Source organism: Ambystoma mexicanum, chromosome 14 (assembly GCF_040938575.1).
Source record: "Ambystoma mexicanum isolate Mex_15411 chromosome 14, UKY_AmexF1_1, whole genome shotgun sequence".
Classification (NCBI taxonomy): domain Eukaryota; kingdom Metazoa; phylum Chordata; class Amphibia; order Caudata; family Ambystomatidae; genus Ambystoma; species Ambystoma mexicanum.
This window is the reverse complement of record NC_090940.1, coordinates 269,413,560-269,485,648: the sequence shown is the minus strand read 5'-3', so window position 1 is coordinate 269,485,648 and position 72,089 is coordinate 269,413,560.

Below are 72,089 nucleotides of genomic sequence, written 5' to 3'. Positions count from 1 at the left end.
GTGAACCACTCATTCTAAATGAAGCATAACTAGCCATGGCTGAAGTAGAAAATACCATGTATCAATATAAACAGTCAGAAGAACATTTTTTAGTGCTGAAATCACAGCTAAATGATGAGCAACTTACCATTTACCTAGGAGTTACAGAAGAATTTGAACAGGGTTTGAAGCATGAAAATAAAACTTGTAGCTGTCAACATTATAAACCTATGCTCCTTTATGTAAGTGGTGAAGCTGATTCTGGAAAAACATTCTTAATTAAAATCATCAGCAAATTCCTACAAAACTTAACAAACAACAAACTTTCAGCTGTTGTACTAGCCCCCACAGGTTTAGCTGCCTACAACATAGGAGGTGTTACTTTACATTCACTACTGCTCCTTCCAGTAGAACACCAAAATAAATTATAATACTACAAACTATCAAGCAGAAGCTGCTACTTGAGTACGCAGAATTCTGAAACAAATGACATGCTCCTAATATATGAGGCAATCATGGTATCAAGCCTTATGGAACACACTTAGCAGACTAGGAAATGTAAATCTCTGGCAGCATTTCCAATACAGAGAACTAACTCAAAACATGTGTCAATCTGCTGACCTCACCTATTCTAACATTTAAAAAAACATTAGAACTGTTCTTCTTTCTAAAGATGTACAATCCATCTTAAATAGAAGACTCATCCATGAGCTATATGGGCTTAAAACATCTGCTCCTGATGTAACGGAACAATCAGCTCAATAAAATGTAAAATGCATCTCCTTAATGCCAGTCCTAGCAAGCTGGAGTCAATTCAATGAGAGATCTCCAACACAGCTGGATTGGAGAAAATGTTAATGTTGTGTCTAAACTGCAGAGTAATTCTTAAATGTAACCTTGACGTTGAGCAAGGTTTAGTAAATGCAGCAATTTGTACAGTTGTTGGCTGCCAGACATATCCACATAACAACATTCAGTTTGTCAACATCAACTTGGACAAACTTTCAAAAGTTTAAAGGATAGGACGCTAAACAGCATGATTCCTTCTTTTCAAAGACATGTATGTACGCAGAGAACAATTCTCTCTATCTCTTGCATATGCAGTCAGTATCCATAAATCGCAAGGTCTAACCCTAGATCAGGCATTGATTGACTTTGCATGCAGAAAACAATTTTCTCTGTCTCTTGCATATGCAGTCACTATTCAGAAATCGTAAGGTCTTCACCTAGATCATGCATTATTATTGACATTGGCAGCAAAGTCTTTAAAGAAGGTATGCGTTATGTAGTACTTTCATGTCAACATACACTCAAAGGACTATTCATAGTCAATGTCGATTCAAACAAAGTCAAGGCTGACATTCCTTGCATCCTAGAGTACAACAGACTATGTGTCATCCACACACCCAATCTATATATGTATCCTGTTCCTCAAAAAGGTCATGTTTAAAAAAGGAAATTAATACAACAGAACATATAAGAGATCTCCCAACAATACCACCAAAGAAAGAAAAAACAACTGCTAGTCCATCAAGCAGTACAACCACAAAGCATCTTCCAGATTTAAATAATGTGGAAACATACATGCACTTTCTGCAAACATGTTTCACAAAAGCACATTCGTAATGAACGATTTGTGTATGTATCTATACTAAATTGTGAATCCATTCCATTTAATCATCTGTTCCAAAATGCAAATCATGTCATAAAATGCACTTCTTACAATTCAGAGAATCGTTCCACCATGCACATAAATTCACACAGCAACCCGATACTAATGTCTCTCCTATCTTTTCCAACTGCTTCTTTATCGACTATCCTGCTCTCCTCACTAAATCTGGTAGGAAGAATTTTAAAAAGGTCATCTTGGTCTCTAACCCAGGACTCCCTATCGCTGACAGCTATACCAGTGCCTCCTCTAGGCAAACCCTCACCGACATCCTCTGTCGTTCCCTCACGAAACTTAGGTACTCTTCATATGGTCTCTGTGCTTTCTCCTCTCTCTTCTTCTCCCATTAATGGTGGCACCCGGTGGGAGGCCCTCCTGGCCTCATTTGACTCCTCTAAGGTCATCATAAAGGTTAGCTGAATGGTACCGCCTTGGTCCAAAGCCCTCAGGCCAATCTGCTCCTCTATGATGGACGCTTCCCATGCCTCATCAACTCCCTTCCTTCTCCTGCTGTCCCCTCTCTTCCCTCCATGGCTTGCTTGCCTCCCCCTGCTCTCTCCTCCTTGGCTACCTTGCCCTCTCCTCCTTCCTCTTCTGCCCCCCTCAGGCTTCTTCTACACCTCTGCATGGGGTACCTCTGATTTGTACCCCTCCACGGAAGTATTTCAAGGATGGCAACCTTCTCCATATTGACACTCTTAACTCTCACTCAGCTGTCAAACACTCCTCTGACATATGCTGCCTCCTGGAAGAACTTGACCTAGATGTCCTTGGTCTTATCGAGACTTGGTTCATGGCCAGCTCGGTCACAAGCTTTGACATTCTCGTCCCTGATGGCTACAAGATCCTCTCCGTGCCCAGTTCCAACCATTCCAGAGGGGGTGTAGCCATGATCTTCCCCGAGTGTATTCCTGCCTCTGTCATTCCTATGCAGGCCTACTCCTTGTCTCGTCTGTACGCTCTCTCTCTCTCCCTTTCTCTCTTAGCCATTCCATTAGGGAGGCTACCATCTATCATCCACCTGGTCATATCTCCTCCTTCCTCTCTCAGTGGGTGGACCTCTCCTCTTCCCTCCTGGTCTCGACCACTTCACTCCTCCTTCTTGGAGACTTTAACGTCCACCTGGATACTTCCTGTCCTTCCTCTGGACTCTTTTGTGCCCTCTGCGACTCTCTCTCACTCTCTATTCTCCCCTCTGGCCCAACTCACTCTGAAGGGCACAATCTGGATGTTCTGATCTCTTCAGACCTTCCCCTTTCTATCCCTCTCACCACTCCTCTCTCCTAGAGTGATCACTTTCTCCTTTCCTCCCAGTTCAACCTTTCTACTCATTAGGGCAAGCCACCTCCAGCACTGCCACCCACCTTCTCGGTTATCCGACCCATGAAGTGTGTGTCAGTTGAGGCTTTCGCTGCCACTTTCTCACCCAGCCCCCCACCCTGTTTGGCAGACTCACACCCTGTCACAGCCCTTTTTATGCTCCTCTCTGCTATATCAGATACTCTTGATGTTCATGCCCCTGTCATGAGTATCCGTTTGAAGCCCAAAGCCAAGTGCAACTCATGGAACGACTCGAACGTCAGAGTTGCCAGAAGCACGGAAAATGCTCTCCTGGACATCTGTGAAGACGTGCTCTCCAGCCTCAATTCCAACACCCCTTGTGTCCTCATCTTACTTTATCTCTCTTCTGCCTTTGACACGGTCAACCATGCCATCCTGCTCAACTGTCTCTGTGATAACCTGTGTATCACCGAATAGGCCATGGCTTGGCTGACTTCTTTCCTCTCCGATCGATCCTCCCAGGTCCAACTTGGGTCCTTCCTCTACTCTATCTTTATCTCTACCTGTGGTGTTCCCCAGGGGTCTAACCTCTTTCCCTGGTGGTTCAATCAATACCTGGCACTTCTTGACCACCGCATTGCCACTCTCTGCCCCAACTCTCAGTGCTATGAGGATGACAAATCTCATTTTCAGGCTCCCTTCAGCCACCTCTTCTCCTTCTCTCATCTCCGGCTGTCTGTCTGCTATCCATGAGAGGTGTGCCATCAATGATCTCTGCCTTAATGCCAGTAAGACTGAGATCCTCCTCATCGGCACACCCGCTCCCTCCTTTCCTGTCTCCCTCTGGCCGCCTCTCTTGGCCCTCTTCCTGCTCCCACCTCTGAGGTGGGAGCAGGAAGAGCACTCTCAGTGCTATGAGGATGACACATCTCATTTTCAGGCTCCCTTCAGCCACCTCTTCTCCTTCTCTCATCTCCGGCTGTCTGTCTGCTATCCATGAGAGGTGTGCCATCAATGATCTCTGCCTTAATGCCAGTAAGACTGAGATCCTCCTCATCGGCACACCCGCTCCCTCCTTTCCTGTCTCCCTCTGGCCGCCTCTCTTGGCCCTCTTCCTGCTCCCACCTGTGAGGCTAAAAACCTCAGGTCATCTTTGACTCCACACTCTCCTTCTCTCCTCACATATCTGACATATCTAAGAAGTCACACTACCAGCTGCACCTCCTCAAAGGTATTCTTCCTTTCCTCTCCTTCCCCAGAAGCTCACTGTCTCTAGAGCTCTGGTTCTCTCTAGGCTGGACTACTGCAACAGCCTCTTTCTAAATCTGCCTGCCTCTACTCTCCGCCCTCTGCAACTCAGCCAGAACAGGACTGCGAGACTTGTCCTTGGCCTCAACCCAGGGATCGTATATCTTCAGGACTGAAATCTCTGCACTCGCTCCAAGTAGCTGTGAGGATTAAGTTAAAAACCCTCTGCATTGTCCACACAGCCTTCTGGGGCCTGGGGTCTCAATACCTTCAACTCTCTCATCCTAAATATCTTAGTTCTCGAGCTTTTAGCTCATCTGCCTCCAACCACCCCAGGGTCAGTCGCTTCTCCAAGCAACAAGTTAGTGATAGATCTCTTTCTTTGGCTGGGGCCTCCCTCTCGAACAGCCTCCCTACCTCTCTGAAAATTGAGGAGAACCATCTCTAGTTCTGGAAGCACCTCAAGAGTTACTCTTTGCCTCTGCTTTCTCTCCTCCTCTCCCCTGCTAGAATCCTGGCTGAAACTGAAACTGCACTGGTCACCTGGCTACCCTCTGTTCTTGGGCCCAGGTCCCCCCTCCCCACCAGTTGCACACCTGCACTGCCCCCCGGCAACCCTTGCATTCTGGGTCTAGTTCTGTATTCCTACAGCCCCCTACCAGCACTTGACACTTGATGCCTGCACTTACCCGTGCACCTGCCACCAGCTGGCCGCACTTCCTATTTATTGTTCCTATTGATAGTTTTCTATTTATTTATTTACTGTTATCCTATGTACTGCACTTCCCCTGCCCCCTCCCCTCGCACTTTTCCCCTTCCCTACCCCCCCTGCACTTGCACAATCTCTGTGTCACCTGGCCTAGTAAGATCTGTCTTCCCTCTGTTCGCCTCCCTCGTTGCACCTTGAAACTCTTCTGTATAGGTGGGTTATGAATGCCATATCATATCATAATGCTTTTATGGTAGAACACAGATGGTACTAAAAATAACTGCAAGCTTACTAGCTTCACACACGGGCAAGTATCTCTTGGCAAGAAAACCTTCACAACCATAGGCATAATCTACCACACTGGTGGCACAACCACTGTAGGTCACTATACTCCATACCTTATAAAAAGAAGTGGTTTGTTTAAATGCAACAACACTTCCGTTTCTATAAAACCGAGATTACCAGCAAATTTAACAAATGCCTATTTAATATTGCTTAAACCTAAATTTAGTCACTGGCCTGTAAAACCTTCAACAGTTAGAACACGCCAACTGGTATCTAACTGCTTCAAAAAATACCCTTCAAAACTATACAACTATCAACAGTTAGAACATGCCCACTGGCATCTAATTGTTTCAAAAAATACCCTTCAGAACTATAAAACTATCAACAGTTAGAGTACACCAACTGGTATCTAACTACATCTATAGTACTGCAATGCTGCTTTTGAAATGCAAAACAGTTTCAATATGCCAACAAATATCTAAGTATTTCAAAAATAGCTTTAAAAAAAGAGTACAACAGTACTTTTGTAAAGCAAAACAGTTAGAATACACTAACAGCTATCTAACTACTTCAAAACTCCCCTTCATTACACTTCATTGCAAATACACATCACGATTCTTCTTATCCCAACACTGCTTGTAACAACAAATACACTTATTTATGCACTTTAAACATTCTCTTAAGTACTGCACACTTCAAACAAACATACTATGAAACTTAAACTCACATATATGTAGTATGATTTTTTTAATCCTGTATGGATTTTTCTTCCCCAATGACCCAATGATTATACAAACAGAAACATCAACTGTGCAGAACACAGAATAATGTTGTTTTGAGCGAGGCACTCAAAAATCATAAGCCTGTAGCTTTATGATCAGTAATTTCAACTACGGACACACTAGGATGCATGTCACAAGAGTGACAACCAATGTCAAACAACGAAGATGTGTGAGCAACTGACAAAATAAAAATACAACCCTTTCTCAACAAACCTAAAAGTTGTCCAATATTATTGAAGAATATTGAAAAACGGGCCATTACCCAATCCAGCGCCAACGTACAAGAGGGTTCCTATTCTAGCTAAATACATGTACTCAGAAGTTGGACTGCAGGAGCTATGTCCATTTGGAAACCCACATACGGGCAGAAGGATAACTGGTTCACTACAAACCAAGCAATAACACGAAAAAACAACATAGCGCAGTGATCCATGGTTCCTATAAGCTTCAACCACCAGTCATAAAACAAATACACTGCCCTTACACTATATATAACTTCTATAAACATTATTATAATGGTTGCGGCCAGTGGCCAGATTCTTGGGTGCATTGCTGTATTATGCTGTGGTGGTTGTGGCCAGTGGCCAGATGTCATGCTTCCACATGACTCACCTTATACGCGGACTCCTGGAGACCCGAAACCTGGGGGCTGGTCCCTGCAGCGGCGTAGACCGCATTCTGCATTTAACAGCACTCGTGTCAACCTGAGTGCCAGAGGTTGCGCGCAGCACCCCTGGCGCTGTTGGACTCGGGTGCATGGGGGTTGCCATGGTGCTTGCTATCGCGGCATCTCCGCCCCTCTTCCCGACGTCTTGTTCCAAGACATACGCCCACAAAAAGGCGATCACATGGTTGCTCTAAGCCTCACGCTCACGTGATTTCCACACAGGGGTCACGTTGCCGGCTTAAAAGCATCTTGCTCCAGTCATCCGGCGCTTCTCAGCTGTTCTACAGCATTGGGCTACTGTCTTCTGGAGAACCTTGATTTCTTTGGATTTCTGAATCTTAGACCTTGGACTTCGTATTGTGGAACCTCCGCAAGGCGTTCTTTATCTTTTGGATTGCTTTGACCTCGTACTTCTTTTTTGGACTGATTTCTCTTTAACCCTTGGCTCTGGCAATTTGAACTAGAAAGAGACTGAAATAGCAAGTACTATACACACACCCAGTACTTCGCTTACTCAACCCAGGTGGACTCTGGTGTTCAGCAACTCCTTACCTGCTCTCCACTCATCGAACTACCAGAGGCAACAACTAGGTCAAGAGCTGACATCGACCAGTCCCCGGATAAGGTCTCCTTGGGTATACATATTGCATTGTAGATAGTGGTATGTTAGCATACTTAACCCTGTGTTTTCCATTGCAGCTATCCGGGACCCGGTGTTCTCTGTTCTCTCCACCTGTGGCTCCAATAATCGGTCAGCAAGTTCTTTTACTCCTCTCTGACTGTTACTTGGGGACGGAGGTGTACATATCCAAGTGGACTCAGGTCGTGACAGACTGAGAAGCCTTATCCACTGGAGTATGGATACCTCCGCTGGGGACCCGGTGGCAGCTCTGGTACAAGCAATCACATACCTAGGGGAAGACATGGCAGCCGCCACTATGGCCATCCATCAGCATTTATGGGGGCTCAAATGGGAATGGGGATGTACCGGGTCCGGGTCCCACAAATGGGAATTACTGGGCCCGCAAAGGTCAGAATGGACAGGTAATTCCCATTTTTCGGGACGGGGACCCGAGTTTGGGGGTAGCCATGCCGGTATAAACGGCATGGCTACCTCCAAACTTGTAATGCAGCCCTATGTGTCTTATCTGCACTGTCCTATCTATTGTGACAAATGACTAATCTCCATAATTCTATCTAAGTGTGACGCATGGTCAATCATCACAATTCTATTTAAATCTGACGCATGACTAAACTTCACAATTCTATCTAAGTGTGACACATGGTTAATCTTCATGGAAAGAGGCTCAAGGGAGAAGGGTGATGCATTATTAAAAAAAGCGTATTAAATTCGTAATATTAAACAGTGTATCCAATAATCCAAGATGATATCTGTGAGACCTCTCACCATCACGATCTGAGTAATCAAAGATATGATTCTGTACATATAAAATGGGCACATCATTTTGTAGCATAAGGGTTGCTAGGAATTGAGCAAAGAACTTTACAACCTAATGGTTAAGAAATACAGGTTAGACTAATACCATCCTTATCTGCAAGCAATTTGCATCACTTAAAATCTATCAGGGAAAGACTGACCCCAGATGCTCACTCTTTGATTAATCCCATAATAAAATCCCCAAAATTGTTAAACTGTAGAGATGCTTTACCCTACACACTAGGATCTCTGAGCACCATTGAGTCAGAGGTGAAGAACAAGGTAACATAAGATGTTATTCATGGCCTGAGTTTTGTTGATTGACTCAAGGAGTTTTCTTCAAACATAGCTAATCATGTGGAAACTACTGAAGACATTGAACAGCATCCTAATGGTTTTCATGTAGTTTCCTAGAATATAGCAATTCTAAGATATAGGTAGGTGTGGAATATTGTTTGAATTTTGTTATGCTGTGTCGGATACAGTGTTTTCAGAAAACTTAGGCAATTTGCAACCATTGTATAGAGTGGTATGCATGTTTCCATGCCCCCGCTTCTAACAAAAGCATGCTCGACCAAATGGAGGATTGGTAACATGGATTCTGAGTGATTTGTGCATAGAGAGTACTATATTGACCACAGATTCCCTCCATAATTTGGCAAAGGTGTTAAACATTAAGGTGAAACTTTATATCATCATTATGAATATCTATAAGACCAAACAGTAAGTCACACATAGCTTAATTGTAGACATTGGAGGATTTATTGGAGTATTGGGACAATATTTCTACAGCAAAGTGTAGGGATACAACATGAACTGCTGTGACTTAAATATACAATTCAAACTTTTATTAGCTTTGAATGATTATGGAATAAGATAATGATGCTTTTTGAGGAGAACCACATTACCTACCTCAAAACTCAAAATCATCTGAAACTTGAGGATTGGCAAATATGCCTAAGGACATAATTGGGAGCTTGTACTGGGAGATTACAAGGTGATATTCCACCTTCCCCAAACACATCATCTCCTTTGGACTCTGAAGGAGCATACATAATATTTGACTTAATCATCATCCATCTCAATATTATTTGCGTCTGGCCCAGTTTATAGGGGTGATGGAGATAGGGACATGGGGCCCATTACAAGTTGTGTGGCATTCTGGCAGTAAATCCACTGGAAAACGGCTGAACGGAATTACTGTTACCGTAACTTGGTCCAGCAGAATTACCGCCGGATTACAAGTGGTGGCGGTGGAGATAATCCCTATTTTTTTATCGTCAACTGGACTCTATGGGGCATTTCTTTCGGAGTTACCACAGGCAGAAATACTGCCAAAGTAATTGCACCGATTTTGCAGATTTTCAGTGGAAAGTGGGAGGATTTACCTCCAGCATGATGCTGGAGGTACATACCCCACTCCAGGGTCATACTTTTAATATGGCGGAGCAGAAAAAGTGGCAGTAATTCCAGTACAGCCATGTTTTCCCACACCACCCTACTCGTAATTAGTCCCCATTGGTATTTTCAATCTTGTTGTGCTGTTCAATTACAGCATCTGTACTTCCCTTATCTTCTTAAGATAACTTCTGCATGTGCAACTCCCTTCTGGCTCCTGAAAATGCCAACAGAACTGAAAGTGCAACCTGCTATTTTTGCCTCAGTGAATGTTCATTGTTGTTGTGCAATAACCATGCATTTTCATGTAATGACGCATGAACCCCGGTGCGCCCTGTGACAGGAACATGAGTCGGATGATATCTTCAAATGGTTATGTTCAATTATAGTCTCCCCAGTGCACAAGGCAAGTTCTGCTACAAGGGAGAAAAGAAAATGACAGTACATCTCCCCATGCTGATTTGGATGCTGCCCTGTTGCTCGAAATGTGTGTTACCTGCATCTCTGAATTTCTACCACCCTATCCAAGAAGAAATCAGTGTAGAAAAGTGAGAAAGAAGAAAAGTGTATCTCTTCCAAAAGCTGCCATCATGGGGGTGTGCCTGTATGCTTAATCAATTGCCTGAATTGCAAACAAAAGAGCATAATATACCATGATTTGTAGTTTACAGCAGCTGTTGAAATGGGATGCATTCCCAATATGGTATGGGTATATACACAGATTGTTCATTAGGGATGTGCTCTTGTAAAACATGGTTCCAATCCTCCTTCCAGGTGACACTCAATAGCATGTGGCTCGCCCACTTGATTCACGTGATGGACACTACTGGTCTGTTATCCCATTCCCTGAATCTGTACGTCTCCCTCTCAGAAAAGTCACGTGAGCATGCCACTCCCACAAAGATCTCTCATCCTCCCTGTTCTCACCAGATGGCACATGGCTCATCCGCCGACTTCAAGAGATGGACAATAACCGGTGTGTCACCTACCTGCCAGAATCCCTGCTGCTTACTCTCAACAAACGCAGCTGGGTATGTCTCTTCCACAAACTCCCCTTAGAGTTACAGAGTTCCTACCATTCCCTTTGCCAGGTGTCACATGATGGCACAGGTTCTGTCCATTTGCTTCAAGAAGCAGGCACTGACTGGTGTGTCACCTGCCTCCCTGAATCTCTGCTGCTCCCTGACACCAGTATCAGGTGAGCATGTCCCTTCCACAAACTTCCCTCGTGGTTTTCTGACTCCTCCCCTCCTCCCAGCTGAGGTCCAATGGCCAATCTCCTCAGTCACTTCAAGAGACACACACTGACTGTTGTTTTGCCAGTATCCCTGGCTCTCTGCTGCTCACTTCCAGCATAATCAGGAGAGCTTGCCTCTCCCACAAACTTACATCAGGGTTTTGCAGACCCTTCCACTCCTCACCTGATGGCATGAGCCACCCATCTCTCAGAATCTCTGCTGCTCCATCACAGCAAAATCAGGTGAGCATGCCCCTCCAATTACCTGACCTCTGCGTTTCCTTTTCCCTCCCACTTCTACTCCCATTTGTGAGCTGGTGGCACATGTCTCCCCACTCACTTCAAGGGAGTGACATTGACTGACTGGTGTGTCACCCACGTTCTCAAATCTCTGACAACACCACTCGTGTTGCTCACCCACTCCAAATCACACAGCATTGCATATGCAAAACCAATCTAAAATCTCACTCTCTGAATAGGTCCGATTCACCCACCACCTCTCCCTACCATTTTCCCTTCAACTACCCTAAATGCACTCCAAATTAATACACCCTCTCCAAATATCCTAAGCTCCCCCCAACAGCAGCCTCCTGCCTCTCTAAAGGCCTTGTTATCAAACTTAAGAGGAACTTTTAAAATGTCTGTTCCGAAGTTCTTTCTTAACGAATCACAGCAAATTCAGATGATTCGGGTATGTTGGCTAAAAGTGAATCGAGGCCTATTTCTCAGAGATGCTCCAGCATGTGAAGTAATGAATTACAACTGGTCGGCATGGTGGTTTTCAGTTGGTTTTGAGTGACGTTGTGGCATGACTCTAGCTTTTCAACATATTCTGGCACAGCACGTGTGGCTAAAGTGGGTGTAGATATTCTGGGTCCAATCCACCATCTTATTAAGTGGCAGGTAATGGCCTATAAAGTGGGTTGATAAGGAAAGACCATGTGAGTCAAGTAGAGCATGTGTATGGTTTTACCTATCCTCAGGGCATCTGCAAAATTAGAACAGTTTTCTGCTACCCATAAACCCACCTGTAAACCATAGGGAATGAGACAATGATCCACATCCTCCCTGCGTTTCTCTCAGAGATCAACTCATCTGTGGGTCTTGCTGTCAAGCCCTTCGATATACTCATTGGATTTTTGGCACTGGGATTCTGTGGCTGCTGTCATGAGATTTGCAAACAACATGCTTGGGGAAAGGTGAACAAGTGTCCAGAGATGACCATACAATCCATGAATTCATAGGTCCGTTGTCAGATGGACTTTCTGGGCATGAAAATGGTCTTCTTAACTCCCACACTTTTCGTTTATACATCTTTCTTTGCATAGGGTGGTGGGTGTTCCCACTGATGAGACAAATGATAGTACACTTTCAGCTTGGTGCTGATCCTCACTGTGCCCTGTTAGTGTTCAGCTCATGTTCAAACTGAAAAGTACCCATTGCTTTGAATTGTGTTGCCTGTGTTTGTCACGGTCAAAAGCATAGTATTTAAATCAGCTGGTCAAAATGTTGATCTTATCCAAACCTTATGCACAGTCGGAGCTGCTCTGCAACAGCTCTCGCTCTGACTTCTTGCTGGGGAGTGTTGAACTTGGCTAACAGGCTGTTCTGTTCTCTCCAGACTTGTTCTTGGCAGGCTCACAGCCTTCCCTGCAGGAAAGCCTTTCTCGTGCCTATAGTCCCAGAGCAAACCACTGTGAGATGCTACATTTTCCTGCTCACAGTGATCAGTGTAATTATTCCAGTGCAAAATATAGAGGCTGGCTCAGATTGTTCACAAAACACTGCCATCGGCCAATCCAAAGGTTGATTGTATCCAGGAGTTATTGGTGTCAGATACTGGAGGTCTTGTTATCTAGAAGGAGTCTCTTGATTGGATGTCAGAGGCAGTCAGCAGCTTTACACAAAGAAGGATGTGGATCTACGTCTGTGCAGTCAAAACAGTCCCCAGAGCTGTCTTGGTATGAAAGGATAGCCAGATTGAACAAAGGTAATCTCGAGCCAAGGGGTTCCGTGGGCTTTCTTGCCCTTTTCCAAAGAATTGATAAAACTGATCTGGAGATGCAGTCTATGTGGAGGTCTAAGAGTGTTATCTATAAAGAAAACACCCAAACCTCTGCCTCTACCTAGCCCACTAGAACATCGATTCTTGTGAGACCCTTGCTTGAGTTTGTCTCTGCCTTTTAAGGGCTGGATTGAATAGAGCTTTTAATACACCTGCAAAAAACATGAGGCTGTGGATGGAGAGTGGAGAATGGGAGTTCCTGCCTAGTCTTCCTGTGGGTCCTACATCACAGAGCGGTTGGTGGCACCCAGCCCTCAGGACACCATCATTCACATCACAGTGTTTTCCTTGGTGATTGATCACATGGCCCACCCCTTTCTCCATACTCTCCTCGATGGGGTAATTTAAGTGTCATGATCACCAAGGCCCAACACAAGGATTACTCTGTGAAGACCTCAGTGGCCCCTGTGATTCCTAGTGGGGTCCATGTCAGGTGCAAGCGCAAAGAGACAGTTTTGTCACCAGGGAAGTCTGGACTGCGCTGCTGCACTGCTGGCGCAGGCATCAATGTCACCATTGCCTGGAAGACAGCACACCTTTCCAAGATGACCACTGTATTACAGACATGACCAGGAACTCAACATTGTCAACTACCTGCTTTGCAAAGTAGCAGCTTAATGCTTTCCGGTCTCATGTGACTCTGTTCTCTATGAAGCAGCGAGAGACAGCAAGAGCCTACCAGGTTGTGCCGTGTTAAAGATACTTACTCTTCTCCTCAATGCCTTTCCTTGTTCCGCCTTGCATCTGCTGGGCTTGCACTCTGGGGCTGAGCCACCTGCAATAGAAGGAGGACATTAATAGCAGTTAACGACAGCAGGTGCCGACCACTGTGCACCGTGCAATGAAGATTCCCTCTGCTAATAGCGCAGGGAGCTCTTGATCCTATTAAAGACAATGAGGCGAGCATTAAGCTTCATCTTCTCTTTAATCTACTCTCCAGCATTTTCAACAAATAAATAACATTTTCTCAAAATAACATTTTTTTTTCACAAAAAACTTCAAGTCCCATCATTCCTTGTAGTCTCAGTCTCTTGGCCATGTGACCTAGTCCTTCCTGTTCCTGTGACCCTCCTCTTCTTTGACTGCCTCGAACTGCAATCATCTGTAACTTCAATAGCCAACGGGCCAACTAAACTTTGCACTTCCTGCTTTATGCGGAATCGATCTGTCGCTTCTGAACTTGCGAACTCGTTCCGATTAACCCAGTATTTTCTCGGATGCTCTCAGACGTTCTTTTGCTCACCTCCAAATGTCAGAAATAACAATAATCATATGTTAGGGTGGGGAATACACTCCCTATTCTCAGAGGAAATGAACATCATGGTTAATTGCAATACATTACATTATTGACTTTATTATCGACATTAACTTCCTGTGTATCTGGGTCGGGAGTTTAATGCTTGCCTCCTTGTCTTTAATAGAATCAAGAGCTCTCTGCGCTATTAGCAGGGGGAATCTTCATTCTATGCCAAGACGGAGGCAAGCATTAAGCTTGTTCAAAGCTTCTTACTACTGCTTCTGCTATTGTGTTGTTGAGCTATAATAAAACGTCCTAAACGTTGTATCGCTAGCCCAATCTGCTGCTTTCATGATGTCTTGTAAAGCTGCACCTTGCCCTAACGCTTTCGAGGCCATCGCTCCTCTGACTGAATGCACTCCGAACTTAGCCATGTCAATGCCTGCTAGGCTCATGATGTCTCTGACCCATCGCGCTATAGTGGCTGTTGCTACCCCTTTGTGCGGCTTCCTGCGCGCTATTAGCAATTGGGTTGTCCCTACTGGTCTCAGTTCTGCTGTTCTATTCTCGTACTCTTTTATGCATGTGGCTACGCACCACTTCGGATGGTCTTGCATGTATGGGTACGTGATTGTGGAAGAATCTGTTTTTGTTCTTCTGGCCAGGTTGAATGTTACCCCTTCCGGCCCATATGTTTTCCTATTTACTTCCAGTGCTTTGACGTCTGTTACTCTCCTGCATGACACCATGCACAGTAGCATAGCTAGTTTTCCCGACAGCTGTCCTAGCGACAGATATTTGTTACTGGGCCAATCTGCCAGTAGCTTAAACACTACAGATACGCCCATAGTACATCGTACCTCGGCTGTGGTGGCTTCCTAAATGTTATTCCTTTTAGGAGTCTTATCACAGCTTTGTTCTCTCCTACCGGTAATCCTTCTAAAGGCAGATGGTCTGCTGAGATAGTGGACCTGTATACTCCTATTGTTCTGTATGCTTTGCCGTCTTGAAATAGGTCTGCTGAAAACTTTAGTATTTCGACTAGAGGGGCAGAAACAGGATGAATACTTCTCCTTCTGCACCATGTCGACCACCATTTCCAAGCTGCGTCGTAGCTCCTTCTAGTTGAAGGCACCAGGTCTCGGCGATGAGGCTTGCAGCTTGCGCCGAAATCCCTGGGAGATTCCTGCGTCTCCTGCTATCTTGCACACCATCAACGGCAGTGTCCCCTTCACTCTCATGGGGTGATATGACTCAACTGGGTCCGTGAGCAGGCTCTCTCTTTCGGGTAGCAGTCTCGGGTAGTCTTTTACCTGCTCCATGAGCGCTGGAAACCATACTTGTGATTTCCATATCGGAACTACCACTATCAAGGTTGCTGACTCTCTGCGCACTTTCGCTAGTACCCTGCTCATCATAATGAATGGAGGGAAAGCGTAGAGTGTTTGCTCTCTCCAGTTCTGCAGGAAAGCATCCACTCCGGATGCTGCTGGGTCCAATCTCCAGCTGAAGAATCTTTCTTTCTGTGCGTTCAGTCTGGACGCAAACAGATATGTGTGCATTGGTCCCCAACGTTGTTCCAGCTGCCGGTATATCTCCCGATCCAGCATCCAATCGCTGGAGTCTGAGCGGTACCTGGAGTTCCAGTCCGCTATTACATTCAGCGACCCTGGTAGGTATTCTGCTACTACTGAGATCCCTGATTCTAGGCAGGAGTGCTAAAAATCCTTGGCTATGTCCGCCAATAGCTTGGATCTCATCCCTCCTAAGTGATTGATGTACTTAACTGCCGAAATGTTGTCAATTTCCAACAGAATACACAAATTCACTTTGTCTTTCGTAAAAGCCTTGATCGCAAATGACAGTTCCAGACAGTTGATGTGTAGCTGGAGTTCTTCTGAGCTCCACCTCCCTCCAGTCTGGAGATCTCCGCATCGGGCTCCCCAGCCTGCTCTGCTGGCGTCTGATTCTATTATCAGGTCTGGACGGTCGCCGAAGATGGCTCTCCCGTACCATGCTTCCATGTTTGCTAGCCACCACTCCAGCTCTGTTCTGGATTCTTGGTCGATGAGTACTAGCTTGTGATAATGCAGACCCTGTTGTAGGCGTCTTATCTTCAGCCTTTGCAGAGCTCGATAGCTTAGCAGCCATGGAAATATCGCCTGTATGGAAGCTGCTAGCAGGCCTACTACTTGTGCTATTGTGTGGAGTGATATGACTGTTTTGCTGAGACATGTTCTTATTTCTCTCTTTATTTCTCTTATCTTTCTGTTCGGGAGTTCTAGGGTTGCTGTTCTGGTGTCTATGATAAACCCTAGCAATTCTAACCTCCTGGTTGGTTTCATCTCTGACTTCTCCTGATTCACTAGGAATCCCTGGCATGTCAAGAGCTTCACTACCCTGTCGGTCTGATAGAGGAGTGTCTCTCTGCTGCTGGCCATCAGCAGGATGTCGTCTAGATATATAATCATACGTATCCCCTTCTCCCTGATCGCTGCTGCTACAGGTTTCATGATCTTTGTGAATGCCCATGGCGCTGATGCCAGTCCAAAAGGCATTGTGGCAAACTGCCATAATTGCCCGTCCCAGTGGAATGCTAGGAAGGGGTGAAAATCTCTTTGCACTTGTATCGTCAGGTAGGCATCTTTTAGGTCTATCCTCGCTAACCAGTCGTCTTGTCTGAGTGTGTCTCTGAGCTGGTGGGTCCCTTACATCTTGAAATGGTTGTAGACTACCCATCTGTTCATGTTTTTTCAGATTTATTACTGGTCTTACTTTGTCCTTTCTGTGGACTAAAAATATGTTGCTCACACATTTTGGGTGTGTTTTGCATGGCTCGATCGCCTGCTTCTCTGCTAGGCTTGGTAGTTCTGCGTGTAATAACTCTCTATCTGCGTCGCGGCTAGAGGACGGGGTGTTTGACATTTCTTTCGCTGTCTGCAGGACCCATGCGTCGCTGGATAGTGAACGCCAATTCTCCCAGAATACCGCTGCCCCCCCCCCAACTGGTGGGTACGTAAAAACTCTCACCTTTGGGGAAGTTGTGTCCTCTTCCCTGTACTCTACCTCGTCTTCCTCTAGGGAAATGGCCTCTTGGTGGAAAGAATGTGTCTGGCTGCCTGTTCTCCCAGTATTGATTTCTATTGCCTTGAGGCCTTCTGAACGCTTGACAGCGACCGGTCACTCAGCCTCTGGACCGACCGGTCCCGCCAAAAACTCTCCCGGGGAACATTTTCTTCATGGACGGCTTTCTCTAGGGAAGTATAGGTTCCCACGAATCTCCCCATTTCTTTGCCAAAAGTATCTCCAAACAAGAGTCCTTGCACCACCTCGCCTGCCTCATATGACCACAAATCTCCCAGTTTGTGGTCGATCTTGAGCAGGAGCCCTCTCCTGCGTTCAGACAAAATTGTGCAATTAGCATTGCCTAATAGGCAAACGGCCCTTTGCGCCCAGTTTGCCAGGACTCCTGGGTCCACCTCCTCTCCTGTGTCCTTTGCCCGCTCGGCTAGATCCATAATTTTGGCTAGCGGCCCAGCTATGTCGAGGACTTTTTCCTGACAGCTTTTCCAAGAGCAATCCATACCTTTTCTGGGGTCTCTGTTAGATTTGGAGACGAAAGATAGCATCTTTGGGTCAAGTTCTGGGGCTTCTGCGACTTTGCCCGGTAGTTCCGGTCTCAGACATTCTGCTCTCATCCTCTGTCTAACTTCCTTCTCTAGAGCTTTTTGCAACCTTTGCATCATGTACTTCGCAACCCATTCGGATGATCTAGGATTTCAGATGTCTTCAGGATGGAACATGTCAGAGGTTTCTTCCTCTTCTAGATTATTTAGCTTCCTCAGCCTTTTCTTCAGCAGAGGTTGACTTCCATCATCCCCCTCATTATCTGCTTCCTCTTGTGAGGAGGTCGGGGATTCTGGTGGTTCCTCTTCAGGGAAACCTTCCTCTATATTGCCCATATTATCGTCCCCTGGGTAGGGGGTCTTGAGGCTCGGCACCTGTGATTTTTTCATGAATGCTTCTCTTAGTTTACTGAAAGCGTGTGAAGCCTCCGGGGCCATTGTACCTGCCCCTTCCATCTGGCCCAGGGGGTCAGAAGAGTCTTTGCTCTTTCTGGGCCTTGTTACACCCCTTGGGGTCCTTTGATGCGACCCTAGTGGACGTTCTATCTTCGGTGCTCTTTTCTTTTTGGCACAAATATAGTTCAATAGTATGGAGTCTCTCTTGCAGGGGTCTGACTCCCTGAGCCACTGCCTCTGTGACTGAATCCCCCAGCACTTCTTTAAAGCTATGGGCTAAGTCTTCTTGATAGACTGCCTCCTGTTCTTCCTCACTCCACTCAAAATTAGACATATTAGTGCTGTAAGGTGCCTTGATAATACCTTTCCAGGTGTAGTGGCACGTCCACTGATCCACTCTTGTGAGGCTGCACCCTGTCTGCACTGAGCAGGAAAGTCGTGTAGATCTTTCTGGGGAATCTCCTTATATCCCTCGTGTGAAAATCACACTTCTTATTGTTTTTTCAATTCAAATAGAAAGTTACACAAGCTTATTCCTGCTCTGTATCGTTGTGTATTGATTTTTTCTTCTGACTCGAAGCGTTACGACTTTCTTTCTTGACTCCGCCCCCCCAAGGGTGGGGGCTTCTTGAGGCGAGCAATCTGCTCTTATTGGCCTCTATGCGTGAGCGCGGGCCCTCCCTCTCAAAGGGTGGGGGCCGCTCACTCGACGTGAGCTGCGGCCGCTCGCTCTCCTCCTCCAAAAGGTGGGGGCTCTTGCCTGTTGAGTACGCAGTGGGGGAAAGATTCCCGCTCGTGTCTCGCTCCTCCCCCACAAAGGTGGGGGTTGCTTCTTGTGGGCTATGCGAGTCGAGAAGGGATTCCGCTCACCTAAACTCTGCCCCAGCAAGGGTGGGGTGGGGGCTACCCGTCTGTAGGCGCGAACAAAGTGCTGCAGGTATTTGTAAGCTTGTGAGGAGATCGGCGGGCCCCTGGTGTGCCCAGTAGTGCGGCACGGGGCCGCCGATTCCTTACACTTGAATGATAGTAAAAACCTAACGCTGCTCTGCTGCGCGCAATGAGATCTATATACTATCCCTAATATCTACTTTACATTGACATTATCTATGCCTTTCAAAACACATAACATTACAGAGTTTATATGAAATGGTACTTATCTCTGTAGAGCAGGAAAAGAAGAGGAGAATCACAGGAACAGGAAGGACTAGGTCACATGGCCAAGAGACTGAGACTACAAGGAATGATGGGACTTGAAGTTTTTTGTGAAAAAGAATGTCATTTTGAGAAAATGTTATTTATTTGTTGAAACTACAGGAGAGAAGATTAAAGAGAAGATGAAGCCTAATGAAGGAGGACATTATTAAAACTCCATCAAGGAAGTAGAATGCCAATGTGCATGCAAGGCACACCATCACGGACATATCATCCGTTCCCAATACAAAACTGGAGGAGGCACAGAGCTCATTCTTACCAGCACCGGATGAGTCACAGCTGGACTGGACAAGCAACGACCAGTGAGGTAACTCGACACTCTTGCAAGGCACAGCCACAACAGAAGATACACCCAAGGTGTGTCCAGGCTTCCCAGTTCACACACACAGCAAAAGAGTGATGGGGAGGGCAGTAGTCAGCACGACAGTAATTGTTCTTTCTCTTCTAGGGGGCACAGCCAAAGTCTGCTATCCGGGGAATCACTTGCTACACCACCCATACGATCCTTCGAGCCCCACCTTCCCCAAAGACACACCATAAGAGGGGTGCTCACACCATACTGTACAGTTTTTGGGGTAGGGGACGTGTGGACCATGCACGTCAACCAGAGGACCCTGACCCTGCCGACGGGTATCAGGTAAGTACTACAGAATGCAAAGCACACAAATTAAAACCCTGCCTGGTCGTCATGGAGTCTTCTGAAATAGACCAGTTCGACACAGTATTGGGGGAGCTTAGAGCAGAGGTACAGGCAGCCAGATCAGAGGCTCATGCTTTGACGAGGGATCTAGTGGTCAACAGAGACCGCACTGAAGAATTGGCTGGACGACTCACATAGACACAAGCTGGGCAAGCCCCGTTATCTCGTCCACCTCTTCAACAAGCTCCCCAACTCGCGCCCCTTCAGGTTGTGGCCCATGTTCCTGTCCCGTTAGCTCATCCAGAGCGTTTCACGGGGGACCCACACAAGTATGCATTTTTTATGAATCAGTGTCAGCTCCATTTCCTTTTCAGGCCAGAAGCCTTCCCTGATGATCAAGCAAAACTAGCCTTTGTGTTGTCTTATTTGGGAGGGCATGTGGCCAACTGGTTACTTTCCATTGGTAAATGTGGATGGCTCCATTCTTCGCAACTTCCTGGGCTTTCAGCAGAAACTGGAGAAGCTCTTTGCAGGTAAAACCCAAAGACAGGCCCTCGACAACAAGTTGGTATCCCTTCGACAAGGCTCACAGGACATTTGGCTTACATCGCCACCTTTAACAGATTAGTGGCTGAAAACAACTGGCCAGAGGACAAACGCACCAAACTCTATTACATGGGACATAAGGGAGAGCCTAAGGACGTCCTAGCTCAGGTAGTTAACCCACCCGACCGTTGCCCAGAGTACATTGATTTGGTTATATCGCAGGGTGAATATCGCAGGGGTGAACAGGCGCTTGGAGGATCCCATGTGGAATGGTTTTATTTGTGGTTATAATGTAATTGTTTTGCAGAAGACTTGGGCCCTGGTTCCGGTTATGTTATGTGGGTACCAGTCTTTCAGTGTACCAGCTATCAAGGGCCAGAAGGTCAGGCCACGGGGTGGTCTGCTGGTTTGGATTGAGCTACTTCTGGGTTGGGAGGTGAAATTAGTTGAAACCAAATCCTCAGATGTACTTCTGCTTAATATCAAAATCAATGAGGCAGAGTCATTGTGCCTAATCAATATATGGAAAAACCTAATGCGTTGTTCGCTGCCAATGATTTTGTGAGGTTGCAAAACTCTTTTATATTGGTGGTGGGGGATTTTAATTTGTAATTAGAACCAAATAATCTCCATGAAGGTCTGTGGGATGATCAAGATCAAGCTTGGGATTTACCAGATTTGGTGGCCTCTCGCTCCCTAACTAAGTATTCATTAGCAGCCCAAACATCAACCATTATGTATAACCTCAAATTAAGAGCTTGCAATGGTAGATTTGATAGTGATAAACCTGCAAATTACCTTTATTGGGCACAGGGCCAGTACCTTAATCAATTATCTTTCAATTTCTGTATGCTTGGGCACTGGTTAGTGATTTTAGAGTCATTGATAGGACCGAGAGCAATTACCGCCTGTTAGCCATCCACCTGAGGTGGGAATGACCTGGCACTGGATGGGAATATTCCATTCAAGGCCCCCAGGATCCAAAGGCCTCGGGTGATGCCCCTATATCACTGAAATGGGCTGGTGCTATAACCCTAGAAACGAAGCAGAGAATGTATACCTAATATTGAAATGATTTGTAACCCAGAAAACAAGGTTGTTTCTATTTTGGCTGAGTTTCAAAAACACAAAGATAATATTCTACAGTATATATCGGTACCTGTAGTTAAGCTCAAATGCAAATCTACAGAGAAGACGGTATGGTTTGATGGTCTTTGCAGAGCGTCAAAAAGGGAAATCGAGAGATGCATCAGGGATCCAAAGGGTGTTGATAGGTCAAAGCTTTGCTTGCTGAAAGCACAATACAAAAATGTAGTAATCACAAAAAAGAGCAACTTTCTAAAAGGGAGATGGGAGGGCCTATATAGAGCCTACCACTCTAGAGATAATGCCCTGTTTTGGAAACTAGTATCAGAATATGACCAAAAAGGGGATTCCCAATTGGTTTGTAGCATTGATGCAGACAGATGGAGGGATAATTTCTTTAATCTGTATGTGGCATCTATACCTTCAATCTGTCCCTAGCTACTTGATGCATAACTGGTGTTTATATCCTGTGTATTACCATTAAGGATGTAGAGGAAGCAACTGTCTCTAGAAAGAGAGGTAAGGCGACAAGACCAGATTTAAATCCAGCTGATCTTTACAAAGATGAGATATCTATCTGGGCTACCACATTGTGCCAGGTGTTTAACACAGTATTAATTTCAAGTAGGATACCTGATTTGTGGCATAAGGCGGTCATCATCCCAGTATACAAGAAGGGCGGAAAGGATATGCTTCTCTCCCTTCTTCCTCTCAGACTACATTAGTTCCTAATCATTCAACACTCCTCCTGAAGAATCTCTGTAATTAAACGGCGGGGAAACACGTGTTGAGGAAACATATTGTTTTGTTTTTTTCTACACCACCCAAATTGGAGTCCATCAGAGGACCCTCTTCCTAAAGCAACACTTCAACTCAAAGAGACAAGTGTACTCACATTAGAAACCAGGATTGCTCAAACCATTCGGGCCACAGCCAAATCCATAAATGTACTCCCGCAACTCTGTCCTAGTGACAGCAACTTAGCATATTTCAAGTCTCAGTCAACTCACAACTCTTCGGTTGCTTTTGAAAACCTAGTGAAAGCAACTAATGTTACTTCAAGCCTCAATTAAGTTTTAGGTTCTCATTGAAAACCTAGTGAAAACAACTAAGGTTACTTCAAGCCTCAACTAATTTGCAACTTTTCTTCTTGTAACTTGGATCACAATCTTAATGCCTAGTGCAAATAACTAAGGACATCAAAATTTTGAATTTGATTGGACTTTCATTGCACTATTAATGTTAATCAAATAATCAGGAATCCACCATCAACTTAGTGCAATCTAACTAAGGACATTACATTTCTGCATGGATAAAAACGAAATCCTGATAAGACTGTATTTGAATAAAATTATTTTTTTCTTCCAAGCTCGAATTTTCACCTTTTCTGGTTTCCTACTCAAGGCTTATTTCATAAGTGTTCATACCTCTAAACTTGAAACTGACAAATTCAATACTTGTTTGATAACTCACCACTTGAGCCAATATATAATTGTGGAGAAGCGCGACAGGAGGGCCACTCTCCCTCTTAGTGTTTTGAAGCCCAGATCCGCCTCTGTGGCATCCCTCAGTTGCAGCATCTCTTATTCTGTACGTTCATCAACCTGCCAAATATTCCCCATCTAGAGCGCCAACACTGTCTTTAAGGCTGACTCCTTTCTTGCTTTAGTACTAAGTCTCGTTGACAGCGGGCAGCTCTAACAGGACTCATACTTTATTGTTTCAACACCCTTTGCAGCATCAAGCTAATATGCTTAAAAACTTTGACCAAAGAGAGGAAGAAGCTGAACGCATCTTTTCAGGACTATCAGAAAAACCCACAGTTAATTCAAGTAGCGACAATCTTTCATTAAGACAATTATTTCAAACCCAAGAAAAACTTCTCAAACAAGAGTTAGCTTGCTGGTGGGAAATAAAATCTTTGGACAAATATCTTCAAATAGGATGAATTTCACGAGGACTCAGAGTCTGCATTTTCCCTCCATTTGAAGACAACGATATCGAAGAAATTCAAGATTGGGAACAATTGCTAACAACCACCTCGAATGAAATGATACATAGACTAATCAACTATCACAAAATCAAGCACACACGACTAATACAAGAAATAACTCAAACAAAGGAAAATATTGAGAAACTTAATATCCCGGAAAAAACTTTCAAAAACTATGAAATTCTAGATGAAATTATTGACAAATACTCAACAGAAATTAAAATTAAAAAACAACGGCAATTTCTACGGGACGAAATTGACTACAAATTTAAGAGAGTCTACACATTCAACAAAAGACCAACTACAGTGTCAAGAAATAGACCATCAAACGTCACCAAAACCAGCAAATCAACTGCAACTCTTCTATCGTCAGACACAGACACAGTTAGTGATAGTGAATTGGAAGACAGAAGCTTGAGCCAACCAACATTGTCTAATCCACCAACAACTGAAACTCCAAGCACCAACAAAGATACACAACACAATATAAAAAGTTCATTTTTTTTAGAAGAATTTCAACAACAGAAATATATGAGAAATCATCCAAGAACGCCAGGAAAAAGCAACCCTATCTTGACTCTACAACCAAGACCAAACGCGGCAAGACAGGAGGGACTTGCAGACAGCCAAAAAAAAACAGGAGTACAGACCAGATCTCAAAATCCCTTACCCCAAAGCAACATCTAGTTATTAACCTTACAGGGACAGAACTCTCATCACAACTCATCCAAGCACTTAACAAGGGGCTCAACTTTTGCCCAGACCGCAACTACGACCACTTTTCCACAATAGTCGATCTACACACCTTCTGCAGAAAACTGAAATTGAAAAAATTCTTTGCAAACATGGAAGCCAAGAAATGCACCACCAAGAAATATGTTGAACCATCGGATTTGTCTGTTAAACATGTCAAATACACCGTGTATCTAATTAATATCACAGAAGATGACGATCAATATACAATAGACAAGTTCATGGAAGAACAAAACATTGCTTCAGGCCTAGCAATCCAGACCAAACGCAAAGAAAAATCAAAGTTCTTACCGATTTTACCTCCGGAAAATGTCATTGACACCTTCTGTAAAGTAGTTCAAAAAGAACTAAGGGACATTTATATCCACAACAGTTCCAATCACCATGTCAAACCCACACCACGGACTAACCTTTCAACCTCCCAAATTAGAGCACTCAAGGATCTTAAAAATAATCAAGACATTACTGTAAAATCATCAGACAAAGGAGGCAACATAGTGTTATTGAAAACGGATGATTACATACAAATGGCTTTAACACATCTTAAAGATCGTAATTGTTATGAAATAATTCAAGAGAATCCATTCATCAAAATAGGGGAAAGTTGGAAAATCATGAGCAGCCACTGGAAAGACCTTGAACTACTACCTGAAGAAGAATACCAATATATGATCACAACACATCCTATAACACCGACGATCTATTTTTTACCAAAAATCCATAAGAAATTCACTAAACTACCACCAAGCAGGCCAATCATCAATGGCATCGGATCCATTACTGAACACATTTCAGAGTATATAGTCCACCAACTGCAACCTCTGGCGAACTCACTAGCATCCTATATTCGAGATACAACACACATTATTCAATTTACAGACAATATACCTTGGAAAAAAGACTACTGGCTGATAACTATGGACGTCACATCACTATACACAAGTATCCTGCACGATAAAGGGCTCACAACTACCGAGTACTTCCTGGAAACACGCTCCATCTCCTTCAACGATCAGAACAACATGATTTTGGAAATGTTACATTTTACACTACAGAATAACATCTTTATCTTCAATAAAATTTTGTATCGACAGACCCAAGGAACCGCCATGGGCGCGAAATATGCCCCATCATATGCCAATCTCTACATGGGACACTTTGAAATAGAATTCGCATGGCAACATCCATCATTTACTCACCTCAACAATATCATTTTCTGGGCTAGATACATTGATGAAATCTTCATAATTTGGAATGGCACAATACCAGCTTTTCAGGACTTCTTCAACTATCTCAACCACAATACCTACAACCTCAAACTAACCACAGAATATAGTCAAAACACCATACATTTTCTGGACATCACTTTCTACATAGAAAATGACACCATCTATACAACACTCTATACCAAACCCACAGCTGTTAATAGCATTTTACATGCAACCAGCAGTCACCCCAAACACATCATCAGAAACATACTGTCAAGATCTGAGTCTTCCTCCCCTTTCTCCTCACCTGACTCTCCTGAGGTGGATTCTTGACGGCCGGTTTCAGTCTTCTGGGGTTTCTTTTTAATCCTTGCACCCTTGCCTTTGGGTGTTCGAATCTTCTTTTCGTGCAGGTAAGGTCTGGCCCCTCCGGAGGCCACCTTGACAGAGGCAAAGACCTGTCCTAGGGGAACCCCAGGGGGCCAGCCTCCAATCTAGGGAAAAAGCACGAGGCAGAAATAACCCTAGTTCATAGATGGTTTTGATGATGATTCAAAGAGATGGCACAGATGTTCAGCAGCTCTTGTCGTGGATCCAGAGATGTGAAAATAATCCAATGGTAAACCAGATAAACTTCGCGGAGGCAAGCGAAACCCAGAAAAGACTGGGAGTAGAGATATAAGTAAGCAGGGAGCTGCCGAGTTGGCTGTGGATGAAAGGCAGCAGATAAGAAGTAGCATAACACAGTGTGAAAAAGTGGCACTGCGTTCAAAAGGTTGGAAGTTGAACCAAAAACAGCTGGGTTAGAAGTCGAGCGGATAGGAAGGCGCTCTAAGCAAACGAAAGTAGTGTTGACAGTAAGAGCGACAGCGACTAAGTAGAATTAGAAAGTTAAGTGGGCAGGCAAAAGTAGGAATACGGAAACACAGAAAAAAGGATAGATAGGTAAAAGAGGAAAGGAAACGAGCGTAAAACAGGCTCGCTACGGGAGGGCTGTAGAAGGAGCAGAAATCACGGGAGGAAGATACGAGTAAGCAGCACTCGGAGCATTGAATGAAACAGCAACAGATACAACGCGCCGAGCAGGGGGGCGGAGCCTGCCTTTAAAGGAACCGCGCCATGTTGGATGAGGACTAGAAAGATCCTCGGGGTCGGAACTTCCATCGACTCCAGCGTTTCCAATCCTGGTTCCTGACAGTATACCTCCTTCCTCTCGGGGGACCCCCAGGTTTGCCCGGGTGGAGACAATGGAACTTCCTGAGAAGTCTGGGTGCGTGGATGTGGCTAACTGGTTCCCAGGACCTTTCTTCCACTGGATAGCCCTTCCAGTGTACCAGGTATTGGAGTCTGCCCTTGCGGTATCTGGAATCCACCAGGTAAGCCACTTCGTATTCCTCCGGAGTACATCGTACTTGGGTGCGACCCTTGTGGATGGGTCTAAGGAACGGATCTTCCTTATACTCCTTAAGCAAGGATATGTGAAAAACCGGATGAACTCTCTTGAGGTAGTCCGGAAGTCTGAGCCTGTAGGCTACCGGATTGATTTGTTGAAGGATAGAAAATGTGTCATACCGCCGAGTTCCTGGCGTCTATGGAGCCGCTGGCGACGCGGAACCTAGCTTCGTTCGCTTCGGCCACGCCCCCTATTTCCTGGTTCCCTTTTGCTGATTCCGATTGGCTAGACGCTCCGTGGCCCGGTGTTTTAACCGGCCACTTCCGGGTCACGGACGCGTTGCAACGCTTCCGGTTTCGTCCGTAGGCTGAGTTGCTTGCTACCTGTGGCTTTCGTGCTGCTCTCTCGCTTGCTGCTGGTCGGGTCCTCGTACCCTGTCTAACCTTTCTGTTATTCTTTCCGCTGTACCTGTCTGCCTTTCCCTTTCTCTTTTGGTCCGCAGTATTCTCCCTTGCCCTCCTTCCATCTTGCTTCCCCTCCCACCTTCCCATCTTCACTTACCGCTTTTTTCCTTTTCCGGTCTGTTACTCTCTCCGCTCTTCCTTCGCCTACCTTCAGCATTGCTTCTGTGACCTCCCGTGTACCAGACCCCGGCCTGTTCCCCTGGACTGCCTTTGCTTGCTGCATTAGTACTTCCTCACTTAGCCTGTGTACCAGTTCCTCGGACCTCTTAATGGACTGCCTGTGTTTCTGAGTCTTCACTCCACGTGTTGTCTCCAGCCACTGCTACCAAATCTTACCTTATAAGAACTCCTGGTTCCACATCTCCAAGACACCCAACGATACTACAGGGGTTTTTTGTGCCTAAGGCTTTTTCCCCTCTTGGTCGATCCCGGGGGTGGGCCCCCTGTTCTCCCTTCTTGGGGAGCACGGTGGCTTCCTTCCGGGGTCGTCCCTATCTTCATAAAAAAAAGGTGTCTACTCGAAGAAAAGAAAAGAAGGGTTCTTGGAAGGAAGAAGAAGGTGAGGAGTCGGGGGAGGGGGAGATTTCAGAAGCTACACTTTCGGACGAAGATATCACCGATCCCGGTGACAGTTTGCAACGCCAAAAAGAGATGGCCACCCCACAGCAGGTACAAGAACTCGTAGCCGCTGTACAAAGTCTAAGTCTAGAGATGCAGAACCTTAAGACTGCTAACGCCACCCTTCAACAGCGTATGACGGACAGAGAAAGACCTTTAGCCGATTTACCTCCACTTCCCCTAGTATCAGGGAAGTTTGATGGATCCCCAAAGAAGGTTAAAGAATTTCTGGACGCATGCAATCTTCATTTTACCTTTCGCCCTCAGACCTTCGCCTCAGATCACGCCAAGGTGGGGTTTATGATCACCCACATGATCGGAAATGCCCTGGCTTGGGCTACCCCTCTAGTAAACCAGTCAGACCCGGTTTTACAGGACTACGATGCCTTTAAGGCCCTGATTCAACAAACCTTTTTGCGAACAGAGAGTACATACTTGGCCTCGGAGGACCTCCTTGACATCCGTCAAGGGAATTCTGATTTACTGACCTACATCACCACTTTCAAACAGGTGGCTGCAGAGGCAGGTTGGCAGGAACAGGCTCAGTATGCCATATTTCGGCGAGGTTTAAGGGAGGAATTGAAGGACGAACTTGCCCGAATAGAAAGACCGGTGTCTTTCGCCGAACTTCTGACAGCTACCCTCCGAATTGACTTCAGGATGACGGAAAGACGTCAAGAAAAGAGGAAGAACAGGCTAAGCGTACCCCCTCCCATGGAGACTCCTTCACCAGCGTCCATACCCTTCCAACGGACAACTAAAGAAGAACCCATGCAGATTGGAACCACCAGAGCCCCACTGACACCGGAAGAAAGGAAACGGCGCAGGGAGGGTTCCTTGTGCATGTACTGTGGATCTTCATTACATTTATTAAGAGATTGTCCGGAAGTACCACCCAGAAGATCGGGAAACGCTCGCCCTCGGTAAGCATTGGGACGCATTACCGAGGGGCTGCTTTTAGTCCCTACGCACCACTTTCTGTATCCTCTACAGAAACATCTGAGGACTCCCGGTTGATGGTGCTCACAGTTTCTCTCAGAGTAGGCCCCAAAGAAGTAACCGCTTTAGCACTACTCGACTGTGGAGAAGCAGGAAACTTCATGGATACCCATTGGGCAGAACGACATGGAGTCAAGAGGATAGCCAAAAACGAAGATCAAAAGGTGGAAGGAGTTGATGGCGAACCTTTGAGCTCGGGTTTGATCACTCATACCACTAAAGCACTTACTTTATCCATCCAACAACACACCGAAAGTATCACATTCGATATTATCAGAGCTGCTCACTTCCCTCTTATCCTGGGTATCTGTTGGTTACGCAGACACAACCCCTGTATAGACTGGTCTAGAAACCTACTTAGCTTTCAGTCCTCACTATGCAAATCGGAATGTTTGCCAGAACCAAGATTCGAGACCGTCAAGACCACTAATAGCTGCGAAGTCAAAACGGTGCACTGTCTTCCCCACTACCTGAAGGAGTTCAATGAAGTGGCAACTGAAAAGATACCCGTAGAGCTCCCTCCTCACCGGCCTGAAGACTGTTGCATCGATCTCACCCCAGGTGCATTGGTACCCTTCGGTAGGATGTTTCCACTATCATTAGAAGAAAAACAATACCTCCGAAAGTACCTGGACAGCAACATGGAGAACGGGCTAATTAGGCCTTCCAAGTCCCCTGCAGGGGCATCACTGTTCTTCATCTCAAAAAAAAAAAGATTCTAAGGAGTTGAGGCCGTGTATAGACTATCGCGGCCTAAACAAGGTTACCATAAAGGACCGGTATCCTATGCCATTGATAACCGATATCCTACAAGCTGTACAGGGTGCTACCATCTTTACCAAACTCGACCTGAGGAATGCGTATCACTTACTCTGGGTGCAGAAAGGAGATGAATGGAAGACAGCATTCCGGACTCCTTTCGGACTTTTTGAATACCAGGTAATGCCGTTCGGATTGGTAAATGCCCCGTCGGTATTCCAACGATTTATGGACAGACTATTCTCAGATCTCCTGTGCCAAACCACATTGGTTTATTTAGATGACATACTGATATACTCTCGTACACCTGAAGACCATGTGGAACATGTTAGGGAAGTATTCAGAAGACTACAGAGAAACCAGTTGTCGGTTAAACTCACCAAATGTGTGTTCTCAGCCTCCTCCATTCCTTATTTAGGATACATTCTGTCAGATCACGGAATCTCCATGGATCCAAATAAGGTGTCTTCCATCCTTGAATGGCCCTCACCCACCTCAGTCAAAGAGATACAAAAATTCCTGGGGTTAGCAAACTTCTACCGGAGATTCATCCCAAATTTCTCTCAAAAGATATTACCCATCACCTCGCTCTTAAAGAAATCTGCAACTCCATTTAAATGGACAACGGAGGCAGAAGACAGCTTTGGTACTCTTAAAGAAGCCTTCTGTTCAGCACCCATTTTACAACAACCAAACCAACATCTACCCTTCATTCTAGAGACGGACGCTTCTTCAGCCGCAATAGGGGCTGTGCTTCTTCAAGAAATTCAGGGCACAGAACATCCGGTGGCTTATTTCTCGAAGACCCTAAACTCCAGCCAAAGGAACTACTCGGTTATTGAGCGAGAACTTCTAGCCATGAAAGCGGCCTGTGTAGAATGGCGTCATCTACTTCAAGGAGGAAGGTTCCCGTTCACCATAAGGACTGATCATAAGAACTTACAGGTTCTCAAACAGTTCGAGTGTTACAATACTCGACAGGCCCGATGGGCTCACTTCTTCGCCCAATTCGAATTCAGCATAACTTACATCCCGGGAAAAAATAATGTTGTAGCCGACTCTCTTTCCCGCCGGTGTGATTACGTGTCAGAGTCAGAGACGAATCTTGAACGGATGTTTCCCCAGTCCAGGACTATCGGAATAATTTCTAAATTCCTACAACAGGTACAGGAGGATTCTGGAGGTCGTTTTGAAATTGAAAAACACTCTAAAGATCTGGCCTATGAAATCAGGAACGGTCTTTACCTAGTAGGAGGAAAACTTTATCTACCCACTCCGGCTTTTCGTAAAACCGCACTTGTCTGGTGTCATGACTCTAAACTAGGAGGACACAGGGGTGTGGCTGGTACTCATGACTATCTTCAAAGACATTTCTATTGGCCTACAATGAGAAAGGATGTAGAGCAGTACGTTCAGTCATGCATCATCTGTCTGAGGAGTAAATCATCCCGAAAAAGACCAATTGGTTTACTGGAACCTAATGCTGTACCCAAGGGTCCCTGGAGCACAATTTCAACTGATTTCATAGTGGATTTACCTCCGTCTGAAGGATGCACCTGTGTCATGGTAGTAGTGGATTCATTTACCAAATTGGCTCACTTCTCCCCATTACCTGGCGTCCCTACGGCAGCCAAGATGGCGGAAGTGTTTCTCCAAGACATATTCCGGTTACACGGTCTACCTAACAAGATTATTTCAGACCGGGGTAGTCAGTACACCTCCCAGTTCTGGAAGGCCCTGTGTAGCAGACTAGGTATTGAAAGAGCTCTCACCTCTGGATTCCATCCACAATCCAATGGGCAAACTGAACGCTTGAACGGAACCCTGGAGCAGTACTTAAGATGCTTTATCAACAACCAACAAGACAACTGGTGCACACTACTCCCTCTAGCTGAATTCTCTTATAATAACTCCACAAATGCAGCTCTGGGGTTCAGCCCTTTTTTTGGTACTTATGGTTTTCACCCTCGCTCCATTCTTCCTGTCTCGGGCCTTTCTACTAACGTACCTTCAGTAGATTCTTCACTCTCCCTCCTTAGAGAGACACACAAGAAGGTAGAAGAAGGCCTTAAGTCAGCCCAAGCCCGATATTGCATTCAAGCCAATAAACATCGTAGACCTGTACCAGGATGGGATGTGGGTACCCAAGTTATGCTCTCCACTAGATATTTACCTCGTTGGGTACATCCCTCCAAGTTATCTCCAAAATATCTAGGGCCATATGAGATCATACAGAAAATCAATCCTGTGGCTTTTCGCCTAAGACTACCCAATAACCTAAAAAGGGTACACCCTGTTTTCCATGCTTCCCAACTTAAGTCATTTCATGCTGATACATGGGCACGACAGGTTAGACAGACTCCTATTCCCCAGGGTTCCACTCGAGCTGAATATGAGATCGCCCAACTCTGTGACTCCAGGTATCATAAGGGCAGGCTGGAATATTTGGTTAAGTGGAAGGGATACCCTTCTTCGGAAAACTCTTGGGAACCCATCTCACACATTAATGCTCCTGTCCTACTTCGCAAATACCACTTTTTCCATCCAGGGAAACCCGGAGGAGGAGCGTATAGGAGGGGGCATACTGTCATACCGCCGAGTTCCTGGCGTCTATGGAGCCGCTGGCGACGCGGAACCTAGCTTCGTTCGCTTCGGCCACGCCCCCTATTTCCTGGTTCCCTTTTGCTGATTCCGATTGGCTAGACGCTCCGCGGCCCGGTGTTTTAACCGGCCACTTCCGGGTCACGGACGCGTTGCAACGCTTCCGGTTTCGTCCGTAGGCTGAGTTGCTTGCTACCTGTGGCTTTCGTGCTGCTCTCTCGCTTGCTGCTGGTCGGGTCCTCGTACCCTGTCTAACCTTTCTGTTATTCTTTCCGCTGTACCTGTCTGCCTTTCCCTTTCTCTTTTGGTCCGCAGTATTCTCCCTTGCCCTCCTTCCATCTTGCTTCCCCTCCCACCTTCCCATCTTCACTTACCGCTTTTTTCCTTTTCCGGTCTGTTACTCTCTCCGCTCTTCCTTCGCCTACCTTCAGCATTGCTTCTGTGACCTCCCGTGTACCAGACCCCGGCCTGTTCCCCTGGACTGCCTTTGCTTGCTGCATTAGTACTTCCTCACTTAGCCTGTGTACCAGTTCCTCGGACCTCTTAATGGACTGCCTGTGTTTCTGAGTCTTCACTCCACGTGTTGTCTCCAGCCACTGCTACCAAATCTTACCTTATAAGAACTCCTGGTTCCACATCTCCAAGACACCCAACGATACTACAGGGGTTTTTTGTGCCTAAGGCTTTTTCCCCTCTTGGTCGATCCCGGGGGTGGGCCCCCTGTTCTCCCTTCTTGGGGAGCACGGTGGCTTCCTTCCGGGGTCGTCCCTATCTTCATAAAAAAAAGGTGTCTACTCGAAGAAAAGAAAAGAAGGGTTCTTGGAAGGAAGAAGAAGGTGAGGAGTCGGGGGAGGGGGAGATTTCAGAAGCTACACTTTCGGACGAAGATATCACCGATCCCGGTGACAAAATGGCCCAAGAAATCGAGGGGAAAACTTCCCAGCATGAACCCATCTAGGTAGGAATTTGGTTGACAACCAGACCAGTTGTCCCACACCCCAGTTGGGATTAGATCCCCGGTTCTTATCTGCCCATCTCTTTTGAGTCTGTAGACTGGCCTGGTGTGCCTTCTTGGCAAGACCATGTATTTCATGTATTTCCTGCAAGATACCATCCAAGGCAGGGATCCTTGTGGCTGGAGAACTAAGACCCGGTAGATGTTGAGGATGATACCCATATGTACACAAAAAGGGGCTCATTTGGATAGAGGTATGCAGAGTGTTATTGTATGCAAACTCTGCTTGCGAGAGGAAATGGTACCACCTCTCCTGCTGTGGACTGCAGAAACACCGCAAGTATTGTTCCAGGCTGGCATTCAGCCTTTCTGTCTGCCCGTTACTCTGGGGGTGATATACCGAGGAAAGAGCATGGTGGATTCCCAAAGTCTGACAAAGTGAAGTCCAGAATTTGGAATTAAACTGAGGTCCCCTGTCTGATACTATAGTCTGGGGTGATCCATGCAGTCGGACAATGTCTCGAAGAAAGACCTCAGCAGTCTCAGAAGTGGATGGTATCTGCCTGAATGCAGAAAAGTGGGCCAGCTTTCTGAAGGAGTCTATTGTGACCATGATTACTGTCATGTCGTTAGAAGGAGGGAGATCGACAATGAAGTCTGTAGACACATGTTCCCATGGTCGTGATGGTAAGGAATGCTGCTATAAGAGACCGAGTGGTTTGCCAGTGCAGTATTTATTAGAAGCACATATAGAGCAGGAAGTGACATACTGGTGCACATCCTTTCTTACCCTTGGCCACCAGAAACCTCGTTGCAGCAATTCATAGGTCTTTCGGATACCGGGGTGTCCTGTCAAGGGAGAATCATGACACCAGGAAAGAATGAGCTTCTGCAGACTTTTAGTGGGAATGAAAAGTGCGTCTTCATGGTAGTACAATCCATCACTACCTAAGCGGACCGAAGAAGGGAGTTCTGTGCAAGCCTGATATTGAGGTATCAGGTCTTGGAGGAAGGAGACAGTAGTTGCTAAAACCTTAAGATTGGGGAAAATACGGTCATGCCCTTCGTAATTCCCTGAGCTGTCCCCGATGCTTCGTGACAAGGCATCCGCCTTCTTATTTTCAGAGCCGGGAATGTAGGTTATCACAAAATCGAATTGCAAAAAAAAATAAGCCCACCGGGCATGTCGGGCATTGGTACACTCCATTTGTTGGAGAACCCGAAGGTTACGATGGTCAATTCTGATCACAAAACAATGGGCAGCGCCCTGTAGGAGATGTCGCCATTCTTGACAGGCTAATTTGATGGCCAACAGTTCTCTTTCCAGGACAGAGTAATTACGTTCGCTGCTGGTGAGGGTCTTAGAAAAGTATGCCACTGGGTGTTCATAATCATCAGCGGCCTTCTGCAATAGGATAGCACCTATCGCTCCTATCGACGCATCAGTCTCCAAAATGAAAGGTTTGGTTTGATCTGGTTGTACCAGAACGGGAGCAGAAGAAAAACACTCCTTAAGGGTTAGAATAGCCCTCTGTTGTTCCTCTCCGAAGGCAAACTTGACACCCTTCTTTAGCAGGGAGGTAAGAGGAAGCACAAGGTCGGAGAAGTTGGGAATGAACCTCCTGTAAAAATTGGCTAACCCTAAGAAGCTTTGTAGCTCTTTGACGGCGTTGTATTCTGTCAAGATCTGAGTCTACCTCCCCTTTCTCCTCACCTGACTCACCTGAGGTGGATTCTTGACGGCCGGTTTCAGTCTTCTGGGGTTTCTTTTTAATCCTTGCACCCTTGCCTTTGGGTGTTCGAATCTTCTTTTCGTGCAGGTAAGGTCTGGCCCCTCCGGAGGCCACCTTGACAGAGGCAAATACCTGTCCTAGGGGAACCCCAGGGGGCCAGCCTCCAATCTAGGGAAAAAGCACGAGGGAGAAAAAACCCTAGTTCATAGATGGTTTTGATGATGATTCAAAGAGATGGCACAGATGTTCAGCAGCTCTTGTCGTGGATCCAGAGATGTGAAAATAATCCAATGGTAAACCAGATAAACTTCGCGGAGGCAAGCGAAACCCAGAAAAGACTAGGAGTACAGATATAAGTAAGCAGGGAGCTGCCGAGTTGGCAGTGGACGAAAGGCAGCAGAAAAGAAGTAGCAGAACACAGTGTGAAAAAGTGGCACTGCGTTCAAAAGGTTGGAAGTTGAACCAAAAACAGCTGGGTTAGAAGTCGAGCGGATAGGAAGGCGCTCTAAGCAAACGAAAGTAGTGTTGACAGTAAGAGTGACAGCGACTAAGTAGAATTAGAAAGTTAACTGGGCAGGCAAAAGTAGGAATACGGAAACACAGAAAAAAGGATAGATAGGTAAAAGAGGAAAGGAAACGAGCGTAAAACAGGCTCGCTACGGGAGGGCTGTAGAAGGAGCAGAAATCATGGGAGGAAGATACGAGTAAGCAGCACTCGGAGCGTTGAATGAAACAGCAACAGATACAACACGCCGAGCAGGGGGGCGGAGCCTGCCTTTAAAGGCACCGCGCCATGTTGGATGAGGACTAGAAAGATCCTCGGGGTCGGAACTTCCATCGACTCCAGCGTTTCCAATCCTGGTTCCTGACACATACCGTTTGGTGAAATCTTGAGGGTAAAGAGGAACTGCACTAAAGATGATGAATTTACCAAAAAAGCAAGAACAACAATAGAGAAATTCATCACGAGAGGATATTCAACCAAACTTGTTAAAACAGCTATCAAAAATCCTTATCCATGACCAGGCAATCATTGCTACAAGATAAACCCAAAACCAACTCTACCACTGACAATACCAACAGGAAAATCAGCTCTACCACCAACTACAGTGCGAACAATCTAATCATTCGGAAAATTCTCACTAAATATTGGAATATTCTCAAATCAGACCCTGATTTTCCGACCCTATTGGAAGTCAAACCAACCATTACTTTCAAGAAAGCAAAAAACCTCAAGGACGAATTAAGTCCATCACACTTTGAAATCAACACTGCTGCCAGAAACCCTAACCCACCGACCATGTGGCTTCAAAAACCATCCAGAGGCAGCTACAAATGTGGCCAATGCTCCATGTGCAAATACTCAGATAACGCGAGAACAACCTTTACCAAACCTAATGGCACTATCCATACCATCAAACAATTCATCAATTGCAATAGTAAGTTTGTAATATATATCATCAAGTGCCCGTGCAACAAACAATACATTGGAAGCACCGTCAGAAAACTCACAATTAGGATCAGTGAACACATTCGAGCAATTATCAACCAGGACCTAAGATCTCCACTAGCCACCAATTTTCTACAAATACACCAACCAACTCAGATCAGTCATCTAAAATTCTTTGGAATCGACAAAATCAAACCTGCCCCCCACGGAGGCAATTTGGAACAAAAACTAAGACAGCAAGAAGCTTGCTGGATTTGTTTAATGGACACTTGTTACACTGGTCTAAACAGCGACCCGGAAATATGCCACTTCCTGTAAAACAAGATGAATAGACACACCCAACATCATCAGCACTGAACTATCACCGCATTAGCAAACCTCTGACCTATCACATGTTCCTAAAACCTCGCCCTGTTTATATCCAATTGCATGTTACCTTCCCCTTCCTGTATACTTTGTTCCTCATCACCCTCATCTTTCCACCTATACTCTTCTTTAATCAATCTGTCCATAAATGTAGCTAAGCAAAGACATTTTGAGTCATTTCCGAGTACATCCCGTCTTTTTCCACATGGACTACATGACCCCCATGTAACAGTCCAAACCTATCCATATCGAGCATGTCTTGTGCCTCTAATCACTGCTCTCAGCACATCACTGTCCTAACACCACAATTTCTATGGTCCTCATTTAAAAAAAAATGTGTTTCACTATTAAATTGTTGTTCGTTTCAACCCTTTTTGCTGGACCACATGATCACATGTAGAAAAAAAAACTCTACCCATCTTCAGTTTTATCACCCAGACACTACAGTAACCATTTGACCACACACTCCATGTGCCTTACTTATAAGTAGATCCATACTCCTTCAGCTCAACTCACCTGATAATTGATATTATATAATTAGTCAAAACCCTACATATTCATCTTCGATCCGCCATAGACACCGTATACTATTTTAAAAACACACATGTATCATAAAATAAAATAAGTCGGTAACGGCACAGCGATGCGTATGCGCAATGACGTCATCGCGCAAAAATGTGCGTGTGCGTGACGTCATTGCGCATACGTTTTTCCCACGATCTCAGCACTATTTAAACACTGCTCTTCGTTTGTAGAGCAGCAGAAAACTGAACGAGAAGGACACCTAATCTCTATATAGCGGTAAGCAGCTCCACAATTTGCAAGATTATATTCTACTTGGACCCATGTCCAAATCTCCCCCTCTTTTTTGCAATTCATCTTAAGTAATGCTTTATTTCACCCTTTCCATTATATAATCTAATGGTCCTCTACAGTTCAACCCTTAATCTACTTACCCTAAGCTCTAGAACCTTACCTTTCCATTCCTCAGTCATACTCTAATTTACCTGCACAATTTAAATCCACTTATCCTAGCTTTACCTTACTAGTAAGTGGCCTAATACTTCTATGCCATGAACAAGTGCACTTGCATTTTGAACAATAGCACATATTACACTGTCATGACTTTTTTCACTTAACTATTACTACTAAAATCTTTCATGACTTAACCATTGCAGACCAGAATTTGAATCAAGACCAAGAAAGACCTCTATTGATCAAGCGGAACCTACCCTATCTATAACGTTGATCTAAAAAAAATGTAAGTACTCATGACTTCTTATATCTTAGTCTTCACATTGAGTCATTTTGATTGATTACAGCATCAGACTCTATGCTCCCCCATATCTGACACCCGCTTATCTCTCTTCTTCCTCTCAGACTACATTAGTTCTGAATCGTTCAACACTCCTCCTGAAGAACCTCCGTAATTAAACGGCGGGGAAACACATGTTGAGGAAACATATTGTTTTGCTTTGTTCTACACCACCCAAATTGGAGTTCATCAGAGGACCCTCTTCCTAAAGCAACACTTCAACTCAAAGAGACAAGTGTACTCACATTAGAAACCAGGATTGCTCAAACCATTCGGGCCACAGCCAAATCCATGAATGTACTCCCGAAACTCTGTCCTAGTGACAGCAACTTAGCATATTTCAAGTCTCAGTCAACTCACAACTCTTCGGTTCCTTTTGAAAACCTAGTGAAAACAACTAAGGTTACTTCAAGCCTCAACTAATTTACAACTTTTCTTCTTGTAACTTGGATCACAATCTTAATGCCTAGTGCAAATAACTAAGGACATCACAATTTTGAATTTGATTGGACTTTCATCGCAGTATTAATGTTAATCAACTAATCAGGAATCCACCACCAATTTAGTGCAATCTAAGTAAGGACATTACTTTTCTGCATGGATAAAAACTAAATCCTGATAAGACTGTATTTGAATAAAATTATTTTTTTCTTCCAAGCTCGAATTTTCACCTTTTCTTGTTTCCTACTCAAGGCTTATTTCATAAGTGTTCATACCTCTAGACTTGAAACTGACAAATTCAATACTTGTTTGATAACTCACCACTTGAGCCAATATATAATTGTGGAGAAGCGCGACAGGAGGGCTTCTCTCCCTCTTAGTGTTTTCAAGCCCAGATCAGCCTCTGTGGCATCCCTCAGTTGCAGCATCTCTTATTCTGTACGTTCATCAACCTGCCAAATATTCCCCACCTACAGCGCCAACACTGTCTTTAAGGCTGACCCCTTTCTTGCTTTACTACTGAGGACGATGTGTGTTATAATAACCTGAAACAAACATTATGCCAAAACCCAATAGTAAATGTTGTGGACTTCTCAATGGAATTCGTATTACAGACTGATGCCTCCCTCGTAGTGTTAGGAACAGTATTGTCACAAATATGCAATGGATTGGAACATCCCATCCTATTCACTAGTTTTAAACTCATGTCACATGTTAAAAACGACTCTGTATTGGAATTAGAGGCCCGTGCCATCAAATGGGAAATTATTCATCTGAGGTACTACCTTCTGGGAAGAAAGTTCACCCTTGTTACGGACCACTCACCTTTGGTATGGATAAGTCATCAAAAGGACTCTACCCTCGAGTCATGTAATGGTTCTTAGACCTGCAACCCTACTGTTTCACTGAGGAACACTGAAAAGGAAAGGAACATGGGAGCGTCTATTTCCTTTCCTGGTTTCCCTTTGAAACAGATGCAGCTACATTGCATAGGGAACGGGTATTTGAGAAACCACTGGCTGTCTCACCTGCTAGTCCCTCGGGATCTGTCTCTCTCATCTGCCCAGGGCACGCCCATCACCTTTGGATCCAGACACTAGGGGTGGACTAGTGTGGGAGGAGCACCTGAGTGAAGGGTCTTCGGGGAGTGGGGTTGAGATAGTCCATGGTCAGGTGCGGTATTCCTCCCTTTCCTGTACCCATGGTCCCTCCTATTTGATGGGATTCTCCAGTGTCCCAACTCCCCCCTTTTCCACACACACACTGGGCCGAGGAAGAGGACGTCTGAGGGTAAGACTGCTAACTCTTACACATTGCATTGGACGTGGCCCGATAATTGTGTTAGGCAAAGTCAGGCACTTGATTCTAAGTGCATACATCTGATACCAATTAGCTCTCTTCACACTGATAAAAGACAGAACATAGAGACACACTCTGAGCAAGGTGGAACACGAGTACAAGCAGAATTTCATGGGCGAAGGCAAAACTGCGGGAGCACAGCAACGGACCAAGGGACGAGAGTCACGGTTGAAGAAACCCAGGATCTCCCTACAGGAGGTCATTGCCTCCAAAAGGCTGTTAGAGATACCTGGAGAAGGCTGAGTCCCAAACAAGAAGGCTGCATTGTGTTTCAAGGATGGGAGCAACCCTCCAGGCATGAATGGCAGAGTTGGGGAGGCGAGGCCAAGCCTGTGGTACTAGCCTTGACTCGTAAACTGGAAAACAGTAAAGACAAGCGAGAAATGCGCAGAGCCGGTGAGTTGGCAAGCGATGTGAGAGACCGGTGTGTGCTAAAGAAAGAATGTAGTGGCAACATTACATTGCACAATTGATGGCTGCACGCGTGTGGATGAGACACGAAGAAAGGCAGACCTGTGAATGAACCTTGAAGCAATGATAGTGATAAAGTGAATGAACTGTAAAAACGAAGTGATTGAAATTAACCACTAGAAAAGGGGAAAGTAAACCATGAATGTTGAACTTCTATATGTAATACAGAGCACTACCCAGACTAGAAAGCAGTGGGGCAAATAACAAAGGAGTGTGAGTTAAAAGTTGAAAAATCAAAGTGGTCCTGCGGCGGTCTGTAGAAAAAAGCCACGCACATTTGAAAGTCTTCGACATCAGGAAATGGTCTGAGCCCGACAGAGGGAAACCGAAGGTGTAAACGGTTTGGTGAAGGGAACCCCTGAAGGAGATGAATGAAGTTTGGGGAAGGGAACGCCTATAAGTATTTTTCTTTTGAACATGTCCGAGGTCCGAGCATGATTGAAGGAGACCGAAGTGAGCTTGAGCTGTGAAAGGTCTGAGCCCATATTGAGAGAGACCAATGTGAAATTGTGCTTTAAGAGGTCTGAGCCTGACAGCGGGAGACTGACGTGAACTTTTCACTGAACTGTGTTTTGGGAAATTGGAAAGCAAGACTTTATCGTGGAAGGCCAGGTGGGCCTCGATCCATGTCTTGAACTGCTGTTGTGTTAAGAGCCAGAGTGAGTCACCTTACCAATAGAGACTGCCTTACTCCGTGCTGTCCAACAAGGGGAGGAGAGCTGGCTCAGCCACATTTATTCATTGTATGTGAACACTGACTTACCTTTGCATACATATCCTGCCTTTAACATTTTTGTACAAGATTTAGGGCAGGCATTGGTTTTGTTACTATAGGCCATTTTGATTTGACAGACACAGGACTGTTTTATTTATTATTTGATGGTCAAGACTACTCTCATTTTAGCTAAAGGGCAGAGTAGGAGTTTCTCCAACACCACTGAAACTTCAATAAAGGTTTTACAAACTGTACCTTTTGTGTGAGTGTCATACCTGTGATACCATGCCTCCCTTACACTGGACACCTGATGCAGAACGGGCATTCAATGCCCTGAAGAGGCATTTCACCACAGGCCCATCCTTCAACACCCGCAACTAGAGCTCCCATATTTAATGGAAACCAATGCTTCCAATGTGGCTATGTACACAATATTGTCCCAGTGCCATACAGTCACTAAACAGCTCCATCTAGTGAGATTCTGCTCTGAAAGGTTCACACCTGCAGAACGAAATTATGCTATAACGGACGAAGAATTAAGAGCCATCAAGGCCGCTTTCAAGGAGTGATAGCATTACCTCTTGGGGGCACGGCATCCGGTTACTGTAATAACCGACCACCGAAACCTAAGGTTCCTGTGATCAGGCAAGGCCCAATCCACACGCCGTTAGAAGTGGCCCGGTTTTTCACCGAGTACGACTTTGTGGTAACCTACCAACCCATTGTACGCAACGAGTAAGCTGATGCTCTGTCTAGGCTTGGATGCAGTGCAGATGGGAATAATGCTTATGCAATCCCGGACCCTGTAGCAATAGTCTTGGAACACAAGCTGCTGCGAACTATGAACATCGTACCCTCAGATGTGGAAACATTGCAGGAGGTGGTCAGACAGTCCAATGCACCAGAAAAACTGCAATCATGGCTCATCATAGACCCAATTCGAGAAATGGGCTTCCCTATAACGGGAACTGGCTGTACTGCCCGATGCAACACTGCAAGCACAAATCATACAAAACTACCATGACACCTTACTTGAAGGACACCTGGGAATCACCAAAACCCTTGAAAAGATCCAACAACACTACTGGTCGATTAATTGGTGAAAAGACGTGATTCAATACATCAAGACCTGTGACATATGCGTGCAACACGAGGTGCAGAAAAGAAAATCCCAAGGACTGCTTCATCCATTACCAGTGCCTCCATCTGCTTGGCACACCGTGTCCTTAGACTTTATTACAGACCTACCTCCATGCAACAGCTACAATACCATCCTGGTCGTGGTGGACCTTCTATCCACGATGTCTCACTTCATAGCTCTTAAAGAACTACCGAATGCGGGAACCTTGGCTTATACCTTTCTTAAACACATCGTCAGACTACATGGGTTCCCTTCCATAGTGATCTTGGCTATAGGAAGCCAGTTTGTTTCATGTTTCTGGGGGAGATGCTATGCACTGGCCCAAATTGAGATATGTTTATCAACCAGTCACCACCCCCAAACAGATGGGCAAACTGAAAGAACAAATCAGACACTAGAGCAATTCCTCCATTGCATGTTTACACAGACTGATGAGTACTGGGTTGATCTTTTATGGGTGTCAGAATATGCCTATAATAACACTCAACACAACTCCACCGGTTTTACACCATTTTTTGTACTGCACAGAAGACATCCTCATACCTCAGCATATGACCTACCAGAAGCCTTAGAAATGCTAGCAATCATGTCTCTATATAACACCATTCGGCACACTTTGAAACAGGTTGCTTCTACCCTACATAAAGCCAAGGAATCCTAAAAAAAGTCTGCAGACAAGAGAAGGGATGACGCCCCCGTATATCAAGTAGGGGGTAAGGTATGGTTGGCCACCAAGCATATCCGGTTAAAAGGACCCAAAAAGTTCCATCTAAGGCACATAGGTCCCTATTCAGCTGTCACACTATTTATCTCAGTAGCAGTCAAACTGGTGTTGAAATCTAGCTTGCACATCCTCCTGGCATTCCGTCTCACTGCCAAAACCGGTTTAGCCAGGAACCCATAGTTCCATATCACAACCACCCCCAATACCATCCAGGGATAATGAACCAGAGTATGAGGTATGGGAAATACTAGATTCAAAAGTTGTGAGGCATACACTGTATTACCTGATAGACTGGAAAGGGTATGGGGTTTCAGACCGAACCTGGGAACCAGCCTCCGGTGTGCATATGCCACGCTTAGTAGCCCGGTTCCACCAAAATCACCCAGTGAAACCACAGCACCAGGATAACTCCCTTGAGGGGCTATGAGGGGGAGCACAGTCATGATCACCAAGGCCCCATCCATGGATTACCCTGTGAAGACCTCAGTGGTCCTTGTGATTCCTAGTAGGGTCCATGTCAGGTGCAAGCATAAAGACGGTTTTGTCACCAGGGAAGTAATTTGCCAGTGTGGCTCAAAAGCTAAATAGCAAGCCTATTTTTCTTAAATTGATTGTTAACTAACATGTCCTTCTTACGAATCAATGAATAAACAGACAAATATGCTTCAAGGCTGGCATTTGATGCAGAGGAAGCCAAACGGATCTTGTCATTAATTAGGGATACTGAAAAATCCCTACAAAGTAATGTCAGTCCTGATCGTCTTGTATTCCAACTAGAGAAACTAATTAGGAAAGAAATTGTGCAGAAATTACATGCCAGCACATTAGTGGAATATTTTAAATCTAAAAAGATCCCAAGGGGCTTGAGAGTTTAACTCAGACCTACATTGTGTAGCGAAAGTAAAGCTTTTGTGGAAAAGTGGGACCGCATCTTGAACAAATGTTCCCTGGATCTTATTCTACTAACAATAGAGGAATTATCGAAATCCCTTACCTCAATAGATACAGAAATTGAGACTTTGAAAACTCAACTGAATGAATTTAAGTCATCAGAGGAATTATCACAACTACTGATAGACATCAATGATAAACTTTCGTCATACAAATCCGACATTGAACAAAGGAAACTCAGAAAGTTTAAGAGGGATACTTTCGACTATTTGAATGACATTGTGTGCAGCTGGCAGGAGTATTATCATCACCGCAATCTAAACAAAACAAAACCCAGAAATCCAGACTCCTCAAACTCAGGAAACGAGAGTAGTTCCAGTAATATAGGTGAACCAACACAATCAGGCACCACAGGCTCAACTACAGACAAATAAAAAAGATCTACACCAACACCAGAGGGAGGAGCGTGACCTGTGGACTCCACAGGAACAAAATCACCTACAACATCACCAAGACCAAACGAGTCTGGAGTTTTTTTAGGGCTCTGAGAAAAACAAAAAGAAAAACGAGGAGAGGGCAAGGCAAATCAAAAAAGAAAGAACAAATAAGTGAAAATCTGGTCGTGAACATTTCTAAGAAAATTCTCACTAGTGGTCAACTCGAGATTTTAAACCGTGGATTAGCATTCATCCCGACAAACAACACAACTCTATTCGAGGAGAAGATTTGCCTTCATAGGCTATTAAGAAAACTGAGGCTTAAAATCTTTTTTGAATCAGATGAAGATCTGGAAATTCATCATTCAGAAGGTGAGACATTAGAAATCCGACCTAAAAGCAACTTTGACCCACATGTCCAGAATTCCATCTTGAATCTCTTCGAAAAGAATGTCCTCTCTGACTTGAAATGGATAAATTATCAGATATCGACACCCCACAATGTAAAGAAATGCCAACTGGACCATGTTGATGCATTAGCCAAAGATGAAGATCTAACTATAAAACCGCCCGACAAAGGAGGTGCCATAGTGGTAATGGATGCGGGGAAATACACAAAAAAATGCTTGGAACTCCTCAATGATACCAACACATACACAAAGCTGGATGGAGATCCAATTATGAGGAAACAATCACTTATTGAAATAGCAGTGGAGGAAGCCTTAGACAATGAATGGATCAGCAGCAAAACAAGTGAATTTCTAATCAATCAACATCCAATTACACCGGTGTTCTACGGACTCCCCAAGATTCACAAAAACCAAAACAATCCACCTTTGAGACCCATAGTGGCCGGCACGGATAGCATATTTGATCCATTGTCTATATACATTGACCGATTACTGCAACCATTGATCCAAGTCTTTCAAACGTATCTCAAAGATACCACATATTTCAACAACTGTATCCAAGAAGTCAGAGCATTAAGTGAGGACTGCATACTATTTATTATGGATGTCTTCAGTCTGTATACCTCCATCCCACACAAGGAAGGTATCCAAGCTGTAGAATGGCTATTGCTGAACTCACAAGCAACTACAGGAGACCCACAATTCATCATGAATCTTTTGAGCCTAATACTTAACAATAATTATTTCAGATTTCAAGGCAACTTCTACTTTCAGGTCACGGGGACATCAATGAGGTCAGCAATGGCCCCAGTATATGCAAATACTTGTATGTACAGGTTTGAGCATACTCATGTGTTGGAGAATGTGGAGTGGCCTAGCAAGATACTGATATGGAAGCGCTTCATTGATGATATTTTTGGGATCTGGTATGGTACCCAAGAGGAATTGAATTCTTTCTTCAACTTCTTGAACTTAACGCATCAAAGCATCAAATTTACAATGGAAGTAGTGACACCATCTTTACACTTTCTAGATGTATGCTTGGAGATTAATAATAATCAGATCACCACTAATGTCTACCATAAGCCTACTGATGTCAACAATTTATTGCATTTCTCAAGTTTTCACCCAAAATCAATGTTGGGTAGTTTGCCCTATAGCCAAATCTTAAGGCTCAAGAGAATTATTTCCGACCCAGCAGGTTTTGATGTGGAATTCACAAAACATTTTGAGAAATTTGAGAAGAGGGGTTATCCACACACTGTTTTGGATGAGGCGAAAGAGAGGTTGTCTGGTTTAAGTAAGGAACAATTACTGACTCCTAAAGTCAAGAGCAAAGAGACACCATTACTATACATCTCTAAATATTCTCGCCAGAGCTTCCAGGTGGATAGAGCAATTAAGAAACACTGGAGTGTTCTCCACAGTGATCCACTCCTCCACAAATTATTCCCCAAATCCCCAATGATGGCCCTTAAAAGAGGCCAGAATCTAAGAGACAAATTAGTGAGAGCTGAGAAACCTCCCAAAGAGAAGCAAATGCTGTTGAGCACAAGAAGGAAAGGAACACACCCCTGCTTGGGCTGTTCACACTGTAACAATGTGATAAAAGGTGAATTTGTGGCACATCCCCAGATGGGCAAAAAATACAAACTCAGAGATTTTGCCACCTGCATTTCAGTAGGAGTGATCTACGCCATTAAATGCCCTTGCGGCAAACTGTATGTGGGTCAGACCACCGGCCGGTGAAAGACAGAATCACTGAACACAAGTCAAATATCAGATGTAAAAACACCAAATCTCCCCTGGAAAGGCACTTCATAAAACACCAACACACCGTAGCCCAAGTCAACTTTTTGGTTCTGGAAGTGGTTAAAAAACCATACAGAGAGGGTGACTATCAGTCTACCCTCTCTCGCAGAGAAAAATTCGGGATAGATCTCCTTGACGCTTTGAATCCTAAAGGACTCAATGAAGAGTTCTCACTTAGATGTTTTATTTGAACTGTAATTGAGTAATGACCTACTTTTTACTCTTTGTTCTTGAAGTTGGATTTAAGTTAATAAGAATTAACACCCAGTGTCACTCTGTCTCTCTAACTTGGGGGGTACTTCCATTAAAAATGTTCTCACTGGGTCAGTTTACTAATTTATTGGGGATCATTTGAGTAAATGAATATGATGAAAAGGACACAGAGGAATTTCAACCCATATTGTGTACAAGTTGACGGTGGAACAATTGTTAAAGTGATGTCAGTCTGGGACTTGTCAACCGGCCCACTGATCATATGTTATTGGCAATAGGCTTTATTCTATACAAATTATACAAACACAGATAAGTCATTGACTATAGACATGTCCACAAGTGTACCCCGTCCTGCTGTGACCAGAATGTAATTTTTGCAAAAATATATGAACTCATTATTGTGACCCTTGTCATTACCTTCATCTATTCATCTATAAAGTAGGATTCCCGCAAATCATATGTACTCCTCTCCTTGAATCATCCATAGCTGCACTGCAACGGCTATCAATAATATGGGGAAATTTGGATAGTTCACAAACATTCCAAGATGGCGTCCACAGAACACTTTGTTCTGAAGGCATTCTGCATTTCAATATAACACCGATAGTAGTCCTTCTTTTATCTCTAATGGAACGCACGCTATCTCTATAGCTACTTCAAACACTCTGGGTCTCCAGCGTCCTGTAAGGTTACCTTGGAGACGGTGTAACCCACCGCAGCTCACTCGAGGGACGCGTCGCCCACACTGGAATACGCGCGCCCGCTGCAACCCGCACCGAGATCAGCAGCGTTCTGTACGCACTTACTGGGTCTATTGGACCTCCCTCCACTGCACTAATGGGTAACAACATAGCGGAATGGATCCACTGCCTTTTCAGTCATCAGTGGACTTGTTATGTTACAATAGAGTAGCTAAATAAAGTGTACCCCAATGCTTTTTAGACCCGGTGTAAAGAACGACAGAGGGCTGTCTAACATTGCAGAAAGGAATAAGTGAGCGTCACATCCGCATGTACGCCTGATGATTGGTAGCACGTTTACCTTATGGATCCAGCCTCTCCATTTTTGAGAGTTAAGCCTGTAACTCCATTATTGTTACTTTTTAAGCCTTTTCCGTTTCCAAAAAATACCTGAGGATCACGTACCAGAATAGGCACGGTTGGCAGATGAGCAGGTTGACCAATGTTGTTACTTTCTAACTAATCATTATGCACTTATATAAGGGTAGATGGCACCCTTAGTCACTACTGTAGGTTACATGTGCTTTCACTTAAGTAAAACCAGGCCAATGATAGGATGGCATTGACCACTGATATAGAACACTAGAAAAGCTTATAATACATCATGTTTCATTCAAAATTAGGACCCTTATTTTATACACATGTGCTCTGTCTGCATTTAGGTTTCCAACCTGAAAACAGGAGAGTCCTCGACTTCAGAGACGTGTGAGGATTCATAATACTTTGGAACACTATTTTTTACAGGACAGGTTTCTTCACTCAGTTCCTATAAGGTATGCTCACTTCCATCTTTGCCTAATGTTACACATTAATATAAGCACTGTCGAAACATGGAGAGCATTGTTACCAGATATGTATTTCTACATTATAGGTACGCATAATGCTAAATTACATAGTGGTCACATCAGCTGCCCTTGGAGTTTTGAGCTACAATGGGTTTCATTAAAAAGTGATAATCTCCACTCTCATTGTCTTCGCATTATGACCAGGTTTACCCATTTTAACCAAGTAGATTCACTTTGGTCTGGTGTTAGTGCTTACTTTTGAATTCATGACTCTTGAAAACAATATATATGTCCATCCAAGAGACAGGGATTTGACATATTTTTCATTTACTTTACTGTTTTTCAGTTCAAACTTTTGGCTCAAGAAGAAGGGATGTTGATCCCGAAACGCATCAGCCCTTTTAGCTGAACTGTATATGTACATGATCGATGCTCACCAAAACAGCATCTACTTTTTGACATTTGATTTGTTTTCTGCATCTAATGAACAAATGAAAAACAATTTGTTATACTTATTAAACTATTGCGTCTTTACTAATTGAATGCCTAATTTGTTGCTTGCTCTTATATTCGCTTTACTAAAGAGTATTCATTTATGTTAAAAAGAAGATTCCTGAACCATCTGATGATGGAATGGTAATAGTGTGCAGGGGACAGGAGGGCTCCTACCTTTGGATCCTCTTTTCTTTCTCTACACGCAGGCATTAATGTCACCATTTCATGGAAGACAGCACACCTTTCCAAGATGGCCTCTGTATTACAGACATAACCAGAAACTTCACATGGCCCCCAGATTTAACCCAAACTGCAAGGCACACGCTTTAGCCTATCAGGGAGTGTCCCAGGGTTATAAAAACCACACCCTGAGGCCAACTCCCTGCTTTGCGTTTGTTCTGCTTCACAAAGTAGCAGGTAATGCTTACCAATCTCATGCGACTCCGTTCTCTATGAAGCAGTCAGAGACAGTAAGAGCGAACCAGCATGCGCCATGTTAAAGATACTTACCCTTCTCCTCAGTGCCTTATCCTTGTTTTGCCTCGCATCTGCCGGGCACCCACTCCGGGGAGCTCAGCCTCCTGCAATAGAAGGAGTACATTAATAGCAGTTAAAGACAGCAGGCGGCGACCACTGTGTACCGTGCAATCAAGATACTTGTGTCCGCTGGGCTCTCATCCTGGGGCTCAGCCATCTGCAATAGAAGGAGGACATTATTAAAACTGCATCAAGGCAGTAGAAGGCCAACGCATGTGCAAGGCACAACATCACAGACATATTGAGTCATATATGACATGTTAGGCCTCATTATCGGCATGGAGGAAGTAGCGGGTCCGTGCTCGTTTGACGCCGCTAACAGCGGCTGATTACGAATGCGCGAGCACGCGCGAACCCCCATGCCGGTAATGGCCATAACGCCATGCCGCTAAAGGCCCTCCAACCCCCCCGATAGCGGCATCACGGGACCTGCCGATACCGCCTCCGCCTCAGAGGCAGCCCTTAATACCGACCCAGTAATAACATCATGTAAATACCGTGCTCGTAATACCGGACCCGGAAGTAACGTCATCACGTCGGAATGGGAGATGCGCCGGCGGCCATCTTTAAAAACACAATCCATTGCAATCCTCCCAATCCACCAGTGTTGCATAAGAGAGACCAGGGCCATTGAATAGAACATGTCCAAGGCTACCCGAAAAACCAACCCCCGCCTGCACAAGAAGCGCTTCTCAGATGCGGAATTGAACATGTTGGCAGATACCCTTGATGCCCATGCTGATGAGGTCTTCACCCATAACCTCAAAAGGGAGGTGCAGCAGAGGAAGAAGGAGATATGGGAGGAGGTAGCACACAAGATGTCTGCAGTTGGCACCACCCCACGCACAGTCAAAGACTGCAGAAAAAGGTGGGACAACCTCCGCCTCAGGGTCCGCAACATCCTGGCCAGCAATCGTCGGGAGGCCATGGCTACTCCGCGGTCAAACCCATGCACTGGGAGGAGACATGCAGCACAACCATCCAGATGGAGTCGATAGAGGGCTTCGGGGAGATGGAGATGGGTGCCGCAACATCTGGAGATGGAGGTGAGTGACCCTGCAAACCCCAGTAGGGCTAACCATGACGTAGCACAAGTGATGTGGAATAGAGCCTAGGCAAGGCAATGCATGGCCCATCATACACACATTAAAATATCCATGTCCAGGCCCAAACCCTGCCACACTGAAATGCATGCTGAGTGCCAATCCCATTACCAACATACAGCCAACACACAGGGACCATTCCCATGTCATACAACACAAAAACCCCAATACAACGCATACCACCTGGCATGCCTCATTGCCGAATTGAGACCTCTCGGCTAATGCCAAAATGCCCCCACTTCAAACTACTCTGTGTGACACACCTGTAAGATATCAATGCATGAGTAATGAAAAACTCCACAGCACCATCTCATGCATCTTGCGTGTAACACCATCAATGATGCCCTGCATCTCTTCTTCCCCTCCCAGGCATCGATGGAGAAGATGGCAGCAAAGACCCAGCCACATGGACATCCACCTCCAGGGACAAACCACGTGGCACTGGCAAAACCACCTCAGGGGCAGCATTGCGGCCCACAGTACAAGCACAGGCCATGCCGGCACATGAGGGCCCCACAGCAGCGGATGAGACTGCAACCACAGAGCTGCCAACAACAGTGGAAGGGGAGGTCAGTGGCACCCATTCCGCTGCAACAAGTTCAGTGGGTGAGGCAGCAGCCACAGCCCTACTCAGTGACGTTGACATAGGAGCGGAGGAGTACGTGGACCAAGAAGGTACAATCCATGTGGCATGTCCACACACCCCAAGCCCCCCGTCCACTCCCCAACACGCCACTAAGGCCTCACTCTCCAGCCCCATGCTGGATTCTGCAGTTCTGCTGCACAGCCCCGAACTCAGTACCACCCCAGAGGCCAGCCCTGCAATGGCACGCCCTGCCGCAGCACCATCAACCTCTGCTCCTCCCACTGACTTGGAGGCACTGCTGTCAAGGGTGGAGGCAAGGCAGGACACCATGATTGACATTGTGCGCCAATATGTGGCTGACGGGGAGGAGACAAGGCGGGAGATCCGTCAGGCCATAGCTGGGAACACTGCCGCAATCAATGCCTGCACTGTAATGATCCGTGACAGTTTGGGGGTGGTCACGCATGTCCTGACCAGCATACTGCAACATATGCAGCAACAACAACCTGCGCCAGCCGTGCCAATCCCTACGGCATCCACCCCATCCTCCACACCCGCATCCTCCGCACCCTCCAGCCCTGTGTGACTGACAAGGCGGAGTGCGAGGCAGACCGAAATGCTGCCCCCGGACACCAAGAAAGCACGCAAATAGTGTAGGATAACAATGGGAGTGGGGGGAGGTGGTGTTGGTGGTGTGTAGGGGATAATGGGGATGTTCATTGGGGGGTATGTGGAGTTCATGGGGGGTATTGGGAGTTTGTTGAGGGGTAAGGGGAGTTCATTGGGGGTATGGGGAGTTTGCGTGTGTTGAAGAGGAGGGAGGAGGGGAGAGGGCGTGTGAGTGGTGGAGGGGTGAAGCACTTTTCTGCAGTTTTCATGAATACATGCGTTGTGTGAAAAATCATTTAATGCCTGGACATTGTTCATTTTGTGTGTATTCATTTCATTTATGACAGTGCACAGTGCCCAACTCCCCACATACCCTGTGTGCATGTCCACATGGACCCAGTGCTCAGTGTAGCACTGACACATATCCATCAACATCCCTGTGGTTCAGAAGTATTCGTCAATCAGTGATTGGCGTACAGCATGGCCATCTTGTGCATCACGTTCTGGCAGGGGTGCTGCTTCTCCTCCATCAACATCCTCATCATCCTCACCCGGTGCATGCATGTCAATGTCAGGTGGCAGTGGTACATTTCTCCGGATGCACATGTTGTGCAGCAGTACAATCCTGGTGATCTTTGCCACCTTCTCAGACCCATAAAGGAGTGCTCCACCAGACCTGCTTAGGCAGCTGAACCGCACCTTCAACAGGCCAAAGTTCTGCTCTACTCCTCTTCGTGCCTGTTACGAGGGTTCCGCACAGGGGTAAGTAGCCACGGCTTCAAGGCACAGCCTCCATCACCTGCATGGGAGTTCAAAGAGGTCTGTGTGAGTCATTCTGAGCTACCACCTTTAGGATTCACAGCTATGGCCGCAACTATTTGGTGTTGACATGCACATGTCCATGTACATATGCACACAGATTATTTGGATGCATTGTGTACTGAAATATGGTCTGCTTGTCTGGATAGCGTTGTAAAGATGATGCAGGGTGTTCACTTGCATGCTGATGCGGATATACTGTGGATGCGGAACAATGTCTTGTGTCCCATAATTGCAGTGTATGCTACTCTGTGCCTAATCACACTAGCGACATTGGCACAGTTATAATCATGTTTAGTCATGCATCGCTTGACATACCCATGGTGGCCTGGTTGTGCGTCTTGCATGTTGTCATTGATGTACGGTATTGGTCTAATGTGTGGCAGTGATGTGTCATGTTCGGGTTGGGAGGTTCAGGTCAGAAGTGTTTAGCTCTGAGTGCATTGTCCACTCACCGCCCATTACCACCCAGTTGGAGTAAGCATCCTCCCCACATTCCCATCCAGGTGGAGTATGCATCCCCCCACATCACAACCCTGATGCACTGCCACGGGCCAGTCAGGCAACTCACCAAGCAGCCAGGCACGTCCAGCATGTCGCTCCATGTGACGGGGTAGCGTGGAGTTACGCAGCACCATGGCATCATGTGTCGATCCGGGATATCGGGCACAACAATGTGTGATGATCTTGCTGGAGTCAGATACCATCTGCACATTGATGGAGTGGTATTGCTTGCGATTGTGGTACACCGTCTCTATGGCATGAGGGACTACCAATTTGACATGGGTGCAGTCGAGGGCACTGACGCAATTGGGCATGCCTGCCAGTGCATGGAAGCCTACCTTAGTGTCGCCAAGCTCCTGGGCAGTCCGTGGTAGCGATATATGGGTGCTAGCGTGCTTCAGGAGGGCTTCCAGCACTTGGGTCAGTATGCGTGAAAAGAGTGGTTGTGATATACCATGCAGCTGGCCCACTGTGTGCTGGTAGGTGCCTGTGGCCAGGAAGTGGAGAACAGACAGCACCTTTAGTAGCGGGGGGATGGCAGTGCGTATTTCAATGAGGCTGACAATGTTGTCATGTATCATGTCCACAATGGTGGTGATGGTGTCCCGGTCCAACCGGTACAGGGTGTGGATCTGCTCAGGGGTTAGATTGAATGGACTGGGTCTGATGCGAGGGATTGGTGGCTGCCTACGAGGTACTACTGGCTGCACTAGTGGTAATTGCTGGCCTGTCTCACCCTCCTTCTCCTCCTGCGTCTCCTCTGTGCTGCCTGTTGTTGTGGCTGTAGTTGTTGTTGTTGTTGCTGTTGTTGCTGTTGTTGCTGTAGTTGTAGCAGTACAGGCATGTCCTCCAGCCCCATGATTGCAACAGCTAGTGGTATCATTTTGGTGTGGGAAGGGGTGTGGTGTATGGGTGTGCTCCTTTTATACTGGGACAGGCTCCATTGACTCCACCTGTGGTGATTGTGTGCACCTGTGGAAGTTGCCTTCACTTCAGGTTGCTATTTACGGGTGGTCCACGATGCCTGTATGGCTGCCGTCATGCAGGCCCTAATTACCGCCTTCAGGATGGCGGTAAGTGCATGCCCGCATAACTTGTGATGTCCTCCTATTACCGACATCCGTGTATTTCCTCCGTGAAGGGGCGCGTGTAGGCGCGCATGCCGGTATGAAGGGGCACGGTACGGGCGGTGGCGGTATTGGCAGGTTGTCGGGTCGTAATGGCCCAGACCCATTAACGATGCCGGTAATACCATTCTGCCTTCCTATTTTCATTACCTCCATGCTCGGAATGAGGGATTGAGGGGCATGATTTCTGATTTGTCTTTGTTAAGTTTGTAACCTGATACTGAGCTAAATTGTGATAGTATGTTAAGTAAATGTGCGAGGTGTATTTTAGGGTTCTTAATGTGAATGAGGATGTCATCTGCATATGCAGCTATTTTTATATGAGAAGTACCACCTGATATAACTGGGATATTATTGTTAGATCTAATTAGTTCCAATAATGGTTCTAATGAGAGGATGTATAAGATAGGTGATAAGGGGCAACCCTCTCTGGTGCCTCTGTTAAGGGAAAAGAATGGGGAGGTTAGAACATTAATACATATTGAAGATTTAGGGGAAGAGTAGAGTAATCTGACAAGGGAGATGAACTTGTCACCACAACCGTGCCAAAGAAGAGACTGAAACATGAAGTCCCAATTAACCCGATCAAAGGCCTTTTCTGCATCTAGTGCTATGACAGCGGAGCCCTGGTTATCTTTTTTATTTTTGGCCGATAGGTGGATAGCATTCATTCCTAACTTCTAACATAATTAACCTACTAACTCCTACCTCATAACAATTTAACATAATTAGTGTTTAGAATGGATGGGATAGCTGAGTCCATAGGACATGGTGCAAATCATTGGTGAAAATCATTGGTGCCAGCTTAAGGGGCAAACTGGGGTGTAGACGTTGACTGCAAGCACAGGATCTGAAATGCTGCTTAGAAAATAAATGCAAGAATTAAAACAGCTTTTGCGATGGAGACATAACTGTTAGAGAACATGGAATGTGCAGAAATCATTTTCTTTAAACAACCCACTGTGTGAGCTACTGGCGCAGAAAGCCAGAATAAAAATGTAACATCGATCAGGGTGCCCATTAAACCAAACTCTGTTCAAAGGTGATGGTGAAAAAGTATAGGGACCTCTGGAAGTTTCCAGAATGTTTGGTCATCCAAGAGGAGGTAGCTGACTGATGCATGACATCGCTTCCAGAGGTGGGAGATCATGAGGTGTCTGACTGATGCATGACATCACTGCCAGAGGTGGGAGATCATATACTTTATGTAGAGAGATATATGTGAAATGGGATGGAAGAGGAAGGGATTTTAAAAGGGTGCAGAGAGAAAGAAAGGGCAGGTTGACTGGGGCTGCTTGCTAAGAACTATGAGAGGAAAGTCATTGACTTCTTGCTGTGTGGGGCAGAGCCAAGATTCCAGTGGCTTTTGCTGCCAAAGAAGAGAGGGAAGGAAAATTGCAAAGAGAGGAAGTGAGTTGGGTGCTCGGCGTCAGACAGCCAAGCTGCGCATTGCTGAGAGGCCTCTTGCAGCAGAAAAAAGAGGGTGCCTGGGGGAATCTGAGCTCAGCAGCCGAGGGCACAGAGGCAGTGCCTTGCTGGTGCTGCAAGCACAGGTCCTTCCGAGCATTTTGGTAAGCATACAAGTACAAAATGAGAACCTTACCTCATTATATGTTTTTATGCAACAGAATATAGTGAGATAGTTTCTGTTCGTTGGAAGTCGGTTGCAGGCTGGCGAAAGCGTTGAAAGTAGGTCAAAGTCCCATGTTCGCCTGCCAATGTTCTTGTGGGAGGTCTTGTAAGAAAAGGTGCATCAGGATATTTTCGCATCTGTTGTGCTGGTTGGAAATACAGCCAATGGCAACCTGTGAAATGTGAATCGACTTTGTATTCTGCTAATGTTCATTCTCTCTCTGTATTCTAATGGTGTTTTGTTAAACTGCATTTGGGCCATGTCCACATTTGGACCAAATACTGATACACACCCAAGAACGCTATTATAAAAAGAAACGTGTGTGGCTGATCATTATTTAAGTATTCTTCCATGATATCAAATGTTACGTCTTCAGCACTGTATGAACGCCTGAGACTCTCACTAAGAGGACCCAGATAGAATAAGCATAATTGCAAGCTGATTCCCCATTTTACAATTACATGATTTTACAGGTGACCTGGTAAATCTAATCTGGGTAATTATCTAGCAATGCAGTACAATCCTGGGGAACAAAGTGTGCATATAGTGTAGCAGCAAGCCCTGTTTTTGTTTTGGCTAATGATCGGGTATGAGGACAACCGCAGTTAGCCTCATGTTTTTGACAGGCTAGTGCAAACTAGGAGAAAACAATTCATTTAGTTTGCTGCAAAACTCTTCAACACCCATCTTCTTGTTGATGCCTTTTTTTTTTTTTACAGAAGTGCTGCAGGAATTGAACAATCCAAATTTTCCTGTTGCACACCCTTGTCCACCATGGCACGTATTACATCTTTTTTTAATCTCACAAGAATTTGCCAATTTAATGAAACAGAAAAAATATGCTGCATGATTTCATGAAAGTAGTGAATGTACAAATTGAAAAATGTTGCACTTCTCAACTTCTCCTACCAGCCCAGTAATTCACCCTCCCACCTGCACTGTTGCTAGGGTGGCAGCTGTTTACCACAATATGGCTGCCACTCCTTACAAGGCATCCTATTTAACAAGCTGACAAAATGTGTTCGCAGTTTAATAAACACGTATACGTCCCCCGAATTGCATGCTATATTTCATCGTGATTACTTTTGCACGTCTCGAGGGAAAAAAAAAGAAACAGGCTGAATGACTTCATGATAAATCTGGCATGCTCTCTCAAATGTTAAATGGTCATGGCAATTGAATTCACACGAAATGTAATAGTTAAGAGTACATTTCTGTTTCTGATGTCCATCTTTGATGTCTGTGTACATTTGCAAAAGTGTCTGAAACATGTTTCACATAAGATAGAATAATGTATAAACATCACTCTGCAGCTGCATTTTCGAATTGCATTGTACCTTTTGAAATAGACACCGTCCCTTATATGAACAGCTGCATTTATATAGGTGTTTGCATAGAAGGTTTTCATATAATCTCTACAACTTCATAGCAGTTCTCGTCAAAGTTCTTTCGTGTTGCTTGCAACTTTTCCTTTCCTATGAATGTATTAGCATCCCTTTCATTTAAAAATACTCATCAATAGGCTTGTGTGTTTCCAAGAGAGTCACTTGGTACTGCTTGGAATTCTTTAAATTATCTTCAAGGTGTCACCCAAAATGACAAATGCATTCAAAAATCAGAACTTCATTGTGCTCTTCTAAGTTATAATTGTGTGACAGTAAGGTGTCCTATTTTATGATGGGCCTATGAGTTTGAAGGGGTTTCACTGGAATCAAAACAAAAGTAATTTAATACTAGTCATTAATGTCATTCTTCCTTAAAGAACGGGCAGCATTTAAATAGGATGATGAGAGGTATAATGACACAATTAGTTCAATGAAAATTACACCATAACAATCGCAATGAGGCAGGTGAGTACAGTGGTAAAATGTTCTCAGCTTAACCTTTCAAACGCTGTCCTCCATTTTAACAGATAAAAAACAAATGCACTGTTCTAGACCTGCGATTGCGTAACAGCAGAAAGGCAGGATTTTTGCCAAGCATCAGAAAATAATAATTTCACACAGAATATTAAATACACCTCCCCCATCGTAGACTGCAGTTTGTCAAAAGTTTTCACCTCACAACAAAGAGACAAATGGAATGTGTGGATATGAACATGTTCACAGGATTCGGTGCTAAGCTTCCCCCATAAAACATTAAGAAGTCCCTTTCTGACCCAGAACACACCACCTGGAATAGGATAAATGAGTGTGAACTTAATTTTCGACCTGCTATATAGTGATGTTCATAGAGCTGGGACTGAATGTCGCGTGTCTCAAAAAACGGAAATTAAATGCCCTTCAGACAGTCATTTAACAATGGGTCCTCCAATTTCGAGCATTCTAAATTGCCGAAGATGCCAGAGTGTTGCTATATCAAATAGGCACATCAGAAGGGCACCAGCTGTCTGGGAGAGTTCCAGTTTGCGAGGGTTCATGCTGATCAGCCTCCGCCCACTCCCAGCGCTTGCCTTTGGGCACCACTGGACTGTGCCATCTCACAGGCCCGCACTTATTGCATTGGCAGTTGAACACTCTTACCAGCTGATCTATGCTGGGCACTTAACAGCTGCTTGCAACTTACTCCCTAGCACTTCCCTCTGTGGTACTCCTAGCACTTACCCCCTCCCTTCTCTCTCTCTCTGCACTTGCATGTTCTGAATGCTCAAAAGGCCTAGTAGGACCACCTCTCTCATTCTTATTACATTTGCCTTTCATTCCCATGTTCCCTCCATGTTGCCCTGTGGGAGCTTCGAAACACAATGTACTTGATGTATAAGCTCCTTAGAAATGCACAATACATCAAATAAATCGCCCCAAAAAACTGAACAAAAACTGCAAGGATTGTTTCAAAATGGGTAGAAGTCCCAAAATTAAATGATATATGCTCTGTGGAGACATTTTTCTGCTAAGCCCCAGAAGGAGGGTGGTCTGGAAGGGTGCTTCTAAAATACATTGGGCCTGATTCATAGAAGTGTTTTACAATGGTGCAATCCTATTGGCAAATGCTCTGTCAATCAGGAACATTGAGTTTGTAATGGGAAATGCACAGTGCATTCTCATTGCTTTTAATATCAAGGGAGATGTCATTTCAATCTAAAGCAAAACAAAAACAAATGTGTATAGTGGTCCTCACTATCATTACTCACAGTAAAGTTGAAGAAAAGAAGTTCTTATGTGTTTAATATGCAGCAGCATCTACACTTGCACTATGTGGAACCTGAAACAATAGATAAAGGCACAAGGAGACTTTGCTTGGACTGAGTGCACCCATTTTGTATTAAACACTGCTACGTATAGTAAGTAAACCTACTGCCACTTCTACTGGGTAATCAGTGCTGTCATGTCCAATGCATTTCGGATCTCACAAATCTTTGATGGCGGGGGGGGGGGGGGCTATGTGCAGGATGTGGAAAGCAAAGCACAAACAGCAGTCAGTGGTGCCGTCCGTTATTAAAACACTATACACATGTTTCTGGCTTGTAAGGTTGATCCACACAACCCAAAACCTACGTACTCGCCCACAAAAATGTTTTGGGAAAACCATGCAATTTGCGAATTCAAAAACATTTCTGGGCAGATCTGCTGCTTCATCTGGGGTGGCATAACTCCACACACCAGCCTTCTCCTTAAGCCTTACATTATGTAGCTGGTAAGCTGGCTCAGCGGGTCAAGCGCCCGTTGCTGTGATCTGTGTTTAATCTGCAGGTTGCAGGTTCAAATCCTGGCAAGGATAACTCAGTCTTCCATGCTTCTGAGGTCAATAAAGTGAATACCACTTTCAATTGGGTAATTACAATAATGCAATGTATGTAAAAATGTGGTATGTGAAGTGATTTGCAACAAAGCGCTATATAAATATACAATTATTAATATTATTATGTACACACTCTTCCTCTACTTTCCCTCTCTCCTTTTCCTGATACATCTTTTCCAATCTGCCCCTGCTTTCGTCCTTTCCTCCTTTCAAATTTTCATTTTCCAGTCATTGGGCCTCATTACGAGTCACCCGGTATGGAAATAACGGTGGTGGTAAACCAGCCGCCACCGTTGTTTCCATACCGGGTGATCTCGAGTCCTGCAGGCAGAGGTGTCATTCCCGCCAGGTCTAACCTGGCGAGTTTAACACCACCCTCCTGCAGGCGAGATGGTGCCAGTGTTTCCACCTCCCCGTTCCCATTGAGTCCTATGGGACTCAATGGGAATGGGGATTTACCGAATTCTGCCTCCGGAATTCCCGGGTCACCGGGGTCGTAATGCCCCGGTAATTCCGGGAATCACAGAGGCGGAATGGTAATACGAGTCTGGCGGTAACCTGCCGGAATTTCAGGCACGGTTACCGGCAGACTCGTAATGAGGACCATTCTCTTTCTTTTGCCCTCTCCTCTACCAATTCTTACCCTCCTTCCATTTTAGTCAGTATCGTATCTCTCCTTTCGTTCCCACCTTCTTCTTCTTAAGCATAGGTCCAATTGGGTTTGTCACTTCTCAGGACGGTTGCTCAGCAAGTCTGTTTGAGATGAAGCAATCAGTCACATTTTAGACTAGATCCTATCTGTAACCAAACACTGCCGACCTCTGCAATTGACCACTCCTACTGTATTATCCTACAGATGTGTACAGGGCAGTTCCTGTGCTGCTTGCACTCTACTGAACTGTGTGAGGGGTCAGAGTAAGGAGGCAGGCACAGTGTTGGTTTGTTTCACAATGATTTCATTTAAATAATAAAAGGGGTTGGAGAATAGCCTTACTAGCCCGAATTCCATGAGGGGGTTCCCTGCCTCAACAAAAACAACTAATGGATCAGTCTCTGTCAGATCAAGATGTCCAAAAACAATGTCCACTATCCTGTGTCAGAATCTAATCTGACCCTCACTCTCTAAATGCTGCAAAAACTACTACAAGGGAAAACAAAATGTACGTCTCTGCTTTCTTGCAGCCTTTCTCCACTGTATTAAGTTCAACTTAGAAAGTCTAGCAACTCATAATAGTCCCAAAACAACAATTGCCAGTAAGTTCCCCTTTCTTGTGGAAGCACCCACTATATGCGTAGGGATTTTCTTATTAGTCAAGAGGATTTCACATGCCAGGGGAAACAAACCGCTTCCCCTGGTCTGTCCTCACATTCACAACAATGTATATTTTGTTCAGACTGGTGTCTGCACAAGTCTTTTAACTGGTCCAGCATGAGTGTTGTATGTACAGATTCCTCACTGTGTTTAGTTGATCCACAGCCTTGTACATCAACAATTGTTTAAATCATATTTTCCTGCCTGCGGGATAGTTGATCTGCTTCCCTGCCAAAAGAATGTCAAGTAGACTTTTCCTTGAACTACTGGGATGAGGAAGAGAAGGGCGCTGAAGATCAGTATTCTGATCTCTAAAACGCCTGTCTTTTATTCCTATGACATACAGAAATGAGGAACTCCTTGTGTGTGTTTCGTGATGTCTAGTAGTGTTCATTACATATTTTCACCTGGAACGGGGAGAAGGGTTGAAATGGATTTATGTCCTTTTCTTTTCTTAACAAGGGGGGTCCTGGGAGTCCCTCTGTCAGACATTAGTCCTGGTTACGAGAGACTTAACCAGACCGAAACACATGCCTTGGGTTGCTGTTGGCACTCTTGTTCAGAGGAGAATTGCCTAGCATTTCGGTGCTGGACTGCCCCAGGGCAGGAAAAAGACTGATATGTTTGGGATATTTCTCCTCTGTGAAAAATAGTGAGCTAAAGAATCTGGGTAAGGCTCTCGTAACCAGGAGTAATGTCTGGCAGAGAGACTACCAGGACCCCCTTGTTAATTTGGTTTTCTTTTCTTTTACAAGGGTTTATCTCCCTTCCCACTCCATACCTTTTGTTCCAGCACGAGCCAGGGTTTCTTCTGCTCTGCTCGTCACGTGACACCTTCAGCCCGGGACACCACTCACTCTTCACAGTGCAACACTGCTGACTCAAGGCGGGTTGCATTGAGGTATTCACCGGTCTCATCAAATAGCTTTCTCTCTTGTTTTGAAGAGCCCCGCTGGTGCACCCAAGTTGATCTCTTCCGATCGCAGGGAGCTATTGTATATATGTGCAAGAGCGCTTTCTACCTTGAAGTGCTGAGCGCTGTTGCTCGTGTCAAGGTGGCGGGTGAAAGCTGTTGTTCCGGCGAGGTGGTGAGCAAAACAGCAGTATCTTTTCTGAGAGTTAATGCAGCTACGTTTTTCTTCTCCTTTTCAGCTGGCAATATGCCTGTTGAAATGGACGCGGCACCAATACAACCCGCCCTGGTTTCAACCATCACATGATCCGGGTAAACTGTTTCCCGCTGGTCTCAGTAATAATGTGTGGTGTACTCCCGTTTGCTGCTCTTTGCCTTCGTCTTTCTCTGCCTTTACCTCCTGTGTCACGTACGGATCTCCCACCTCTCTCCTTCTATGATTCCTTCTTCTACATTCATTACAGCTTATTTTCTTTTGATAACCACTGCTTCTGCCTCCACAACCACAACCACTTCTGCTACTACTTCCTCTACTACAACTTGTGTTTTGTCCTTCCTCTCTTTTATTGTTTTGAACGTAACTTTACATAAAGAAGGTACTAAGATGTTGATAGTTCCGCAACTCCCTTTGTGGCCTCCTCCTCCCAGCACCATGGACACATGAAACTGGGGTTATTGTTTCAGGACATGTCAACTGGTATGTCATATGAGTGATCAAGAAAGAGAAAGCGGTGGGACACTTTGTGTCACGCCCTGTTTTAAGTAGGGGAGTAGTGCTGGTTGTCCCAGACAAAGGGGTGATAAATCTAGGTTCATCACAACTGCTTCTTTTCAGACACAGGCCACTGCACTCATATGCTAGCCTGGAAAAACAACAACATCCCCCGAGAGCTCAAACTCCTCAGAATATTTTGTTTACAAAACTGTACAGTTTTGGCAGAAATATAGCAATGATGATGATGATATTAACCCTAAAAATGTTTTGTGCAAATGCAACTTTTTTCTGTTATAAAAGTATTCTGCAACTTCGACTTAGAAAGAACTTCGTAAAGCTGCCTTTCTTGAATATTAGTGTTAAAATGCCACTTAGGCATATGGTTGTGTTATTGCGACTGGAGAACTGTGGCATTGTCCCATGATTGCCTAAAATCTGAAATGCAATCCATGATGGCGATGCTAGCATTGCCATCGTAACATATTATGCGCATGAATTAGATCTTGACCAGATGATCTAACGTTCACCCCAGGGCTAAAAACTGAGAGAAAGCAGTTTCGCTTCTTGTGTAACATGACATGCACAAACAGGTTTTGCCCTGATCTATATGACTTAACTGGGAAAGCAAGACATCGCAGAACAAAACAGATTCGAATCTCGGTCAGACAGACAGGTCTACAGCGTTAAAAAAGAGTAACTAACATTTTTGTGCATGGGGGAAAATGAAGCAGTCTAATTATTGCTCAGATGACTTACTGGTAATCTTCATTACTCCTAGTCCTTCTCTTCCTCGTCCCAGCACTTATCAATGAGGTGTCGCACCTCCATACAGAAACCCTCTTTCTATCTTTAATTTCCTCAGGCCCCGCCCCTTCATCTCCCGCCTCCAGGCATAACAGCACGCCTTCCCCAAGGCCCAAAAGTACGTAACACTGCCCAAAAGGCCCATTCAACATGGGGAAGGGAGAGGCGGGAACTCCTGCTGGGACGAGGAAGAGAAGGACTAGGAGTAATGAAGATTACCAGTAAGTAATCTGAGCATTACCTCCACGTCATTCTTCCTCGTCCTACCAGTTGTCAATGAGGTGTGCCAACTTCAGAGAGAATGGGCCGAGCGCAAAGAAAATACCAAAAGGCAAATGGAAAATGAAACCCGACCAACACCAATTTATTGAAATGCACCAATCCAGACAGCAGCAACAAGGTATTTCACAGGAGTGCCACACTCAACACACCCGTGCCAAAGGCCCCTACCACCTGGCAGCACAGATTCAAACTGTAATGGTTAATGAAAGTGTGTGGATAGGAACACTGTAAGCCTCAGCCTAGGACGCAGCCACCCCCCTCGTGCACCTGCCCTGCACACCAAACGGAAAGCGGAGATCCCACAGAAGATTAAGCCAAAGCGATAGCATCCCGGAGCCAATGGGTGATGGTGGGCACAGATGCCTTCCGCCCAGGGACTGCCCCACCAAAGGGAACAAAGAGGCTAGGGGAGGAACTAAATAGAGCAGAACTGCCCGCAGCACATCAAGAGCAGCCCAACGAACCTCCTCCCGAGAGGAGTGACAGGGGAAAAAGGAAGGAAAAACAATCTCCTGGGCAACATGAAACTTACAAACCACCTTGGGAAGAAAGGACGGGTGGCACTTAAGAAAGAACGCATTTGGGGAAACCACCAGGTAGGGCGTCTCATAGGAGAGGGCACCAAGCTCCCCCAACCACTGCGCTGAAGTGATAGCAAAAAGGAAAACCACTTTCAACGTGAGGACCCGAAGGGAAACTTCAGACAAAGACTCAAAAGGAGAAGACAGTAGAGATCGAAGGACCGGCGGGAGATCCCAGCAGGGCAACCCAGAAGCAAGGACAGGCCGAGTAAGAGAAAAACTCAGAAAAAGGCGACCCACCCGGGAGTGACCACCCACAGCCAACCCCCAAAGGCCGCCATCGCAGCCCACTGAGCCCTCAAGGTGGAGAAAGAGAGACCCAAGTTAAACCCATCCTGAAGAAACTGGAGCATAGGAGCCCCACACACAAGGAGGAGCCATAACTCAGACACCAGGACACAAAATGTCCCCAGTGCCTCTCATAGGCCCTCAAGGTAGAAGGAAGCCGGTCCCTCTGAATGTGAGAAACCACCTCATCAGAGAACCCCCAGAAAATAGGCACGCCCTTTCAGTTTCCAAGCCCCCCAGAGCAAGTTCTTAGGACCCTCCACCCCTAAGAGTCCCACAAATGGATCCAGACTCCCAGCGAGAGGCAACATGGGGGAGACAGCCAAGTCCAGGAGAAGGGGAAACCAGCACCTGTGAGGCCAAAGCGGAGCAACAAAGATCACCACTGCCCGAGATTTCCGGATGTGCAGCAAAACCTTCTGAATGAGAGGGAGGGGCAGAAAGGCATATAGGATCCCCGGTGGCCACTGGGAGGTCAGTGCTTCCATCCCTCACACCCCCATAGAGGGGAAACAGGAGGGAAACTGGGGACCTTTGCAGACAGGGGAGAGGCAAACAAATCCCCCCAAGGAGCCCCTGGAACCCTGTAGACCCACCAAATAATACCTCCCTCTCCACCCACTCCCCCGAGGGTAACACACAGCTGAGGTGATCCACCACCAAATTGTCACGGCCCCTAATGTGACAGGCACACAGCAACAGAAGATGAGACTCTGCCCAAGTACAGAGCAGAAGAGCAAGAGACCCCAAAAACCGAAACTGAGAGCTCGCCTGGTGGTTGATACACGCCACAGTGGCAGTATTGTCCAAGCAGAGGAGAATAGCCTGCCCCACCAAGACCGGGCAAAAGGACTTCAGAGCCTTGAAGGCTGCCAAGAGATCCCTCCAGTTGAAGAACCTCGCTGTGTCCCCCTGGAACCACTTCTCCTGCAGCTCCCGACCCAAGGCTACCACCCACCACCCCACTAGGCTGGCGTCTGTGTAACAATGATCAGAGAGGGTGGACAATTCAGGAACCCCAACAACAGACTGCATAGTTGCAGCCACCAACAAAGATGGACTCCGAGGGAGGGACCCACAGGTATAGGAGCCTCGAAGTCCAGAGACAACTCCTTACAGACAACAACCACACAGAGACATTGAGCCTTTTATCGACATGTTGACCTGACTCTTAAACACAAATGCTGGATAATCCTTTAACCAAAGATCAACCTCGTCCTCTTGCTACCTATCTATGACCTCCCCAGGTCACTATACCTCAGTACTTTTAACACATAGGTACTGAATCTCAAAAAAAAAAAAACAAAGGAAAACAATTCACAATTTTATTTCATATACAATACAAACCTTCTAAAACCATGTCAAATTGTAAAAATTCCTAAAAACCTTTTACAACAATTATCATAAAATACGTTTGCAAAACCATACAAAACTCAGTGTAGTGCTCAACCCTGTGACATCCTGCCTATACAAAACTAATAAGTGTACAGTGCCTAGAAGGACATCACTCTGCCTAAAGAAAACACAATGGTCAGTAGCTCACGAGTTCAATTTGTCTCTTAGATACCTCGTGCCTTTAACTCAGTGTCAACATACCCCTTTCGGTGCTACTGTGGGGTTTAATCTCAACTGAATTTGCAATGTTCTTAAAGTATTGCCACTAGCTCACAATACTTTTTAATTGCCCAACATGTTTCGTCCAACAATTTAATTTAAAAAACATTTTTTTACTCTCGAACTTCATCAGGGGGACCAGCTGTACCCTTTAACCTTTTCTAATCTCATATGGTTGATGCAAAACTCATCACCACTTCATTTATAATCACATTCTAAACATACAGTTCAAATATGATTTACACCTTTCTTGACCGTGTGACTTTTCAAAAAAAGCCTCTTGACTACGGTAAAATAGGGGAGGGTCCCAACATCTATGCCGGACCACTCAATACCTCGTCCTAACAAGGAACATACAACCCATCATTCAATCGTACTGCATTTGAAACCAGCCTATCTGCTGGTGTCGGTCAGACCACCCGGCTAATGGCTCCTGTAATGGAAAGTCTTTCCAGCCGCGTCACGTCAGCTGCTGAGTTGTGTTCTGTTATGCGGACTCCAAAGATCCCGTCTGTCTCTCCAAAAGACGTCTTGCACCACTCCTTACAGAACCTGTGTCTATGGAGCAACATGGGACGTAGGTGAAGTCTCGCCCAGGGAACAAGGAAGACACATTGTCACAGGTTTCCCCCCTTCTCACCTGTCTATGTTGCCTGATGTCCTCCTTGGGTGGAGTCTTCTTTCGTATGGTTCGGGACTTAAATAAGCCCGCTCGGCCATCCTCGGCTTTCAGATTATGTTCAGCTTCGATGTCCAGGATCACGGGAAACTCCAGGAGAAGAAGGTATTGGGGGCGAGCGGAAGCGGCACAGAGATTCTGGGAAGTAGAAAGAAGGAAGAAGTCGAAAGAAGGGAATACAGGAGCAGGGGAATAGCAAGTAGCGCTAGAGGACTTGGGAACACACGTCCGATCACAGCTAGCAGCAGCGTTGAGACGCGCGGGGCCGCGGGGTGTGGCTTCTTTATAGAGGAAGCTGCGCAGAACGTGAAGACTGGCGAGCAGCGTACTGAGCTTGCTGCCATGTTGGTAGTATTATGGAGTGTAAGGCCCGGCGTGACAGGGACCAGGAAGACAAGAAGGGGCAAGTTCGATGGTTCATGACAGCATGCCTCCTCCGGAAACTCGTTCCTCCGGGTTTGCCCGGGTGTATGAGGTGGAACCTTCTGAGTAGTCTGGGGGTATTTAGATTTGAGATAGGTTCCCAAGTGCGTTCACTAGGGGGGTATCCTTTGCACTCCACTAGGTACTGGAGTTTGCCACGTCTATATCTAGAATCGCAAATCCTTGAGACCTCATACTCCAGTTGGTCATTGATGATTACTGGTTTGGGCCGAAGGTTAGTTTGAGAGGTCTGAACATATGGCTTTATTAAGGACGTGTGAAAGACTGAGTGGATTTTCTTCCAGGAGTCTGGAAGCTTGAGTCGGTAGGCCACTGGGTTGATCATTTCCTTTATAAGGAATGGCCCATAATATAGAGGAGCCAATTTATTTGGTCACAAATGCTGTGGTAGTAGTTTCGAGGATAGCCAAACCTTATTCCCTATTGTGTAGGAGGGGCTAGGTCTTTGTTTGGAATCCGCATACAGTTTGGTCTGGGTCCTGGCCTTTTCTAATTGTTCTTTGGCTTCTCTTTGGACATTAACGAGCATTTCAATCCAGGAATCGACTGTTGGAACTGGTGTAGAATGAGGAAGGATGGCGGGTAGAACCGAAGGGTGGAATCCTTGGCTACAGAAAAAAGGACTGGTCTTAATAGCAGAGCGGTCCGAATTATTATAGGCGAATTCTGCCACTGGTATTAAGAGGGACCAATCGTCCTGGACCTTGGAAGCGTAGCAACGGAGGTATTGTTCCAAGGTTTGGTTTACGAGCTCTGTGGCTCCGTTGGTTTGGGGATGATATCCCGAGGAAAGAGCACGTTGGATTCCTAGTATTTGGCAAAGATGTTTCCAGAACTGGGAAATGTATTGGGGCCCTATGTCTGATATGATCTTGGAAGGGAGTCCATGCAGTCGGAAAATGTGTTCCAGGAAAATTCCAGCAAATTCTGACGAGGATGGTAGTTTAAACAGAGGTGTAAAATGGGCCACATGTGTGAACAAATCAATGGTGACCATGATTGTTGTGTATCCCCTGGAAGGTGGTAATTCCACAATGAAATCTGTTGCTATGAATTCCCAAGGCCTTGTTGGAAGTGGAGGTTGCTGCAATAAACACGCTGGTCTCTTATTGTCATGTTTGTTTTGATTACAGACAGAGCATGCCTGGATATACCTTTGTACATCAGTTTTCAGTCCAGGCCACCAAAATTGCCTTTGTATTAATCGGAGGGTATTGGTAATACCATGGTGCCCGGAGTAAAGTGTATCGTGACAGAGATTTATTATCCTTTGCTGTAGTTTTTGTGTTGGGATGACCAAGGCATTGTCTTTGAACAAGTATCCATCTTTGGTCTTCAGTTTCCACTGGTTCCTGTCCGAGATACCTTTTCAGAGTTCCGAGGATTGAGTCTGACTGCGGACTTCATCTAGGAGGCTGGTCGACCTGAGCTACAATTATTGTGTGGGGAAACATCTTGGGAAATGCTCGGTCATCAGGAGGTTCATAGTCAGGGCGCCGAGACAAGAAGTCAGCAATTACGTTTTGTCTTCCCGGAACATGGTGAATTTGGAACTGGTATTGAGCAAAGAAGAACATCCAACGGGCCTGACGGCTGTTCCTGCATTCCAGGGCCTGTAACACTTGGAGATTTCGATGGTCCGTCCGAACCTAGACAGGATGTTTAGCTCCTAGAAGTAAATGACGCCACTCGGTGAAGGCTTGGCGGATGGCTAGAAGTTCCTTTTCTAAGACTGAGTAATGAGTTTCACTGGAGGTCAATGTCCGTGAAAGATAGGCAATAGGATGTTCCAGCCCGTCATCTAGATCCTGTTTCAGAACTGCTCCGATGGCATAGTTAGAGACATCTGTTTCCACTAAGAATGGTCGATTTATATCAGGTTGAACCAGGATGGGGGCTTGTGTAAATTTTGTTTTTAGGCATTGGAAAGCCTTCTCCTGGGCTGGGGTCCATCAATAGGGAGTATCTTTTTTCAACAAGGAGATGATCGGTTGAACAATCTCGGAGAAGGATGGTATAAACTTCTGATAGAAGTTGGCCAAGCCCAGGAAAGATTGGATCTGTTTTACGGAGGTCGGAGTTGGCCAGGATAGTATGGCTTTAACCTTGGATTGATCCATGCCTATGCCATCTGGACTAAGGACAAATCCTAGATAGTGAACAGTGGAAACATGAAAAAAGGCATTTCTCGGGTTTTGCTAGAAGCTTGTGTTCACGTAGCCATTGTAACACTGATTTAACATGTTCTTCATGCTTGAGAGGATCCTTAGAGAATATCAAAATATCGTCCAAGTAGACGATGACAAAAAGGAAAAGCATATCCGAAAACACCCGGTCCATGAAGCGTTGGAAGATTGCCGGAGCATTAGAGAGTCCAAAGGGCATGACCAAGTATTTGTAATGACCGAAGGGTGTTCTGAAGGCTGTCTTCCACTCGTCACCTTCTCTAATACAAATCAAGTGATAAGCACCGTTAAGATCCAATTTGGTGAATATTACGGCTCCTCTTACGGCTTCCAGGATATCCGAGATCAAGGGTAATGGATAACGATCCTTTAGGGTGCACTGATTAAGACCTCGATAATCAAGACAAGGTCTGAGTTCCTTGGTGTCTTTTTTAGGAACAAAGATTAATGAAGCTCCAGCCGGAGACTTGGATGGGCGTATGGTGCCATTTTTTAGGTTAGTATCTAGGTATTCACGAAGGGCCTTTTTCTCTGGTTCAGACAGGATGAACATCCTGCCAAAGGGAATCACGGCTGAAGGTTCAGTCTCAATAGCACAGTCCTCCGGCCTATGGGGTGGCAGGGTTTGGACAAGCAGAAGAGAACACATCGGCGTATTCCTGGTAGGTTTTAGGAACCTGGATGATGTTGGAGACCATAAGAGGATCTTGCTGAGTTGTTGAATGTTCTTCTGATGTAGTCGGTGAAGGATCCTGGAGCAGCATTAACCAAAAGAAGACACAAAGGGCTACTAGATAAAGCTGCGAAATTCGTCCCCCTTAACTCGGCCTACGGTCGTTTCAAAACATAAAGAATCTCGCAGCCTCCATATAGGACCCCCTCTTAGGTATTGAAATTCACCAAAGGTCGAAAATTACAAACAGTAAACCATATACACCACTGAATGGTCTAAATCAGTATAATATTTTATTAAATTGACATGTTGAACTGTTCAATTTTCTTACAAAAAATATATTTGTTAAAAACAAACAATCACTAGAAGCCTAAAATCACATTAAGAATCTCGTAAACATCCTTACTCATAATAAAGTGCACAGTGAACCCACAAACAACTAACTTCATTGTCAAGTTGTAAGAACAGAGTAAAAAAGACCCAATCTCATGAAAACTTTGCGTTTTGATACTAAACTCAGTGGGAGTCCCTACTATACCGGGTACAACCTCTCTATAACAAATACCTGGTTCGGTGAATCCGCCTGATGTAAGATTGGCGGTTCTAAACAGTTAAATATAACTTTAGTGTATCAAGATGTTGGCAATAATACAACATCATCATAAACCCGACATGTTTCATTCTCAAACAACGATTTATACAATTGCGAGAAATTCATCAGGGGTGGAGCAAAAAAACGACAAAAATAATAGGTCTTGGAACTGAAAACTTCAGACACTTCGGTTTAGTTTCCTTCACGGTGAATATCATTTACCTAGGGGGAACAATATGGAGAAAACAGCTATAAGTAAAAGCTGTGAATACTATGCATAGCTCAAGAAACAGCAGGATTGTTAATTGCACCACTGTGAGCTTACCGTCAACGTTATCAAGTAAACTGTGAAGGGACGGGTAGGTAAAGGTATCTTCTTAGTAGATACAGATGAATCTAGAACAGACAATATAACAACGCTTAAGGAAAAAACTCATCAGGGGATTTGCAACCTCAAAACATTTATAATTTTAGCCTAAATATTAAAAAAACAGATTATCCAAAGAATGGATGAATTAATGAAGGGTCTCTAACAGACGGAGTGTACTCCAAAGAATGAATAGATGGATAGACAACTAGAACTCTTAACATTCTAATATTTTGTTAGTATATTACATAGTTCGCCTATTCTGAAGTCTGCAGGAAAACATTCAGAAACTGTTGAACATGTGATCCTGGAGCAGACAATGGGACATACAAAACTCGGAACCTAAGAACAGGGAACCAGCTGTCCAATTGATGTATGGGTTGTGTTTCTGCAGCCAGGGCATTCCCAAAACCATTGGGTAATGGGCAGATTTTATGATGTCAAACTTTATCCTTTCTCGATGATGGTTTATAGCAAGCTCAATTTCCTTAGTCTGAAGGGTTATGGGTCCAGAAGAAAGAGGTCTTCCATCAATTGCTTCGACTGGTTGCTGGATGTTCCGGGATTCATAAGGAATATGGTGTTTAAGGACCCATTCCTGATCTATGAATATTCCCATGGCCCCACAGTCTACTAGTGCCAGAATGGGGTAGGATTCGTTCTCAGATGACGATAGAAAAGCCTGTAAGACTACCAGGGAGTTTTGTCCAGGAGAGTTCAAGGATGGTATAGATGTGGAGCCTGCATCTCTCTCCCGTAACTGAGCTCCATCTAGGATCAGGAGCTGGCGTTTCCCGAACGCCGTGGAGGGGCTAAGGGACATTCTCTGACTAAATGCTTGTCCGAGGCACAGTACATGCATAAGCCAGTATGGATCCTTCTCAGCCTTTCTTGAGGGGGATATGGGTCCACAGAAGGCCCCTAGCTGAACGGGTTCGGGTTCATTTGTAGGAGCAGGAGAATCTTTGGATTTTGAAGTGCTTGCAAGAGGATTTTTTTGGATGGTTGACTTGGTCTTCCTTTTCTCTGCCTTTCTTTCCTGGATACGGAAATCAATCTGTAGAGCAAGATCCATAAGTGCCTGGTAAGAACTAGGACGTGCTACCCTGGCTAATTCGTCCTTAACATCTTCATTTAGCCCTCTTCGAAAGAGGGTGAAGCAAGCTTCAGAAGGCCACCCCGCTTCTTTAGCCAATTGCTTGAATCGAGTTACGTAGGTGAGCATGTCCTGAGAGCCTTGC